This window comes from Nicotiana tabacum, chromosome 22 (genome assembly GCF_000715075.1).
Source record: "Nicotiana tabacum cultivar K326 chromosome 22, ASM71507v2, whole genome shotgun sequence".
Classification (NCBI taxonomy): domain Eukaryota; kingdom Viridiplantae; phylum Streptophyta; class Magnoliopsida; order Solanales; family Solanaceae; genus Nicotiana; species Nicotiana tabacum.
In genome coordinates, this window is record NC_134101.1 from 229,304,192 (window position 1) to 229,376,280 (window position 72,089).

General features: G+C 37.7%; 3 protein-coding genes, 1 non-coding gene and 1 pseudogene across 9 annotated transcripts; 1 reads left to right on the forward strand and 4 right to left on the reverse strand.

Moving 5' to 3' along the window:
* The first annotated feature begins 17,036 nt into the window (after positions 1–17,036).
* Positions 17,037–23,912, forward strand: LOC107821157 (5-methyltetrahydropteroyltriglutamate--homocysteine methyltransferase-like). The gene is made up of 12 exons (XM_075245130.1): positions 17,037–17,257; positions 18,256–18,609; positions 18,721–18,808; positions 19,657–19,784; positions 19,880–20,271; positions 20,738–20,901; positions 21,055–21,135; positions 21,230–21,396; positions 21,656–21,761; positions 21,844–22,094; positions 22,190–22,391; positions 23,226–23,912. Exons 1-12 carry the CDS (start codon positions 17,067–17,069, stop codon positions 23,592–23,594), a joined length of 2,493 nt encoding a protein of 830 aa, XP_075101231.1. The 5' UTR covers positions 17,037–17,066; the 3' UTR covers positions 23,595–23,912.
* Positions 23,913–25,662: 1,750 nt separating this feature from the next.
* LOC107821156 (uncharacterized) lies at positions 25,663–27,249 on the reverse strand (annotated as a pseudogene).
* A 4,573-nt stretch (positions 27,250–31,822) lies between these two features.
* LOC107799754 (uncharacterized) lies at positions 31,823–41,483 on the reverse strand. Of its 5 annotated transcripts, none has more exons than XM_075243843.1 (5): positions 39,720–41,483; positions 39,458–39,585; positions 37,360–37,568; positions 36,486–36,726; positions 31,823–32,110 (listed from the first exon to the last, which is right to left on the reverse strand). In XM_075243843.1, exons 1-2 carry the CDS (start codon positions 41,357–41,359, stop codon positions 39,540–39,542), a joined length of 1,686 nt encoding a protein of 561 aa, XP_075099944.1. In that variant the 5' UTR covers positions 41,360–41,483; the 3' UTR covers positions 31,823–32,110; positions 36,486–36,726; positions 37,360–37,568; positions 39,458–39,539. The 5 variants fall into 5 exon arrangements, with proteins under 5 accessions (XP_075099944.1, XP_075099941.1, XP_075099945.1 ...); XM_075243844.1 differs by lacking the exon at positions 31,823–32,110 and adding an exon at positions 35,166–35,620; XM_075243842.1 differs by lacking the exon at positions 31,823–32,110 and having other exon boundaries at positions 36,040–36,726.
* A 9,141-nt stretch (positions 41,484–50,624) lies between these two features.
* Positions 50,625–55,523, reverse strand: LOC107799753 (uncharacterized). Of its 2 annotated transcripts, XM_016622898.2 has the most exons (3): positions 52,191–55,523; positions 51,555–51,879; positions 50,625–51,034 (listed from the first exon to the last, which is right to left on the reverse strand). In XM_016622898.2, the coding sequence occupies exon 1, from the start codon at positions 55,426–55,428 to the stop codon at positions 52,336–52,338; it is 3,093 nt and encodes a 1,030-aa protein (XP_016478384.2). In that variant the 5' UTR covers positions 55,429–55,523; the 3' UTR covers positions 50,625–51,034; positions 51,555–51,879; positions 52,191–52,335. The 2 variants fall into 2 exon arrangements, with proteins under 2 accessions (XP_016478384.2, XP_016478383.2); XM_016622897.2 differs by having other exon boundaries at positions 51,555–55,523.
* Positions 55,524–61,776: 6,253 nt separating this feature from the next.
* Positions 61,777–68,447, reverse strand: LOC107799757 (uncharacterized). The gene is made up of 3 exons (XR_012704899.1): positions 64,794–68,447; positions 63,943–64,001; positions 61,777–63,666 (listed from the first exon to the last, which is right to left on the reverse strand). It is a non-coding gene; the product is annotated as an uncharacterized LOC107799757 (transcript).
* Between the last annotated feature and the right edge of the window lie 3,642 nt (positions 68,448–72,089).

Consider the following 72,089-nt stretch of genomic DNA (forward strand, 5'->3'; position numbering starts at 1 on the left):
ATTATCCATTCGACAATATTAATCAAATCGAACATGTATCTCACCATACGTATTTAACAATAAACAGAAGAATAATCGACCAAATAAAAAGGTCTTATGAAGATGGAGAAAAATTGAAAGAAAATTTCAGAAACATCATCAAACTAACTAATCATGTTAACAAACATAAACATCATTCAAACCAAAATAGAAAAGAAAAAGGAAAACTTACTTCGGAAGCTCAACAACAAACGACCCAGGTCTGACTGGATTTGACCATTTGAGGTTGAACAGACTTTAATCGAGGTGTTCTCAACCGAGAACACTTCGATTAAGGTCTATTAGACCCCAACCCTCTGTTTAAACTGGCCAGATTCCCAAAGTTCTTGTGTTCTAGGGTTTACATGGTCTGATTTAGGGATTGAGGGTTTGTGGGTAGATTCGGACCAAACCAAACTTGGTTTGGTCACGAGTGAGGGCAGGGTAGTGACTGGTATGAATCTGGGGTGGGTTGGTATAGATCGGGGTTTTGCTCGAACCTTCAAACGAAGATTCAAGGCGATGGGGAATGATTCGAGGCAAGCTGCTAACAGATTTGTGTTCAGGGTGGTTGGGTGCATCAGGGGTGTTATTTTGGTGGTCACCGGCATCGTGGTTGCCGGGTTTACAGTGAGAGTGCAGGGTGGCGGCTAGGGTTTGGCAAGGGGTGTTAGGTTAGTCTCTTGAGAGAGACGATGGAAGGGGGGTGTTCGGATAGGGGGCGTGGGGTGTGATGAGGGGTTTATATATGGGGTAGGGGATTAGATCTTGGCCGTTGGATCGAGTTGGATCTATGGCCAGGATCTATTTTGTAATATGAAACGATGTTGTCTCCATTAAATGAGACTGGGTCGGTCTAAGGTTTAAACGGGTCGGGTGTTGGGGAAGGCCATGGGATCGTTAGATCATATTGAACGGACGGCTCAGATCAAACGCCTTATACAGCGTCGTTTAGGGGGTGTCCCTGGAAGACCTGGTTTTGGACTGGGTCATTGTATTGGTTTGGGCCTGATTTTCGGTTGAATTTTTGGCCCAAATCCGATATTTTCCTTCTTATAATTAAACAAAAATTCCTAAAAACCAAAATTAAACTACACAAATATTAATTAACACCTAACAACAATTATCGCACGAATTAAAACATCTACTAAAATTACCATGACAATAAATAGAATAAAAATGCATATTTTTGTGATTTTCGCTTTTAAAACCAAATAATGGTTAATTAATTCCTAAATGTACCATTTTTCCTAAATGCATGCAACATGTATTTTTGTATTTTTAACTATAGCAAGGCGAGCATTTACGGACAGAACAATTATCAAAATGTCACACAAATTCTCAAAATTGTACCCGAAGGTAACTTGTTTTACTTTTTTCGATTTCTTTTGGAGCGGTTTCCGCGAAGCAAAAATCACGTGCTCACAGTGGCGTTCTTGAAAAAGAGTATCTTCACGAGGTTTGGCACTCCACGTGCTATCATCGATGACGAGGGTTCTCATTTTTGCAACCGAGCTTTTGACTCTTTGCTAGCCAAGTATGGGGTAAATCACAAGGTGACCACTCCTTATCATCCTCAAGCGAGTGGCCAAGTTGAAGTGTCCAACCGTGAGATCAAGAGTATTTTGTCCAAGACTGTCAATGCAAATAGGACCGACTAGTCGAAGAAATTGGATGATGCTCTTTGGGCTTATCGTACAAATTTCAAAACTCCGATTGGTATGTCGCCGTATCATTTGGTGTTTGGGAAGGCTTGTCATCTTTCGGTAGAATTGGAACATAAGGCTATTTGGGCTCTAAAAAAGTTGAACTTAGAATGGGATGTAGCTGCAAATCTCCGGGTTGAGCAATTGAATGAACTTGATGAGTTTAGGTTTCATGCTTACTCTAGCTCGTCCTTGTATAAGGACAAGATGAAGTACCTTCATGACAAGTATGCCCGAGGGAAGGAATTCAAAGTTGGTGACATGGTTCTTCTTTTCAATTCCCAGTTGAGGTTATTTCCGGGCAAGCTGAAGTCTAAGTGGAGCGGCCCTTTTGAAGTGGTTGGTGTAACTCCCTTTGGTGCCATTGATCTCAAAAATAAAAATGGTGAAGTTTTCCGAGTCAATGGGCATCGTGTCAAGCACTATTTGGGAAAGATTGATGACAGCCACGTGGTGGCACGCATTCATTTGAAATGACTGTGATGGTAACATGCGTCGTACCGTGACGTTAAATCAGGCGCTTCTTGGGAGGCAATCCATGTCTTTTCCTTTTCTGTTGTAGAGTAGGATTTTTGAGCTGATAACTTGTGAAGTGTTGCAGGGAATAATGTTGAACCAGTGCAGGGCAAAAGTGCAAAAAATGGTCAGTCCTTGAAAATGGCCTACGCGGCCGCGCACCAAAGCAGTGCGGTCCGCGTGGGCTTGAGCAGCTGAAAGTTCATTCTCAGAAGATTCAATGCGGTCCATGTCCCATGTTGTGCGGTCCGCGTGTGGAAACTTAAAATGGCATGCTCTCTGATAAAATTCATACGCGACCGCGATCCAAAGCAGTGCGGTCCGCGTGGGAATAGCTGAAATCACCAAGTCTCTGATAACTTCCACGCAGCCGCTCACCAAAACAGTGCGGTCCGCGTGGGCTGAGCAGTCAAATGTGAAGGAATGAAAACCAGCGCGGACCGCGGCCATTTTTGTGCGGCCTCGCTGGTAGGTTAGTTGTGAGTCCCCAGGGTTTTTCTATAAATAGAAGCCTTGGGCCTCATTTGAACCTTTTCGCAAATTTTCATCTGGAGCTTTAATTTTCACTGTACATCCGCATCTCATGCTCAGTTAGTTGATTTCTCATTAATCCCTGGTAACAACTCTTGTTTATTTCATTCATAGCCTAATTTTTGTTTCTTTTAATCATCCCTACTAGTATAACTTCTTATTTTCGTCTTTTTTCTTCTTAGTTAACTGTTAGTTTAGATTTTTATTGTTTTGGTTGAATCATGGGGCATAAATGCATGTTAATTAATTGAGTAGGGACACTTAGGACTCAAATTGTGAACAAAAATGGGATTTAATGGAAAAATATCCCGGTTCAGTTATATTTGCCCTACGCGGCCGCGCAACATTCTTGCGCAGTCCGCGTGGCCCCTTGTGTGCAATGACGAACCTTCTCAGCGCGGTCCGCGTGCCATTTCTATGCGATCCGCGCTGAAGCCATGCGGTCGCGGTCTAAAACAGTGCAGACCGCGTCGGCTTATTCAGATAAACATGTGTGGGTATCAGTATACTGCGCGAAACGCGTGCCTTTTGTTGTGGTCCGCGCCCTTCTGTCTGTGTAACTGTGTCTGCAACTGTGCATTCAACTGAACTGTTTATTTCATATTATGTGCTTCTACTAACAATGTTGGACACGTATTCCTTGCAGACAATAGTTCAAAAGCAAGTGGCTAAAAAGCGAGCGAGAAAACAAATACAACCAGGGAGAGGTGGTTCCTCCCGTGGGGGAAAAGGAAAAAGAATTGTAAAGTTGAATCCTCAAACCAGGGAAGCGATAAAGAAAAACCGGAAGATAATCCGGGAAGCTAATAGAGTTGTATCTCACTCCACGGGGAGTGAGTATACACCTTCGAGGAGTGTCACTTCAGAATCTGCCCCCACACACATGTCCACATCTTTTCAGCTACGAGATTCCCCATCTCTTGGTCGTGCTGATGTAGCCACTTCCAAAAAACCGGTAAATGTCATCTCGGACTCGTCTGATGAGTACGGAGCAGAAAAAGCAAATGAGAACACCTACTCCACTTCTCCCACAACTTCACTATCAGGGGAAAGTGGAGGATATGCCGAAGGAGGTGCACCACAGGTTGCGGGTATAAAGAGGACCGGGAGGCATGGGAAGATAGGTTTGTCACTGAGGTCGCTTTTCACAAATTCAGGGAATGGTGGCCCAAGAGAAAGTTGATTCCGTAAAGGCGGTTCATAGATGCCGATCTTATCCCACTCAACCCTCATGTGCAAGCACAATTCCGCACTAGAGGGGGTTGGGGATTCTTCAAAGAGCGAGTTGAAATTGTAAACGAGTACATGGTGAAGGAGTTTTATTGCAATGTCCACCACACAGTTCGGGATTCCAAAGCAACGAAAGTAAGGGACAAGGTCGTGATATTTGATGGGAAGTCGCTGAATGACTTCTTGGGGTTTGAAGAAAAGGATGAGTCTCAGTATCTTGAGAAGCTGGCAATGAAAGAGGAGGTTCGTCCGTGGTTGGCCGAGCATTTAGCAGCTCCAGGTACAGTCCCTGTGTGGTTGAAGGCAGAGGAAAAGATTTTTCGGAACACCCTCAACTTTGAAGCAAAAGGGTGGTTGACCTTCGTGTGTAGTCGACTTGACCCGTCTACACACGATCACTCCGTTCCCCTTCCTCGGGCTGTCTTGGTAGCATCTATCATGGAGGGTTTCCCTCTGAATGTAGGTAATATAATGTCGAGAGTGATTTCTACTGTCGGTAATGAGACAAAAACAAACTACCCCTTTCTGAACACACTCTCCCTTTACTTCAGAGAGTTGAAAGTGAAGAAGAAAAGATATGATGTTACAGTACCTCCAGTGGCCCCTTACTTGTGGTATGATCAGTTGGGTCCGGACAACCCAAAGAGAGGCAAAAAGACTCAAGCTTCTACCTCCTCCGCACCTGGCCAATCTGAGAGCCAGTTGCTACTTAGCAGCCCCCTCAGCCTACTACTGATGAGGCACTGCCCCAGGCCCTTCCTCCACAGCTGGTCCATCTGTCGCATCTGATCTGGTGATTCCTTCATCAAAGACTCACCGGTTCACTACCAACCAGCTCGCACACTCCCTTGCTAGTTTAAAAACTGGATGTCAGTTGCGACATCCAAGTTATCTTCTTTGACCACTGTTGTACAGGCACAGGGAGCGCCAGCTACTGTTGAGATTCCTTCCTCCATTGAGGATGCATTGAAGAAGATCCTGGCCAACCAGGAAAAGATGATGGCGACACAGGATGCCTTGACTAAGGCGGTTGGGGCACATGGAAAGGCATTGGAAAAGTTGGCTCGGGAGCACAAGAAGCTAAGGAAGCAGAAAGCTTCCAAGGAGTCAGTTGCACAGTTGAGAGTGGATGTGGACAAGCTGCTAGCGGATCAGATGCCACTCGACTTACTATTTGGAGATCCAGCTGGAGAGCCAGCAACAATGCAGCTATAGGCAGAGGAGGATAGGCCAAGGAAGAAGAGAAAGCTCCCTAGCACAGAGGGAATAGTGATCGAAGTGGCTCCAGCTCAAGTGGGACCGTCTAGTACTGCAGCTGTTAAGCCCTCTTCAGTTCCACCAGTTGATGAGCCGGATCAGGAGTAGACACCTGTCCCAGTAGCACAGCAGCAGCAGGCTGGGGACCAGTTTGATGAGGCTTGAGGGGCCGCTCTATATCCTTTGCTGATTTTTGATGTTTTATTTGGTAGTTAGCATTGGGGACAATGCTAGATTTTATTCGTGGGGGTGTGGCCCTACTATTTTGATTAACTGTTGGATTACTGTACATATTATCTTTACATTTAGCTTGTTGACATTAGTAATTGGTAGATGGTTTGTATATATGTTCATTCCAGATGCTCTTCAAATTCTATGTATATATGCATTCCCCCCTGGTTGTATATTCTACTCCCCTTTTGTACATATTCATTCGGTTTTCATTTTGTTTTTCTATTTTTCGATAAAATTCTTTGTCTTAGTTGCAAAGTTAGGCTCGTAGCCTTTTTGTCTTGTTTTGGCGTTTGCAATAAGCCCTTGGTGGAGAAGAGACCGTTTGACGTCAAGGTCAAACCTGTGGCTCCGTTCTCCTGGTACAGTTTGAAGGGTTCAGACAACCCCAAGGACAAAAAATTAAAAGCCGCCTGTTTCTACCCCAGCTAGCCAGTTGCGGTAGAGTCTTATATTGAGCCCTCCACAGAGCCTTCTACCATGCCTACTGCCACCACTGTTGATGATTTGCCTCCAGGATCCTCCTCTTCTACTGGCCCCAGTACCTCAGCTGACCCGGGGGTTCCTTCTTCCCGGACTCATCCTTTCACGGCCCATCAATTAAGCTGGACACTAGCCAATTTGAACAACTGGATGTCATCTGCGACATCCAAGTTGTCTACATTGTCTACTACAATTGAGGCCCACTCAACACCTTCTACTACTCAGATTCCTTAGTCCATTGAGGATACACTGAAGAAGCTCCTGGACAATCAGGAGAAGATTATGAGGACTCGGGATGCCTTGACTAAGGCGGTGGATTCACATGGCAAGGCTTTGAGGGAGCTTGCTAAGGAGCACAAGAAGATGAGGAAGTCAAGGGCTTCCAAGGAGTCAGTGAGAGTGCTAAGGACTGATGTGGACAAGCTATTGGCAGACTAGATGCCTTTAGACTTGCTATTCGGGGATCCAGCCTCAGCAGCAGCACCAGTGCCACATCCACAGCAGGAGCAGGAGCAGGCACTCAGGCCTCCAAGGAAGAAGAGGAAGCTCCCCAGTTCAGTTGGTGCAGTTATTGAGCTAGCAGACCCACAGGAGACCCCCTCCAGTGATGCACCTATCATCCAGCCGGTCCAGGAGCAGGCCCCAGTCCCAGCAGCTGAGCATCAGGAGATCGGGAACCAGTCTGAGGTTCCCGTACATACAGAGGACTTGGGGACCACTGATGATCCCATGCAGACGGACCAGGCCTAGGGAGCTCCTATATCCTTTACTTTGTTTTTTATGCTTATTTGATAGTTGGCATTGAGGACAATGCAAACTTTTATTCGTGGGGGTGCGCCCTACTTTTATCTGGATGACTGTATATATAGATTCTTAGTTTATGTTTTTGTTGATATTTTTTATTTTGGGCTGTATATAACTTTACATTTCTGTATGTATTCATCCCTGTTGTATATTCTACTCCCCTATTGTATATATTCATTCTATTTTCTATTTTCGCAAAAAAAATTTCGTTTTTAGCTTTGTAGTTAGGCTCGCAGCCTCTTGTTTTGTTTTTGACGCCTCCAATAAGCCCTTGATTTTCTTAATGCCACGGTTCTTTCCAAGGGTGGAGTATTGTGCGAACCGGGTGGCTCTTCCCAATGATAGATGGCGTGACTACCTTCTTAAGGGTTTGAGTCTGTTTCTTCGATTTTTCTTTTGTTTTTGATAGTTGTAGTTAATGGTACCTCAAGCAAAGCTTCACTTGGGCCTAGCACATTTGCCTTTGATCCCATGGTCAAAGACATAATGTTGTTTTCAGGATGGTGAAAGTCGTGGCTTTGAGACTCTTGCATTGACTAAACAATCATTATATGGTCTTTTTGGACCATTATGTGCTTAAATCATAACCAAGGTTGTTGTGGGCCCTCGACTCGATGTCTTTAGCAATTCCCTAGCGTGTGTGGTGAGGAATCGAAATATGAGTCCAAGTCCCGAGCCAATTGTCTAGAACTTGCCCTGAATGTTTTTTGAGGCGAAATCCTAGGTGAAATTTGACTTGAGAAATGATTATAGGCTCTCCTTGATCCAAATGTTAAATTGAACAATTCCATAGCCTAGCAATGAGATGATACCTAGTTAACCCTTTTGAGCCTTAAACCTTTTTCTTTTAAGAACCAATGCCACAAGCCTATACCCGTTCTAAATGATTACCCTCTCTTGGCACCTAAATCTTCCCTCGAGTAATGACAAAAATCTAAGTTTGGGGGGAGAGACAAGAAAGGAAGCAAAGCAGTAAGGTACAAAAGAAAGAAAAGAAGGCAATGAAAAAGTAAAAAAAAAAGAAAAAGGACAAAAAGAAAGTCCCATGTGAACAAGAATAAAAAGGGATTTAAGGAAAACAAAAGTGAAAAAGGTGTGGAAAAAGTAAAAAAAAGAGAAATATTTTGAATTGTACAAGAAAGAGTGACAATGTGTCTCTCTAACCCCTTGTAAAGAAGTGAAATACTCAAAAGAGTCAAGAGAGTTGTGCCAAAATGAATTAAAAGAAGTGCTTAAGAGAAGATTGAACCCATTTGAATAAAAATATGTCCTACCTTTACCTAAAAGCCTTCACAATGACTCCACAAAAGCCATATTTGATCTCAAGTTGAAGGGAGATTACATTAGTGGATACTTATATAAGGGGCAAACATATGGTACTCAGAGTCGGACTTGTGACCTTCTTTTTGAGAGAGATGAGTGAAATTCTATTAACCTCGATTTGTGTGTCAATACTTAAAAGGTGAGGTTCGCTGACGGAGAGTTGAGGATGTGAGATTTTGGGTTCCATAATGACCAAAGTAAGTAAAAAGCTCGTTGATGAAACGTGTCAACTCTTGATGCTCTTGTGTCACACTTGATCCATAGTTTTCAAAGTTTTAAATGTGTTAATGACGCATTCGTATTGAGGGCAATTGTTAGTCCCAATTGATGCTTGTTGAGGTTATTTTAGGATAGCTGGATTTACTTGGATTTTAGGACAAGCAAAGGTTTAAGTTTGGGGGAGTTGATAAGTTAGGATTTTAACGTGTTATTGCCCCTGCTTGCCTATGTTTTTAATATAAATTGCTACAAATTAGTTCCTAAATGCTCACAAGTTATGCTTGATTGCAGGTTTGATCGACAAAGTGACGAAATGTCAAAGATCGGCTCAAAAAGGAATGAAACCTGCTCAAGTACCAAAGACCAAGAGAATTGAAGAAGGAAGGGCCTAGTGCGGACCGCACAACAGTGACCGCGGCCGCACTAAGAGGTTCAGAGACTAGACATATTCAGGCTAAAAGGCACGCGGCCGCGGTAGGATCTTCGCGGTCTGAGGTAGAGCTTCGCGGCCGCACTCCTGTGCTCTGCGATCCGCGTTCATAAGGTTCAGGGAAGGGCATTTTTGATCATGCGGTCCGCGGTCACGACTGCGCGGACCATGCCAGTTGCCATCGCGGCCGCGGTACACTGACACGCAGTCCGCGTCCCCCAGCTCAAGTCATCAAACAGTTGAAGTTCAAGAGTCAATGCTGCCACGGTCCATTTTGTGCGGCCCGTATTGACCCCGCATGGGTATTTTTGTCCAGTTTTTCCAGCCTAGTATAAATAGAACATTTTACTATTTTTAAGGATCGATTTATCTAGGAACTAGAGACAAAAGCTGCGCTTGGTGTTGTAGCCATTTTTGGCATATTTTGCTTTCCATTAAATATAGATTACTGTAGTTTCTTCTTAGTAATTAATTAATATGTTTAGTTCTTCATCTATTTCTTCAATTTTTGTATCTAGCATGAGTAGCTAAACCCATTATCTAGGGTTGTGGCTCAACCCTAGTGTGGGTAATTGATGGGTATTGCCATCTAAGTTTAGATTGACTATGGGTGTTTGTTATTTGGGTTGAATTTATAATTTAATTTAGAATTGGTGGTTGCAAACACTGATTCAAGCTTTGTGGGTTTAACTCTTCTTGAGAAAGAGAGTCTATGACCCCAAAATTGACCCAACAAGGAATTGGGATGGACTCATGAGAAATGATAGTCCCAATTAACGGGTTAAATCTCGAGAGAGTAATCACTCTACTTGAACCCCAGTTGTTTGGTCTAATTTGCCTACCCATTTGGTCTCGAGAGAGTCAATTGGGCAAAAAAATCACTCTCTCTACCGAGATGTGTGAGCGTGGGTAAGATTGTGAAATGGTTATAGCATAAGCACCAAATATGTCAATCGAACCTTAGTAACATCTACCCGTCAATTAGCCACCTAGGTAGTGTCACGACCCTAGTGCCCTTCTTCCCATTAGATACAACTTAGCAATATTCTTGTGGTATAATTTAGTGTTAATCAATAGTCTTATAAAAATAGTTATAAATCAAAACCCCAAAAATGTTTGAAGTGACATTAGAAGCACAACCGCAACTCTAGGCTAAACAGAAAATACAACGCCACAACTAGCTCCCTGTGGAAATTCGATCCCAGACCTCTATTCGGGTAAAAGCTATTACGACCCGCTCTTCCTACCACAGCGTAGTGTCGCGTCAGCAGCGATCAGTGGGAGAATCCTATTTCTCCTCATTCTGTTTAAATTAGAAGTGTGAAAAAATCTGGTATTGGCATCACCATCAGAGAGCCAATTGATTCTGGATTTCAACTTCTAGAAATCCACTTCATTTTTTAGGATTGAGTCTAATTCCTCGATTAAGGTATTTTCCAAGTTCAGGAGGAATTGATAAAACTGGTAGTTTGGGAATTTTTGGATACCAGCAATCCTGACCAACAACCTCTTCTTCTTGTGGAATATGTTACCAAAGGTGTGTTTGTTCCAAATAGTGACATTAGTTCTGAACCTTTGAGATGAGGGAAGTAAGCTGGAGTTAAGTGGGAAGGAGTCTTGAATGAGGCTAGGGAAAGTAGGGTGATTACACCATATGGACTCAAATCTGAAAGACCTTGTGTTAACATTTTGGGGGCCATTTTTTTAGCATAACTAGAAGGGGGAAGTGATCAAAGTGGTTCCTATGTAGGTGGGTTACAGAGGCTTTAGGAAATTCAGAAATCCAACAATTAATAGCAAAATACTGATCAATTCTTTATAGGATTAAGTTTGTCTTGTTCCTATATCTTGTTTGTCCAGGTATATTTACTAACCTTGTAGCCTAAGTCAACTAATCTACACTAGTTAATGCAGTTCCAGAATAAGTTGCTTCTGCTTGTGTTAATGCAATTTCCATAAAACTTGTATCTTGTTTTTAAAATTGTTAAAATTCCCACCTACGAACCAACTACCATTTACGCTATTTGAAATATCTACCAGGTTTCCCCAAAGAATTTTACTATCATCTAGATTATTACTTGCATAAATAGCAGAGAATAACCAATGGGGTTTAGAGGGTAGTACCTTAACTATTGAATGGATACTTAGGGTATGACTGATACCTCATCCACCCGGAGGATATTTTCTTTCCACATGATGACGATTCCTCCAGAGTGACCCACTGCTGAGAACTGGATATGCGTGCCATATTTTATTTCATCTGTTAGCTTCTTGTGGTCTGCCATCTTTCTATCCAAAAACACCAACATAGCTAGCTTATGCATTTTGATCATCTCTAAGTAGTGTCTCCTGAATTCCACACTATTTGTCCCTTTAACATTCATATGATAAAGTTCAATAGGGGGTTGTGGTTTGTTTGGGGAGCCATTACCGGTGCCTTTTCCTTCCCCTGGGTAGGCATCATTTTCTTCCTCCTTCCTGTTAGTATATGTGATATCATTAGTCGAGTCAATGACAACAATGGTTTCAGCACTCCCTGGCTATGATGAGAACCCAAGCTCAATCCACTGCCCTCACTGCTTCCAGCCATAGGGTGTCCTCAGTGGATAATGGGAGCTCTGGTTTTCCACCTCCTTGTTGGCTTCCTGTCCTTTGAGTATATCTAGTGTCTTTGTGATCTCCCCCGAGATATTCCCTGGTGGTGGCGATTGTTGTTCCTCCGGTGCTGAAAAAGAAGGTTCCTGCTGAGGCCATGGTTCTATCACTGAGAACTGTGGTGTCGCCGCTGGGTCTGGTGCTGCTGGGTCAGAGAAGAAGGGGATCGAGTTGAAGATTCGTTGCACTTGGTTGTGCACTAACGGAGGGGATCGAGTTGAAGATTTGTTGCATTTGGTTGTGCACTGATGGAGCATCGTTGGTTGGCTGCAGTGGATTGAAGCTGCTCTGCAGAATCATCGATTGCCAAAGTTGGGTTCCAAAGGTAGCCAAACCCCTGTTTAGAGTCTCCAATGTTACCCTTGCTAGATGAGCCGAGTTTTGGATAATGAGGGTGATTGGATGGTTTCCCAGCTGAAAATAGCACATGCCCTGACTCTAGAGTGCCACTTCTAGCCAAGACGTCGATGAGTGGTCTGATGGCGATGGGGTGGAAATCAAGACGATCGGGGGTTTGGTGAGTTGGTCCATTTTTGGATTTTTTTGGTTTTCCCTTTTTTGGACTGGTATTAATTAGAAGGGTTTGAAGGTAATCAAGGGTCATTACTATTGGAGTTTAATCATCACCAATGCTTTGGGTTTTGGAAACTCTGACTAATACCTGAGATATTGAATTAAATGTGTATCCGGTTGAGTTGATGAAAAACGTCAAATCACTTGAGCTTTGGTAGTTTCTCATATACGACACTTGAGTATCCATGGAGGTTTTTTTGCATGACTGTTTGGTAGGGCTGGTGTAGCTCTGTAGGGGGCATCATTGGTAATGAGGTTATCCAAGTGGGTATGGACCCCTATGAGGAAAGGGGTAATTAGGTTTTGATGGGTTGTGCTTTGTTGACTTGACAGGCCCCCACTTGTTCTCTTTGGGCCCGTTGCTCTGTTTTCTCCGGAGGGCCATTTGAACTAGATCTTTTGAGTTTGTAGGTCCCTTTTCTTTGTTGAGAGTTGAGTCTTTACCTGCTGGGCCCGGTTTTCTCTTTGTGCTTGTGTTGGGCTGTTCCCGCATAGGCTGTTCCCGGGTGGGCTGGCTCGTTGAGAGGGAGGTATCTTCCTTGGGATGTGATTTGTGTTGGTAGGGCATTCAAAATTGGCATGTATGGGGTTAATCTTAGAGTTTTATCGAAATGTTTTAGTTTCAAGAAACTTACCGAAGTTTATATCGAACATTTTAACTTGAATCCCCCTGGTTGGGTAGAATTTTTCCCTTTTAGTTTCCCGTGGCTTCGAGATCTGGCCTTATGGTGGAGGGTGTCCCTATTTCCTTTTTATGGGGAAGATAACTGTTTTTCATTCCTCTCCCTTATAGACATTGGCTCTTAAAGAGAAGCATTCAAGTTGGTCCTGGGTTGGAGGAGGGGACTTTTGTCTATGGGTACATGATTTTAGGGTGTGTCCTATCCTTCCATAACCTGTGCATATGATACTTTCCCCCTCGTATACCACTGCTTGTTTATGGTCCCCAATAGTGATGGACGTTTCTACTAGTGTTTCTAGTGGTATTTGTATATAAATTCGTGTGTATCTGTCCCTTAATGTAGCTGATGTGCACGTATCAATTTTGAGTAGTTTCCCTAGCTTCCTCCCAACCTTCCCAAGTATCTCTTTGTCGTAAAATTCAGTTGGTAGTTGTGGTAACCGTACCCATATAACAGTAAAGGATAGTTTTCCCTCTTGTGGGACAAATTTTGGTTCCTAACTTCTGACCGAGAGAAAGTTTCCCGATAGGAACCATGGTCCTTGGTGTAATGACTTTATCATATTCTCTTATTTTTCAAATTTGACTATAAAGAAATCCTATCCTAAGTCAATCAAGATTAACTATTTGGAGGGGTTCCATAGGCCAAACAGTCTGGATCGAAGGAGATTATGTAGCATTCTTCTACCAAAGATTTTGATAATAACTGAGAAACACCATAGTTCATATAATCATGTTTTATCATCTTGGGAGTGTCACACCCCAACCTCGGGGAGCACGACCGATGCTCAACCGAGCGGAACCGATCGAGCAAGCCTGTTAGACATTTCCTACCCAACTCGCTTATGACCAAGAGAAGGCATGTTACCATTAGTTAAACAGTGGAAAGATCATATATATAAACATTACTAATTCATTTCATTTCATTTTGCTACATCATAGTTAAGTTCTCAAAATACATACAATTTACGATTTAGTGGAACAAGAGTCCAAAGCACAATAGAATCCATCTAACCTTTCTAGCACCCATACACAACCCACATAATGTCTATGGAGCCTTTAAAGATACAAAAGATAGTTATGACAATACCGGCGATAAGGCCCCGACTATACCTCAAAACATGGTAAAAATATGAACAAGAGATACAATACATGACTCCGGGATGAAATGGGGCTCACCACGACTGCTGAGAAGAGGATGCACTGCTAGTTGTGATCAACACTGTCTGTTATGGAACCACCTACATCCATTCAAAGATGTAGCGCCCGGCAAAAAGAACGTTAGTATTGTCGAATAGTACTAGTATGTAAAGCTAAAATACCATCTCAATAGAACGAACAATAATACAAGGGGAAAAAAGTCATGAGTTCAATAAGAGCTTCAAACAATACTAAAACATCAAGTAAGGATCACATAATTTCTCAATCAATTTCCATCTTATTAGGTTGGTTAATATTTAGTGTCATGTGCCACCATCCATAATACCACCGTGTTCTTACACGGAGTTAGATCTCGACACGATCGGCTAGGTCATCTCATTTGAGACATCAACCATATCCATAATCTCAATCAATCATTTCCAGCACAGATGCCACCATGTGTGCGATATGGCGTCCGATCATGGCCCTATCGGCTAGGCCATCTCACTTGAGACATCATCCTTTCAATAAATCATCTCACTTCATATTTCTTTCCCATCTTTCAATACATTGGCACGAATGGCCTAGTTTATTAAGTCATTTTTGGCACTTGTCCGTATTTCACAATTCAAGTTCCCTTTTTACACATTCAATAACATTATCATCAGCAACAATAAGACCTATCATGTAAGGCATTTGTACACATAAGGGAAAAACTTGAAAAGTCCTAAGCACATAGAGGCCTTTCATACAAATTGGCGTAACAACCTTTATTCGATTTTTTTGACATGAAGTCTTAACCTTTATTAACACATATTTTAAATTATTAAACACATACTCAAATGGCATGATGGCATGATAAACATTTAGAGCAAATATTGAATATGTTTCATTCAACACAGCACATTAGGGCAGTCAAATTTAATATGATCAATTTGGGGACTTACACCGACTACTCGAACACCAAGGGTTTCGATTCTAAGAATAAGGGGGTTTAGCCATACATACCTCGATTGAGCTCCCCTAAACTTTAAGATATTCTGGAATATTAGCAACTTCAATCTATTTTAATAATATAGCAAAATTGAACCAAAAATTAGAAAAACGATCATGATTCTAGATCACTTGAGCATCTTATCAAACACTATGTGTGTATTAAGGTTTCATGGCCCTTTTATGAAAGACTACACCAACCCACACCCCATTCTTTTCCATCTTTTACTCACAACCTCCTCACGTACCTTAAGAACAAATGTATGCAAGGTAAGTACTCCCATCCCTATGAATTATTTCACTAATGGCCCATTCTAATTACATTTTAAAATTAAGAGTTTGGGTGATAAAATCTTACCTCTTGTGAAGAAGACCTATGTGCTTCTTTTGATAATCTTCAAGGTTTAAGCAAGAATCGAAGAGAAATTTCTATGATGAAGAACATCTTCTCCCTCTAAGATCCTCTTTCTCACTCTAAAGATATCAGAAATTTGGCTCAAAATGGCCTAAAGTGGTTGTTTTAATAGAATAGGGTCGGGTTTAAAAATGAGAAAATAAGAGCCCCGACATAGATCTGCAATCGCATAAGAAGTCCACAAATGAAGTGCAACTAGTCATGCGATCGCAGAACTCCCATATGACAAATCTCAAAGTTGGATATGCGATTGAAGTGCGTCCCGAAAAATGATTATGCGATCGCATAATGGGCCACAAAAATGACATCAAAATTGGCCAAAAAGACTAACTCATTCTGCAGCCATTCTGGGGCCCGCAGAGTGATTTTGCAGCCGCATAATGGGCCACAAAAATGCCTTTTCTACAAAATATTTTTCTTTAACTTTTTAACGCACTGTTCAATCCAAATATTCGAACCTCTACGCCTACTTCGGCACAACAGAATTTGGGTTTTTATGAAAAATTTTACGAGGCCTTACAGGGAGAGAATGATTGGGCCTAGATTTTCCTTGTCCGTTTTATCTCTTTCTGTTGTGCCAAGCTCATTTGTGTAGTATTCGGCTTGGGTTGTGTCCTCCTCTTCTAAAAGCATTTCCTTATAGAAATGTGTTGGGTTAGCGCATGAGGTTAATGTCCGGTGGTTCCGGGGTATGTTGGGTGGTTTGGTTGTATTTTCCATTATATGTGTAGCGAGATGTGAGAATTTCTCTCTCTACTGATGTAAAATGTAGGAGAATGTATATTACCCTTGCGTAACAATATAAAATTAACATCACATATTGATACTTAACTAATATAATGGTTGATAATCTATTAAATTTGTGAAGATTCATAAGTGGAAGAATTAAAATGGGAATTTTAATAAATTAAAGGTTAAATCTACTCAATCAAATATCACTGAGCCAAAATTAAAATTTGTCCAGACTAAAGGCACAAGCTTCTAAAAATAAATACTATATTTTGACAATTTGGTCCCCTGATACAATATTGTAAAATAATGTTTGGCGCTAAATTTTGGGTAGGGATAGAATTTTTATACTATTAGTTAGAGATTTCTAATTTGAACTTTGAGAATAAAAAGTATTGATAGGAAACACTTATCCTTTAATGGGCTTTACATGGCTGGAATACGAATTAAGTGGGACCCAAATACCAGACATCGGTTGGAAACAAAAAAAAGTTAGGAAAAACTACTTGACACAACAAACATATAAACTGTATCATTTATAGCTATACTTTTAGGAAATTACCATTCATAGCAATATTTGAATTTTATAGCAAATTCACCTGAAAGTATTGAAATAAGAGATAAGTTATTTTGAACTGAAATGTGAGAGCAACAAATCCTCGTAGCTTAGTTGGTTACATCACTCACTTAGTTAGTGGATGTCTTGAGTTCGACTTTCAATGAGAGCATTCTATTTTTTTTGTATTTTACATTGGTTATATTCGTTACTCGAAGGATACAGTCAATACAGATTGTATCTTTTGTATACACAGGTTGTATCTTCAGTATACACCCTTATAATTAGGCAAATTATAGTTACGTATGGTAATTAGACTCTAAACTATAATGCACATGTTGTATCTTTTGTATACACCCCTATAATTAGGTACATTATAGTTACATATTGTAGTAGACTCTAAACGATAGAACTTTATGAAAATTACTCAAAAGATTACCAAGAAAAAACATTTGGTGCTATATTGTAAAAACATAAAACAAGAGGGGTCAAAAGAAAAGAAAAAAAGATAAAACAAAAAACAGCAGCAGCAGTAGGTCTAACAAACAGTAGTATATAGAATCTTGAATGTGGACATGTTAACTACCGCTAAGAAATTAAGTTCAGTATATATGAAACAAATTTCACTGGTGGTTTCTACACCTTCTTCTTCTCCCTTCATTTCTTCATCACCTTTTTTATCATTTGGTTCCTCAATTTCTATATTCACTATCCCCTTCACCAATCCACGTGGCACTCAATTCTTGAATTTGAACTTTCAGTTCAGGTTTGTGTTCTGCTCATTTCTTTTATATATTCTTTGTTCCAAGTTTTCATTTTTGGAATGTGGGTGTTTGAGTTTTTGCATATTATCAAATTATCATGTGTTTATTTCGGCACCTTTTATGTGTATTTTGTTCAAAGTTTTCATGTTCGGTTGTGGGTATTTAAGCTTTTAGCTCATTATTAATTTATCATGTGTTTTTTTAGGTTCAAGTTTTTCAGTTTTGCTGATTATCAGTTTATCATCTGTATTTCCCATTTCTTTAACTTGTTTTGTTCAGAGTTTTGATTTTTGGTTGTGGTATTTAAATTTTTTATTTTTCGCGAAGAAGGGGAGCCTTGCGTAACTGGTGTAGCTGCTGCCATGTGACCAGAAGGTCACGGGTTAGTGGAAATAATCTTTTGCAGAAATGAAGGGTAAGACTGCCTGCAATAGACCCTTGCGGTCCGGCCCCTCCCCGGATCCCCGCATATCGGGAGCTTGGTGCACTGGGCTGCCTTTTTACTTATTATCAACTAATTCATGTATTTGTTTGGGCACTTTTTATGTGTATTTTGTTGCAGAGGTAAGTAAATGAATAAAAACTCTACTCCTGTTTAGTGTTTAAATTTTTGGATGAAGCGGTTTATGTAATTTAACATGGTACCAGTGTAAGCACGGGTTTGAATCTGAGCAACACTGTCCGATATATATCTAATACAAAATAATTCAGTGAATCACCTAACACGTGAAGGGGCGTGTTGCAAACTTAAATAAATAATGAGAAGTAACTCTGCTTGCGCAATTTAGAGGTTTAGATGAGATGGTTTGCACAATTTAACTTGTTTTATCATTTGGTGCAGTCTTAAACCATCTGTTTCATGATGTTATGCATTTTTTTCAGTCATAGAATGATTGTTATGCGATCCTTTGCATGAAAATGCAGATAGATGTATAAACTTTAGAGGCTGTTGAAGTGTACAAATGTAATTTACTTTTACTTGTAATGGATAAAAAAACAGAACGATGGCATCTCACGTTGTTGGATTTCCTCGTATGGGGCCCAAAAGAGAGCTTAAGTTTGCGTTGGAATCTTTTTGGGATGGGAAGAGCAGTTCCGAGGATTTGGAAAAGGTGGCAGCTGATCTTAGGTCATCCATTTGGAAGCAGATGGCTGAAGGTGGTATTAAATATATTCCGAGCAACACGTTCTCATATTATGACCAGGTCTTGGACACAACTGCTATGTTAGGTGCAGTTCCGCCAAGATATAGTTGGAACGGTGGTGAGATTGGTTTTGATGTATACTTCCCGATGGCTAGGGGAAACGACTCTGTACCTGCCATGGAGATGACAAAGTGGTTCGACACCAACTAGTAAGTGACGACTTTTCATTCAAGTGTTTTAACAACTTAGTGAACTCTGAGATCTGTTGCATATCATTGTGTAATTGAAGGTTAATATGAGATTCTTGTTCTTGGATGCAGCCACTACATTGTTCCTGAATTGGGGCCAGATGTTAAGTTCTGTTATGCATATCACAAGGCAGTTAATGAATACAAGGAGGCTAAATCGGTAAGTTTATGCCTCATACTAAAAGTTTCGACTTTCTTTCTTGTTGCAAACTATATTGCTCGGAGTTTCCGAAAATGTCACTGGGAGTGTGTCAGATCTTCCAAAAGTAGTGCATTTTTGGAGGATCCGACATGGGTGCGGCAGCATTTTGGAGAGTCAGGCAGCATTTGTTGCAAATATATATTAATATAAATGGTACAAGATGTTATATAAGGGGTTCTCAGCCTCACAAACATCAAATATGTCATTGCAATGAGATCACATTATGGGTGGTCCTTTGTTTTGTTTTTAATTTAACCATGGTGTCCGGGCGAGCTTAAGCGCACCTCGACTAATTCTACGGGATTCCTGCTACCTCCCACCACCAACAAGTGCCAGATAATTCTAGGTAATTTTGTCCACTAAGGCTTGGACAGATAGGACGAAAATGCCTAGTGTTTTTTTGTCTATGCTGGGATTTGAACCTGAAACCTCATGGTTCTTAACCAACTAAACGGGTGTTGTTGCCTGGGAGTAGTAACAAATTTTAAGTTTCAGGATTAACTTACATATTTAGATAGGAAAACCAAAATGACTCTGATGCATAATTCGAGGATATACCGAAAAGGGTCAACTCTGCTTAGAGGTCCGCTGAGCACTTTGTATCATCGGTATCATAGTAGAATTGCACTTAGTAACCCCTATTTTGTTGTCTTTATTGAAAACCATCCTGATGTGGTATTGACTCGTATTTTCCTAGTATAAACTGATAGCCACATGTCAGTTGTTTTAGTTTGTTCCTCCAATTAACTGAATCTTTTGGAATTATTTGGTGTGCTGATATTGGTTTCAACTTTTTGATTTTGCAGCTAGGTGTTGACACCGTCCCTGTTCTTGTCGGTCCAGTTTCCTTCCTCTTGTTATCAAAAGCAGCAAAAGGTGTTGAAAAGTCGTTTCCTCTTCTCTCACTGATTGACAAAATTCTTCCTGTTTACAAGTAAGATAAAACAAATTTCCCTTATTTATTATTTATCCTGTATTTCTATCTTATAATGTTCACCACAACTGCCTTGTATCGTGCTGCTCATTTAGGGAAGTCATTGCTGAACTGAAGGCAGCTGGTGCAAGTTGGATTCAGTTTGATGAGCCTACTCTTGTTAAAGATCTTGATTTTCATCAATTAGGGGCATTTTCTCACGCTTACTCAGAATTAGAGTCATCACTTTCTGGTTTAAACGTCCTCATTGAGACATACTTTGCGGATGTTCCTGCTGAAGCTTTCAAAACAGTGACCGCTTTAAAAGGTGTTACTGCATTGGGGTTTGATCTTGTTCGTGGATCGAAGACTCTTGATTTGATCAAGAGCGGTTTTCCTTCGGAGAAGTATCTTTTCGCCGGAGTAGTTGATGGGAGGAATATATGGGCTAATGATCTGGCTTCTTCTCTCAGTACCTTGCAAGCTCTTGAGAACATAGTCGGAAAAGGTAATGCGTTATAACTGCACTTTTATACATTGAATCGTGAAATCTGAGCCGCATATGTTCTCAGGAAGCCTAGAAATTTATGTTAATTGTGATTTTCTTTTTATTCTCTAGCTTTTCGTTAGGGGATTTAACGGCATAGAATAGGCACCATAAGGTCTGTTTCAAACTTTGAAGTATTGCAGTCAAGAATTTCGGCTGTTTGGTTATTCCATTATCCTTTGTTATCCCCACAATTTCATATACAATGTTAGTCTTCCAAAATTTTCTACACTTTTGGTATGCATGTTGACTTTTAGACGTGTACTAGTAAAGTGAATCCTCGGTTTGCTCTTTGCTTTATCTCGAAATAAGGAAATAAATGAAATCTTTGCAACTATATATAACTATTTCTATAAGTGAAAATGATCTTAGTCCGTGCATTATTGGAAGCATATGAGTGATGTTCTTGGGCATTTCTTTTCCTCAGACAAGCTTGTGGTCTCCACGTCCTGCTCACTTCTCCACACTGCAGTTGATTTAGTGAATGAGACTAAGTTGGATGAAGAAATTAAGTCATGGCTTGCATTTGCTGCACAAAAATTGGTGGAAGTCAATGCATTGGCAAAGGCATTAGCTGGCCAAAGAGACGAGGTATTTTACATATTTATGTTAATTATCTACATGGAAGATTTATCATCATTCTGGATCAGTCAAAGATAAATCTAGAGCATATCGGATTCAAATAGTAATGAATCTTTAAATCCTAATATTGGTTATATTTTACAATGAAGTTTCTGTCTGCAGGCATTCTTCTCTGCTAATGCTGCGGCTCGCACTTCCAGAAAATCCTCTCCTAGAGTGACAAACGAGGCTGTTCAAAAGGCTGTAAGTATATTTAGGTGTTTTATAATTAATATCGATTTTATTATAGTTTAAGCTGTTTGGAATTATCGACTCATAATTCGCATCTCATGTTCAGGCTGCTTCTTTGAAGGGCTCTGATCATCGCCGAGCCACAAATGTCAGTGCAAGGTTGGAAGCTCAACAGAAGAAGCTGAATCTTCCCCTTCTTCCAACCACTACTATTGGTTCTTTCCCTCAGACGTTAGAGCTAAGAAAAGTTCGCCGAGAATACAAGGCTAACAAGTTAGCTATTTACTTGTGCAGTTACTCTTTTTAAATTTGTTATGGTTTATGTCTGCATATTAAATTTTTAGGCTGCTGCAAAAGATAATAGCGGACAAATGTATATGTTTTGTATGTTAAGTATTATATACATAAATATACAAATAATATACATAATCAGTGTATATGTTTTGTAGATTTGGGCTACCGCCCACAATTAATTTCTGCCGATGGGCCAAAAATGAAAAAAGCCCTAAAAAATTTCCTCCGACTATTGTAGGATCTCGGGGGAAGGATATGTCAAGTATATAACAGAGGAAATCAGCAAAGTAGTCAAACTCCAGGAAGATCTAGACATTGATGTTCTTGTGCATGGAGAGCCGGAGGTGAGATATATAAGTCAAGTAATTGTATATATGCTTATGCCGAAGAAGCTGAGACCACTTAAATTTCATCACCGAAATGCAGAGAAACGATATGGTTGAGTATTTTGGGGAGCAATTATCTGGCTTTGCTTTTACAGCCAATGGATGGGTTCAATCTTATGGATCCCGCTGTGTTAAGCCGCCAATTATCTATGGTGATGTTAGTCGCCCAAAACCAATGACTGTCTTTTGGTCTTCACTGGCACAGAGCATGAGTAAGCGCCCGATGAAGGGAATGCTTACCGGTCCTGTTACTATTTTAAACTGGTCTTTTGTTAGAGATGACCAGCCGAGGTTCGAACTTTTAAGCTTGAACACAGTAGCTTATCTTTCTTCCCTCCCCCCCCCCCTGCACTTCTTATTTAACTGATCTGTTGTTGTTTTTTTAGGTTTGAGACTTGCTATCAAATTGCTTTGGCTATTAAGGATGAGGTTGAAGATCTTGAAAAGGCTGGCATTAATGTCATTCAGATTGATGAAGCTGCTTTGAGAGAGGGTTTGCCTCTTAGAAAGTCCGAGGAAGCTTTCTACTTGAACTGGGCTGTACATTCATTCAGGATAACTAACTGTGGTGTTCAAGACACTACACAGGTCCATATTCACTCTAAGTTTTCATTATAAATATAATTATAAGTATGTGCAAAAGTATCTTATGCTAGCTTCTTCTTCAAAAGTTATCTTCCTACATCAAAATATCTATCCTGGATAGTCAATGTATTATCCTACTAAACTAGCTCCCGAAATTCATGCACCCTTTCACTGACAGGTGGAGCTAGCATGTAGGATACGGGTTCGGCCGAACCCAGTAGCTTCGGTCCAAATCTTATATTTGTCTTAAGAAATTCATTGAATATGTACAAATTAACAATTTTGAACCACTAACTTAAACGTACTAGAATCCCGAACTCATAAATCTCAAATTCTTGCTTCGCTTCTCCTCACAGAATAGGAAGAAAAAAGATAAGAATATTAGAAAAGGTTAAGGAACATAATGTTTTCGATGTCCAACGGTATTGCAACAAGGGGATGGAAAGAGTCATAAGAAAATTCATGTGTGAAATTGGTGTTTTCTTTCCAATAGTTGTCAGATAAAGCTAAGAGCTCGGTAGAGCCGGGAGGTGTTTTATTGTTATTAGGGAAGGTTTTTTTCTTTAAGGTAGTAATTTTCTTCTTTACCTTAGAGCTTTGTTGCCGTAGTTAAAAGGTAGCACATGATGTGTGGGTTAGGCGCATGTCACGAGTTCAAACCCTGCTGCGGAAAAAACGTGGTTTTTTTAAGTAGAGAAGGGTAGAAGGGCGGATTATTATCCACCGAGTTTCAGACCATACGCCAGCTAGCCTTGCTGATTTATTAGTAAAAAGAGGTATGTAAAATTTTATCTTCTTTAATAGGATTCTGATCAATATTGCCATTTGTTGTGACAGATTCACACCCACATGTGCTATTCTAACTTCAATGACATCATCCATTCAATTATCGACATGGATGCTGACGTCATCACGATCGAGAACTCCAGGTCAGATGAGAAGCTTCTTTCTATTTTCTGCGAGGGAGTGAAGTATGGTGCTGGCATTGGCCCTGGAGTATACGACATCCATTCGCCAAGGATTCCATCGGCAGAAGAAATTGCTGAAAGAATCAGCAAAATGCTTGCAGTTCTTGATACCAACATCCTCTGGGTTAACCCTGATTGTGGCCTCAAGACGCGCAAGTATACGGAAGTTAATCCTGCTCTCAGCAACATGGTAGCCGCTGCTAAGCTTCTCCGCGCACACTTGGCCAGCACCAAGTGAGATAGTCGATCCAATGATGCGTCCTCTTTGAATTTACAAGAGCAGTTTTACTTTTATATTCAAGAATCAGGGAGAACACTCTTCTCCAGGAAATGATATGTAGGCTTCTGAGTTCTGGCAAATTGATATTTGCTATATCGGCTTCTTTAATCTATGTGCTTTGTATGTTCTTCATAACATATTATCTTTCCTTTACTTCATTCGTTATATTCTTGGATAACCTAATGTAGCATGTAACACATCTTATTTTTCAAGTGATTAGTATCACCTTTTATGGATGATTAGTTATATTATTTTTTGGTGACTTAACGGTAAAAATTCTTTTTAATTGTCTGTATAGAAGTTAAACTCATATATAGGGGAACCTGGAAGCAATTTGTTTTTTGTAGTGAAATGAATTCACTGGGAGATGAAGCTGATGTAGTGTCGTTACTACTTGTTGCGATTGCTAATGCTATTGCTTTCTTCCATTTATTTTGCGGTTCATACATTGTTGATATCACTTTTCTGGCTTTTATTGTTAGATATTTGCTTGTTTCTATTCTTCTTCTCGAGCCAAGAGTCTGAAATTTCTACCCCCACCCCCACCCTCACCCTAAGCACCCCCGCGGTATGCGTACACACAACTTTCCTCATATCTCACTTGCGGAATTTCACTGGGTTATTGTTGTATGAAGCTTCTGGAGCAACTCAAGAATATGAAAAATTTGTGCCATCATCAGAGCTAGTTCAGGAAAATGCCTCTCGACACTCTTCTCCTTAATCTTCCACGCGGTACACAATAGATCCTTAATCTTCCACACGGTATACAATAGAAACTCAAAGGCGGATCCAAAATTTAAATGCAATGGAGCCACCTCAAATATATCCATATTTATCAAAACTTTCATATATAGAATCCGAATCGAGACAGTAGATGCATATGCACCCACTACTCATATCAGATCTGCCTCAAGAAATATCAATTACCAACTTAATAACATGAGAAATTACAGTTAACTTGAGCGGAAATTTTACTACTCTCTCCGCATGAGACATTTAAAAAATGAAGGTACATTCCAAATTCAAAGTTCACTATTCTCAGCATGATATCAAATTCCACAATGGTACCACTGAAGAAGGTGACTTCTCAATAGATTCAGTAACCTTTTCAGCAGATGTGGACTGTTTTGGAGATTTAGTTTCCTTAGTTTCCATGAAAGGTTTGGTTTTGGAGATTTCATCTTCCAAGTCCGAGGGAAACAGTTGCCTGAAATTGGAAAAGATGTAAAAAGAATGTAGAAAACTAAAGGAGGGTATTAGCTATTAGCTATATCCATTTAGCTCAAGCTGTCAAAAGAAAGTAAGAAAGTAAAGAAGGGTATTAGCTATTAGCTTACATTTTGTTAAAGCTATATAAGCGACCTTGCCAGCATTTCTTCTGCTTGTTTCTTGGACTTTGCAGCATCCCCATGAAAGACTTCTCCTTCAATTTCTACACTTAGAAGAATGTGAGACTCGCCAATCCTAATTGTTTTATATTCAGACAGGCAAAGTTCTTCATGTTGCGCTAGTTGTTGCAGGAAACTCTTGTAATTGCTGGTATTACTCTGCAACAAAAAGAATAAAAAGGATGAAACAGTAAGGTCAGTTATTAGCAGTATAGAAGAAATAATGTTAATGACATTATCGACTCCAGGGCCCATGCCAGCACCACATTGCACTCCCTCATGGAACACAGAAAGAAGCTTCTCATCTGACAGGAAGTTGTTATTGATATTCAAAAACTTAGGAAATGATAATACCTGAAGATAACTAAATACCACTGAAAATGATAATCCTAGACGTATAATGTGCACACATAAGGAAACTCGAGTTATTTCTCATATTAAGAGTGCAATAAAATATGATTCTGAACATAAAGCAGAGTGGCAAAAGAATTAAAAATCAGAACAGGTGTACCTCTTAAATAAGCTAGCTTGGAAAGCTTAAGCAATGTTCTAATTGTCGTGCTTTTACCTTCCGTCATTTTGGATGCGATTTCTTTGGCCAAGGTAAAAGGAAATTACATCATATTGATAACAAGTGAAATAAATATTCACTTCTAACTTCCCGAGTGAAATTGTGGTATTGTGTCGAGCAAAGAAAGATCCTTCGCTGAAACGTCTATTAGTAACTCTACAGAACTTGCATCAAACGAGAAGTCCCTTCCACTCATTTCCTTTAAAAAAGTGTTCATTTCACTAATTTTGCCACACTTGAGAAATCCTTGCACAATAACATTGTAAGTGCAGTTGTTTGGCGAACAACCATTGTGCTCCATTTTTCTTAGCATATCTTTAGCTTCATCCAACAACCCTTCTAGACATAGTCCATTTATTATTGTAGTGTATGTGATCACATTAGGAAACAATCCAATCAAAGAAAGCTTCTCAAAAATAGCATGAGCTTTGTCGAGCTGACCATTTTTGCACAATCCGTCAATAATAACAGTGTAAAGTTCAATATCAATATCTTCTCTCTTTTTTTCCAACTCATGAAATAGAGACATAGCTTTTTCAACAAGTCCATTCTGAAAATAACCACGGAGCAAAATGCGATTAGTGCATAAATCGGGTATGAGCCCCATAGAAAGCATATCGGCAAAGAATTTTTGCACAATGTCGGTTCTTCCAACTTCAAATAGACCTCGAAAATAGTATTGTAGGTAACAATGCTAGGTTTTAATCCATTTCGAGAAATTTCATGAAACAAATGCATGGCCTCATCCAATTTCTTTTTCTTACAATATCCATTTATTAACGTACTATAGCTAAAAATGTCAGGCTTAATGCTCTTATCAGTCATGGAATCAAAAAGGCTCCTTGCTCTATCCATTTGACCACGCAAGCAATATCCATCAATTATCACATTGTAGGTGACCACATTAGGCTCCACACCTTTTCCATTCATGTGTCTCATTACCTCCTCAGCATCTTCAACTTTTCCTTCTTTGCATAGTGTTGTTCCTCTGTACTTGTAAATAATGATTCTGGAAATTAGAATGTTAGCTTATAAACGTAAATATAAATAAAAAAACAGAAATTAATTCGAGCCCACTGAATTCACAGTGTTTCCTTAAGGAATTTAATCCCCTCCTAGTACCCAAGGTTATAGATTATTTCCTCCCAGGATAGAACGAATTACACACTGGTGTAGCGGTACTTCAAACCCCAGTGTTTCAACGAACACAAAGTTCGGCAACAAATCACACTTATGGATGCTTTGTTTGTGGTTAAAAACAATGCAGAATAAGGAGGACAACTCAGAAGTCGAATGGAAATTCTGAGAGGAAGGAATGCAAAGTATAGCCAATGTTGAATTCTTACTGAAGAGAATATCAAATTGCAATTCGTTTTTCCAGTGTATACGCAGTGTATACAGAGTGTATATCCAGTATATGCAGAGTGTATATCCAGTGTATACAGAGTGTATATTAAGTGTATACAGAGTGTTTCAAGTGTTTTTTTCGATGTGTTCTTCTTTCTCTCCAACTTATGCTCTATTTATAGCAGTTATTTGAGAGAAATCCGCCCCTTCCATGGTGCAACAAGCACTAGATCATGGAGAAAGCACTTACATGGTGGTATATACACTTGCTTGGTGGGAGGAACACTTGCACCATTGTGGAAGGTGCACTAGGCTGCATTGTTGCTTAGTGTTGCAACACAATACACGGATTGGAAAACATCCGTTACAAACACGGATTATATCACGTTAATATTCACTATTAACAAATAAATTTGGTCCAAAAAATTAATCAATCGATCGATTATTTGACCAAATCCGAATCCAAATCCCATTTCCCATTCACTCTAATTTTAAGACTATTTCATCTTAAACAAAAACTCAACAATCCCCCACATGAATGGGGAATGGCTATATCATGGAAGTATGCATGAAAAACTTGTGTGATTTGCAAACAAGAATTAATTGCATCTGGATAAGTAGGTTTCCCTTTGAACTTTTCGTAGTGAACTTATGTCGGATATACTCGGTCAATCGGTAGATTTGATATCTTTGAACCGTCGAACTTTAGTGTATACCTAGACAACCATAAGTCACACAATCAATCCCTTAACCGTCTTTGGTTCTCATTGTTGTGTTCGTTTCAGCCATGAACACTGCCTGGTTTCATAAGTGCGTAGAGAATTGGCCTTGCAAAATTCTCCTTGAAGCGGCTAACACTTCACACATACATAGGTGATTCCTAAACGTGTCATCCCATAGATACACTATTTGATATACCCTGTATCAAATTTAGAAATCATTAAAAAGCCTTAATGCTTTATCCTTGGTACTGAACATTGTCTCATCACGAGAATGGACTAAAACAAATTTTGTTGACAATGTTGAACCGTCATTAATGACTTTGTTTGATCTCCTTGAACCTAGATCTTGGGATCTCCAGTCTTCTAGGTAGAGTTACCGCCACAATGACTTGTTCTTGGCCATAGTCCCATTCCCCTCGATGATTTCTCAACTACCTCTCTAGTTAGGCCTTTTGTAAGTGGATCTGACACATTATCACTTGACTTTACATAGTCAATCGTGATAATTCCTCTAGAGAGAAGTTGCCTAACGGTTTTATGTCTTCGTCGTATATGACGAGATTTACCGTTATACATAACGCTCCCAGCCCTTCCAATTGCCGCTTGGCTATCACAGTGTATGCATATTGGTGCCAATGGTTTGGGCCAAAATGGAATATCTTCCAAGAAATTCCGGAGCCATTCAGCTTCTTCACCGGCTTTATCTAAGGCTATGAACTCAGCCTCCATTGTAGAGCGGGCAATACATGTTTGTTTGGACGACTTCCAAGATACCGCTCCTCCACCAATAGTGAATACATATCCACTTGTGGACTTCGAATCAGTTGAACCGGTGATCCAATTTGCATCACAATATCCTTCAATCACCGCAGGATATTTACTGTAGTGCAAATCAAAGTTTTGGGTATGTTCTAAGTATCCCAAAACTCGTTTCATTGCCATCCAGTGAGATTGGCCTGGATTGCTCGTGTATCGACTTAGTTTACTTATAGCACAAGCTATATCTGGTCGTGTACAATTCATGATGTACATTAAGCATCCCAACACACGAGCATAATCCAATTGTGATATGCTTTGGCCTTTGTTCTTTGCTAGTGCAAGATTCACGTCAATTGGAGTCTTTGCAACTTTAAAGCCCAAGTGCTTGAATTTTTCAAGTACTGTCTTAATATAATGAGATTGTGACAATGCCAGGCCTTGAGGAGTCTTTTGGATCTTAATCCCCAGAATTAAATCTGCAATTCCCAAGTCCTTCATATCAAACTTGCTAGTTAGCATACGCTTAGTAGCATTTATGTTGGCAATGTTATTACTCATTATCAGCATATCATCCACATATAGGCAAACAATGACTATGTGATTTAGAACATTTTTAATGTACACACATTTATCACATTCATTTATCTTAAAACCATTTGACAACATTGTTTGGTCAAATTTCGCATGACATTGTTTGGGTGCTTGTTTTAGTCCGTAAAGGGACTTAACAAGTCTACATACCTTATTTTCTTTACCTGGAACCACAAACCCTTCAGGTTGTTCCATGTAAATTTCTTCCTCCAACTCTCCATTTAAGAAGGCCGTTTTAACATTCATTTGATGAATTTCAAGACCATACACTGCAGCTAATGCTACTAACATTCGTATGGACGTAATCCTTGTAACTGGGGAGTATGTATCAAAGTAGTCAAGACCTTCTCGTTGTCTATACCCTTTGACAACAAGTCTTGCCTTGAATTTATCAATAGTGCCATCATCTTTCATTTTTCTCTTAAAAATCCATTTAGAACCCAAAGGTTTATTTCCAGGAGGAAGATCAACCAATTCCCATGTATGGTTGTTCAATATGGATTCTATTTCACTATTGACTGCCTCTTTCCAGAACAATGATTCCGAAGAAGACATAGCTTCTTTAAATGTTCGAGGCTCATTTTCCAATAAGAAAGTCACAAAATCTGGTCCAAACGAAGTAGACGTTCTTTGACGTTTACTACGTCTTGGATCCCCCTGATTAAATGTACTTTCTTTTGTTTCTTCCCGAGGTCGTTTAGATACTTCACCAATCGACTCGCATTCCTTTTTATACGGATATATATTTTCAAAGAACTCAGCATTATCTGATTCTATAACCGTATTATTATGAATGTCGGGATTTTCTGATTTATGAACCAGAAATCGATATGCTTTACTATTAGTTGCATATCCTATGAAAACACAATCAACTGTTTTCGGTCCTATTTTTACCCTTTTGGGTTTAGGAACTTGCACCTTTGCCAAACACCCTCACACTTTAAAATAATTCAAGTTGGGCTTCCTTCTTTTCCATTTTTCATATGGAATGAATTGTGTTTTACTATGGGGTACTCGATTTAGTATTCGGCTGGCCGTAAGAATGGCTTCCCCCCACAAGTTCTGTGGCAAACCAGAACTTATCAACAATGCGTTCATCATCTCCTTTAATGAACGATTCTTTCTTTCCGCAATCTTGTTCCATTACCCTAAGCAAATCGAATGTTTTTTGAGTATGGCCCATTTTGCTAAGCCCATTCATGACAATTGAATACATGACTTCATCAGGCTCACAAATATTCTCTCGCACCAACTTTTTGAACAAGTTAACTGCATCTTTGATTTTATTTTCAGCAAAGAGTCCCCTTAGTATGGTGCTAAAGGTGACAACATCAAATGGAATGCCACTCTTCAAGTAAATGGCTAACACTGAAAATCCGCAGTCAGAACGATGCATTAGGCAATAATTGTTGATCGCGATACTCAAGATGAAACCATCAATTGGGATATTAGATTTCAGCATTTGTCGAAAAAGGGAAAGAACAGAAGAGTAATGCTTCATATTTACCATAGTCTTTAATAATTTGGAGAAGCTAAAAACAGAAGGAAGAGACTGAGTTCTGACCATTTGACGAAAGAGAGTCAAAGAAGAATAATTTCTGATAGTAAATGCCGAAGCAGAACGGGAAATAGCATTGGAAGAGTAACGCAGAAGAGGAATTCTCGTCATCTTCAATTCAATTCGGCTGAGAATGGAGCTCTGTAAATACAATTAAAGTTCTACTTAAGAAAATGTCTTTCTACGCTGCAAATAAAAATCAAATCCCTCCATTCTCCCCCTTTATCCTATCCCTTTATATATCCTACCATACATAATATTTATTTTGTTCTTGTCATTTTTAATTCCCTCTTCTATACACACTTATAATTTTACTAATTTCTACTACTTCCATTCACTTTTACTTGGCATGTATATTAAAAATAAATTTTTATTTTTACTTGTCACTTTACGCATATAGAAAGAGAAATTTTTTTCCTGTTATATCGATGTATTTATTACTCATTTTAAATCATTTTCTCAAATCTAATAAAATATGCATCAATTAATATGGGTATTATAGTAAATTATGCATTTTATTTATTATTTTTAAGGGCGTGAAAAGTCAAAACGTGCCAAGTAAAAGTGAACGGGAGAAGTAAATCCGTGTTTAACATATAACGCTCCAGCTAAGGAAAAAAATGAAAAAACAAAAAATAAAAAAGTAAAGAGATAGATTTAGAATATACAATATGACTGACAAGTGACAACGAACAATATTAAATTTTATGCAATTTATGTTTTATGAAGATATTAAAGACATCACTCCTTTTTAGCTAATTCATATCATGTTTATCACAATTATGTTTAAATTATGTATATGAACAAAGTGAGCAAGAAAGTCTTCGTGGATATATGAGAATAATTTACAAATTAAATTATAAAAACTTATTTCTTGTTGTGGCTTTTATTTTAAGAATGAGAACAAGCTTTTAGTATTCGAACAATATATCAACAATATATGTTAGACTTGCAGTCTATCTACACGCGCTATCATTCATAATCTTGCAATTAATCGATTATAACTCTTTTTTCTCCTATTCGTCCTCATTCTTCTTTTGTATTTTTTCCTTTCTTTCTCACCTATGATATCAAGATTTAATTGATCTTGATTAATACATTTGTCACGACTGCACCCAATGTTGCCGTTAGGCAAGCCAACAACTTAACAACACACCTATCAATAGTCCATAACACATTTTATAATAAGTGATGAAATAAATAAGCACAATTCCTCTATTTTTATATAGAAGTTCTGATATAATATTAAATGGTCAAACGTGGTTAAAATATAAATTTGAATATCATCACATCAATACAGCCAAAAACGAGAATTTAAATCCCCAAAACTAGTGTTACAAGTACAGGAGTATCTACTAAAATACATAATACTATTATAACAAATATCTAGAATAAAAAACTAGACAGAGTAGAGTAAATGGATAGGATGGGGACTCCATATGTTGCGGATCATAAAATAGAGAGCAGCTCACCACAAGATCTCCTCAACAACTGCGCCTACGCAGCCAGATGACCACCAAATATACATGTCCCGGTACCTGCACAATTAGTACATGAGTGTAGTATGAGTACGTAAATGAACATGTAAGTAAGTATCTTGTCTTACCTTAAAGAAGTAGTGACGAGGTGTCAACATCAATACTTACTAGTGGTCCAATAATTAAAGTATAATAAAAGTAGACATGTATGAGGCATAGCAGGTAAAAATAATAAAACAGATATATGTGCAATCCTAAGAAGAAGAGTAAATACGAAGTCCTCAATTACCAGTTACTACCTCGAATAGAATACATAATAGTCACCCCAGATAAAATATCACATCTCAAGTCAGGAAGATTCATAGGTACAATGTCCCCGTATCAAATGTTACGCACGATTCTGCTGAAGCAAACAACCCTAATCCCATAAGAGTGATGGCACGATATCCTGTCATGGAGTACGACCCGATCCATAATAATAATGTACATTGCCGAGGTCGTACGACCCGATCCATAATGCATCTCATAATATTGTCGAGGCGAACGACCCGATCGCATAATGATACTGCTGAGGCGTTCAACCCGAATCCCATAGGAATAGTGAAATTTTGACCGGTCATTGGCCTCACTCACGAATATAAGTGTGAGTTATGAAATTTAAGAAACATTCAAACAAATACGTACAACGTAGGGGAAATTCGTAAAAGGAGGTATAATTTTCGCAACTAATCAGAAAGCGCGTCAAGTATCTAAAATAGCAAATTCGATATTCTATGCAAGTCTACTCTCAAGCTAAAATATAACTAAAAGCATTTAATTAGGCAAGAATAACTCAAGTAATACAATTAAAACATGGTGTGAGTCTAAGTCTACCCGGACATGATCAAGAATCTAGCATAGGCACGGACACTCGTCACCTCATACGTGCGTAGCTTTCATAACACTTAGCATGTAACAAATATAGCACTTACGGGGTAAAATTCCCTCTTATACGGTTAGGCAAGAGACTTATCTAGCTTCGAAATTCGATAACTGGCTCCAGTGCCTCTCTAACACCTCCAACCAATGCCAAATTATCCGAAACTAGTCAAAGAACGTGCAAACCAATCAAAAATATACTCAATGGCTCGTAATTTAACAATTAGAAATAATTTCCAACTCCACACGAAAAGTCAACAAGGTCAACCTCCGGAATCCAAAAATTTTCGAAGATAATAATTACCTATAGCACCACAAACTCAAATATATGATTTATTCCCAGTTTCATGTCTAATTTTGTGGTCAAACTCAAAAATACCATTTTTTAGGTTTTCTTCCAAAAATTCCATAATTTCACTAATTTCTATATTTAAATCCATATATAATTCATATATTTAACTCACAACAAGTAGGAATAACTTACCTTATGATATATGGCAAAAATGGTCTTCAAGAATCACCCTACGGGTGCTCCAATAACTTATTAGTGAAGAAATGAACTCAATATTCTGATATTGGATGTTTAATACACCTGTCAGGCTACCTTCTTCGTGATCGCAGTTAACAAATATTCCAGCATCATTTCTTCATCGCGATCATGACCAAGAAACCCCGTGTTCACGATGTACAATTTGTGTTTTCATTTTCATATATGGCCATAACATTTTATACAAAATTTCAAATGATAAACGGTTTGATTTTCTGAAAAACTAGATTCAAAGGGATATAACTCTTATTTTTAGATCATTCCCAAGTTCCTTATAAAATGCAAGACATAAGCTCCCGAAGTCAGACTATTGACACCAAAAATTCCTTCTACACAATCGCGATCATGCCTTCCGCGATCGCGATTCACAAGGCCTGCAATGCATTTTGCACTTCATTATCGCGGCCCGGACTTTCGCAATCGCAATTCACACCTCTGACATCAGTTATCAGCAGTTAAAATGGCCCAAAAGTGGTCCGAAATCACCTAAAAACTCACCCGAGGTCCGAAGAACCCCATCCAATCATTCTAACAAGTTTATATATTATGTAAACTTATCCAAAGACCCGGAACACGAATTACAACATCGAAATCAATAATTAAAGATCAACCTGGATTTCTTAAACTCTCCTAAATTTCAAACCTTTATTCTTAGCTGAACGCGTTTGAATCCCACTTAAACATTCCGAATTACGACCAAACTTCACAAACAAGTTCCAACCAACTAAACGAACCAATCTACTGGAGAAGAGGATGAATGTCCATGCTAGAAGTCATACTTTCTTCACCTAATCCTGAAGAAAACAGCAACTACAACTAAACAGAATAAAGACAATACCTAAAGGGCAAAAGAAAATCCCCTGTTAAGTTCGTAATAATACATCTTAACTTCCAGAAAATAAATTATACAAATACTTTAAACAGATGGTAGCTTTATACATCCTAGATTCAATTCAGTTTCAGCCTTTGTGTTTAAGAAGACGATAAATGTAACAAAACATGCCTTTACTAAAAGGGCAGCCCGGTGCATTAAACTCCCGCTATGCGCGGGGTCCGAGGAAGAGCCCGGACCACAAGGGTCTATTGTACACAGCCTTACCTGCATTTCTGCAAGAGGCTGTGCTCGAACCCAGCCTTTGTGTTTAAGAAGATGATAATGTAACAAAACATGCCTTTACTGTCACACATAATTGGCTACGGTTCTCATTGGGGTATTTCAAGCTCAGAGCAAACCACTTATCTTCACCAATAGGAAGCACAATAGTACCTGTAGGGAAGACCTCATCTGGAATGGATTTGTACGCTCCAACCCTGTTGCAAAGGAGGTAACTTTTGGTTTCTACAGACTTTGTCGCACTATAATTTGCATTCGAGATGGTAGATGAATCAGATGGTTTCATTTCAATTAATGATACAGTTTCGCGAGGAAAATAGCACAGTGATTCTACTAAAGAAGGTGATTTCTCATTTCATCCCATCACCCCCTCCCCCCCCCCCCCACCCCCACAAAATAAAATAAAATAAAATTGAGGAACAACAAAGTTGTTCAGCCCTTATTTCTCAAATCTGTCTTTTTAAGCACTAATTTTTTACAGATGAGAAATACAGATTTCTAACTCAAAATTAGAACTTGAAACCAGGAAGGAAGTATCTTCAGGAAATATCTCATTTGACATCTAAAGTATGAGTCTTTAATTTATCTTTAGTTGTTGTCCAAGCAACGGCAGAAGCTATTTTCTTATTCAAGCATTGTACAAGCATGCAACATAAACTTTCAGTGTCTAATCTGTAGCACCTTCTTTTTTTTTTTGAGAAGGTAACATTAATCTATAGCTCTTTCTCTCTAAGTTGCTCGGACTCGGGTGCGGGCATCCGATATGGGCACGGATTCAAGTGTCAGAATCGGCAAAATCTAAATTTTAAGATTCGGGAGTGCGGATCCGGGTGTGAGGATTCGGCTAAAAACATTCAAAATTATAAAAAATAGAGCTATAAAGAGAAAAAGAAAGTCATTCAAAGCCTTCCACCAACTCTCCATCTATATTGCTGCTACTGCCTACCAGAAGTCCGAACTCAGAACACGACCCCTTGAATTCTTGGTTTTTCTGAAACACAAAGCAGCAAATATGAGACAAAAGTACTACAATATTGAAGGTATGCCATTTCCCATGTCTTAAATCTGTTTTATTTTTAATTTTGCGAAATCAAAATCTCAATTTCCCCCCAAATTTGTCGATGGCCTCAGGTCAAAGTATCCGAAGTTAGTTGACCGAATCCGGGACATATCCCGCTCCCGTCCCGTGTCGAGACGGGTGCGGCACCAAAAACGAAGAGTCCGCGCAACTTAGCTTTCTCCTAAACAATAAGATATCATCAGCGAGCATAACTATATAGTTCCAATAATCCTAGACAAAAAAGAAGCAAGATACACAAGGAGTTAAATGTGATTGAGTCAATAATTTGTTCTTAGTTGCTCATGGACTTCATATTTTAAACACTTGATATTCATACGGAGTAGCACGCATTAAGGAAGTATCATTGTTTTCTTGAAACTATACAAGAAGGGAACATAAGTGCATAACATACTATAGAGGGAGAGATTGAATTCTCCACACCCTTAATTTAAAACAAACTTCAGGTGCCAACCAATCAACCAATCAAGAATTCTTCAATCACAAACTAATTGAAGACGCTAATTTGAATTCTCTGTATCCATTCCACTCTCCTAATAAATTTAGAGGATTCGTCACATGCTGAGAATCCTTATTTTTTATCCGGACCTGGGACCTACTATGCTTTTCATATAGACAGAGTTAAACAAACTTCAAGAGTGAAAAAGAATTAAAAGAAAGAAGAGAAAAAATGATTTTTCTATAACAAAATTAGAACAACAAGCTGCACAGCAAACCACTTACTTCACCAATAGAAAGCACAACAGTACCCATGGAGAAGACCGGTATGGATTTGTACCTTTCGGTTTCTGCAATCTTCCTCGCACTAGAATTTGCATTCGAGACTGTAGGGGTACAAGATGGTGTCAGTGCAGCTGATGGTATAGTTTCTCTAGGCAAATGGCACAATGATTTCACTGAAGAAGACTTTCTCATTTAAAGTGAGCTCTTGCACGTCCCGCAAAATTGGAGATGCATTAACTTTTTAGCACCTATGGACCCTGGAGAGGTATGTTCAGATTGAGCCATCTCCTCTTCATCTGCTAAGGCATGAATAGTCAGTTGCATCAGAACCAGTAATAATAAGCCAATCACATTAGTCGGAATGAGTACATAATGAAAACAATACGATAGACCTTTGCATGTTTCTTGACCACCAGAAATGGACCGTGCATCTGTGCATGCTTCAGTTTGAAAAGCAGAGTAGAAGTAACTGATCACCAAAATTAGACTTTGGTTCAAAGTGAAATAAGACAACTTTTAGACATAGGGAGTATCACCTTATATGCATTTTAATTTAGATTGATAAATTTATGGGCATATGATAATACTGCATTCCCTAAATCCATTTGCTATTTCAGAGTAATACTCCCTCGGTTTCATTTTGTTAGTTATAGTTTGACTTGGCATAAAGTTTAATATAAAAATCTGAAAAACTGCCCCTCCAATTCCTATTAGCTGTCTTTTAAGGTTTTTGGACATCCGTTAAAAAAGACATCTAATTTCCTTAATTAAAAAGAGCATTTATCTTAAGAGTAATAAATACTTTTTTTTTTTTGAAAATTCAAATATCTTGGAACAAAATCAGTTTGCCGAAAATTTCAAAAAATCTGAACTGGAGCTAGTAGAAACAAACAAGACAGGTTGACTACTTAGATAAGAAAGGATTTTACCTTTTGAAAGGCAAATGTTACCAGCATTTTCTGCTTCCTGTGGAGTCATGTCTGCTCCACGACTTTTGAACAATTCACCAGCCACTGCCACTGTTGCCTCGAAATTAAGATCATGATGCTCTTCCATTTTCTTGGAACACAGGTCCACCAAGTTTTTTTCCTTTTTGTGTACATCTTCAGCTTCATCTTGTACTGATAGTGTGAATCTTCTGTAATAAAGCAGCCCAATTTAGACGTTCAAGGAGAAGCAGAACTACATGATATCTAAGTTGCTCGGACTCGGGGTGCGGGTATCCGACACGGGGACGGATCCGAGTATCGGATTTGGTAGAATCTAAATTTTAAGATTCGGGTGCGGATCCGGATATGGATACCGGTGCGGGGATTCGGCTAATAAAAAATAGAGCTATAAAAATATTGTAAATTTTGAGAGATATTCTGTGAAAAACTTACATGAATATTGTAGAATTTAATCTTCCATTCTCGAAGATAGACATTATTCTTTCATTGTCCTAAATCTGTTTTATTTTTTATTTTGAGAAATCAAAATCTCAATTTTTCTCCCAAATTTGTCGATGGACTCCGGTTAAAGTGTCTGAAGTCAGTTGACCGAATCCGGGACGTATCCCATCCCTGTCCCCGTCCCCATCTCGTATCGGGACGGGGACGGCACCAAAATCGAAGAGTCTGCGCAACTTAGCATGCTATAGAAGATAAGTTGCAGAGGGTACTTCATGCACTACATGGGAGATAACCTTTTACTTCTTTTGCGATAAAAACTTTGCAAAGTATCTTCTTCAGAAAAAAATCGCTAAGTACAACCTTTTGGTTAAAGTAGCAACTGGAAATCTATTTCCTTCAACTAGTTTACTTGGAAGACAAAAAAAAAATGGTGCAACTAGAGATAGATAGTAGTGAAAGCTTTCCAGGCACAAAAGAAGACACTACAACAGAATGATAAAGAAAATTCCATAAATACAAAGCAGCAATGGTGTCCACAAAATATTTAAGTGCTTGTTGCTTGCTGATTCTTGCGATACTGAAGGACTCGTAGATGAATAAGCAGCAAAAGACACACTAAATAAGGCAATGACATTGACACCAAATCTCAAAAGTCAAAAGAATTTAATGTAGCAAAAACCATCTTAAGCTCTTTACCTTGTTTGATCACAAAAGTATTTAGATGATCCTGCAGATCTTAAAACATAAGGAAAAAGCTACAAAAAGATAAAATAAAATGAAGGATTCCTAGATGAATAAGCATCAAACACAATGGTAATGATACCAAATTATCAAAAAAGAAATTGAAGTACAGTAACAATCAATGTAACATAAAACCATCTTAAGATTTTCACCTTGATTGATCTCATAAGTATTTAGATGATCCGTCAGACTTAGGGAGCTTCCTCAATTTTTGGTATCAGGACTAAAAATCAATCTTACAACCTTATTTCGGAGTACCACTAGGGGCGTCTAATAAGGACCAAGCAATTTTATCACTACATTGGGATAAATTTTCACAAAAAAACTTCATAAAAGTACAACCTTTTGGTTTAAGTAGCAGCTGGAAATCTCATATTTCTCGATGTACTTCAGCTAGTTTACATGGAAGATACAAATCGTAGTAAAAGCTTTCCGGACACAAAACAGAGGACGCTAAAGAGAGTATTAAAAGAAGGTGCAGCAAAATGATGAAGCAGAGATAGTCTCCACCAAATATTCAAGTGATTGTTGATTGGTGATGTGTGGAATACAGAAAACAAAAAATTTAAAATTTAAAATGAAGGATTCTTAGATGAATAAGCAGAAATCTCAATCGTAATGAGGCTAAAATCTCAAATTTTTTGAAGTGTACTATTTATCAAATGTAACAGAAAAACCATCTTAAGTTTTTCACCTTTCTCAATTTTTGTTAGTCCGCTATCTTTATAGTTTTAAAGCTGCTATGGATATTTCAAACAAGACTTTTACCACTGAAAATGCTTTTCTTGGACTTATAATGTGTACACGTGAGGAAACTTGAAGCGCTTATGCAAAAAATATAATTTCCAAGATAAAGTGGAGTGGCATAACAATCAAATTATTAGAACTGACGTACCTCCTCAATAAGCTTGCTCGGAAAGCTCAAGAAATGTTCTAGTTGCCATTGTTTCAACTTCCGCAATTCGACTAGATATGATTTATTTCCAGGGGTAAAAGGAAATTGCATCATAGTGGTAACTGTAGCTGAATAAATCAAGTGAAATAAATATTAGTTCTTATTTCCCAAGTGAAATTGTGGTATCATATTAAGCAAAGAAGGATCCTTCGCTATAGCATCTATTAGTAACTCTACTGTACTTGCATCAAATGAGAAGCACCTTCCAGTCATTTCCTTCGAAAAAGTTATCATTTCACTAGTTTTGCCAAACTTGAGAAATCCTTGAACAATAATATTGTAAGTGACATTGTTTGGCGAACAACCATTCTCCTCCATTTTTCTTAACATATCTTTAGCTTCATCTAACAACCCTTCTAGACAAAATCCAGTAATTATTATTGTGTATGTAAACACATTGGGAAACAATCCAATTAAAGAAAGCTTCTCAAAAAAAGCAAGAGCTTTGACGAAATTTCCATTTTTGCACAATCCACCTATTAGAACATTATAAAGTTCAATATCAATATCTTCTCTCTTTTGTTCCAACTCATGAAATAGAGACATAGCTTTTTCAACAAGTCCATTCTGAAAATAACCACGGAGCAAAATGCGATTAGTGCATAAATCAGGTTTGAGCCCTATAGATAGCATCTCCGCAAAGAATTTTTGCGCAAAGTCAACTCTTCCAACTTCAAATAGACCTTGCAAGATAGTATTGTAGGTAACAATGCTAGGTTTCAATCCATTTCGAGAAATATCATGAAACAAATGCATGGCCTCATCCAATTTCTTTACCTTACAATATCCATTTATTAATATGTTATAGCTAAAAATGTCAGGCTTAATGCTCTTATCAACCATGGAAACAAAAAGGCTCATTGCTCTATCCATTTGACCGCGCAAGCAATATCCATCGATTATCACATTGTAGGTGACCACATCATGCTCCACACCTTTTCGAGTCATGTGTCTCATTACCTTCTCGGCATCTTCAACTTTCCCCTCTTTGCATAGTCCATCCGTCACTATGTTGAAGGTACAGACGTTTGGATAAATATTAAGATTTACCATTTCGAAGAACAAAGTCCTAACCTTCTCCCACTGACCAAATTTACAAAGACCATCAATCAATGAATTATATATGATAACATCTTGAGGAATGCCTTTTTTTTTCATCTCTTCGAAAAGGCTAATTGCAGCATCCAACATTCTATCCTTGCAAAGAGCATCTATAACAACGCTATAGATTCTTGTGTCTGGCTTGATGCTTCCTTGTTCCATTACTCTTAGCAAATTGAAAGTTTTTTTGGTATGGCCCCTTTTGCTAAGCCCATTCATGACTGTCAAATACATGACTTCATCAGGCTCACAGATATTCTCTCTCACCAACTTTTTGAACAAGTTAACAGCATCTTTGATTTTATTTTCAGCAAAGAGTCCCCTTAGTAAGGTGTTAAATGTGATAACATCAAATGGAATGCCATTCTTCAAGTAAATGGCTAATACTGAAAATCCGCAGTCAGAACAATGCATTAGGCAATAATTGTTAATCGCTATATTCAAGATGGAATCACTAATTGGGATATTAGATTTCAGCATTTGTCGAAAAAGGGAAAGAACAGAAGAGTAATGCTTCATATTTACCATAGTCTTTAATAATTTGGAGAAGCTAAAAACAGAAGGAAGAGGCTGCGTACTGACCATTCGGTGGAATAGACTCATAGCATCATCTAAGCACTTGACGTTCTCAATATTGCTACGATATGAAGAATAATCTCTGATGGTAAATGCCGAACCAGAACGAGGAATAGCAATGGAAATACCATTGGAAGAGTAACGCAGCAGAGGAATTCTCGTCATCTTCAATTTGGTGCTCTGCTCTATCTCGGTGTGCCCTAATTTTGCGTAACAACTACTTCAATTTGAATTTCCTCCTTTAAAGTACGAGATAGATTCATACTACTTATGTCTTATGAAGATAATAAAACATCACTTTTTTAGCTAATTTATACTATGTATGTTTGATAATCATTATAACATTTTAAATTATTTATATAATTAAAGCGGGCAAGAAAGACTTTTGTGGATATATGAGAATAATTTACAAATTAAACTACAAGAACTTATTTCTTGTTGTGGCTTTTTGCTATAAAAATGAGAAGAAACTTTTGGTATTTGAACATGTCGACAATGTATGTTAGCCTTGCAGTCTATTTACACACGCTATCATTCGTACTCTTACAATTAATCGATTATAACTCTTTTTTCTCCTATTCATCCTCATTCTTCTTTTGTATTTTTTCCTTTCACTCTCACCCATGATATTAAGATTTAATTGATCTCAATTAATATATTATTTTTTGTTAAAATTAAATGTTATTCCATTATTTAAGAAAAGATAAATCAAATCGATATAAGTAAATTTATCTCGTGTTTGTTTCATTATGGTAATTACTGCATGCCTAGTTTAAACTGATTCTTTTCATATATTTGTTCTTCATTGAAAACTAAATTCTAATTACTCTAATACTGGCAAAACAAGACCAGCAGAATTTCTCTCTCTATTTTCCCGAGCTCTCAGGCACACTCCCCGAGGAGCCTGAGAAAAAAGAATCTTGAGAATCCATAAACACCATTAGCACGGATATTCAATTCTGACCGACCCTCTGAAAACAGCTCCGACAAACAACACCGCACGCGCCGCCACGCGCGGATCTTTCCGGCGAGGCAAAATCCACGCGCCGGCGCGTGAGCTCAATCCCGGCCAATTTTCAAAATTTTCGATTTGGACAGAACACTCGCTGGGAAATTCCGAGTACATCCATACATTTAGTTCTGAATTCCGACAACTTTTATTTTTTCCGGTGGCGGGGAACCCTTCTCTGTTCAGAAATTTTGGGTTCTGTTTTTCTTTGCCAAGCTCTATAGCTCATTGTGATAACTTCTAAACAACTCCTAAAATTCCAGAACCTGTGCAGCTGATTTGTACAATATGGGAGACAACAGGATATATTTTAACGCAGGATTCAAATCTTTTGATATCACCAGATGGAACTCCAACAAAGACACTTGGTTTGAATGGGTGGAGAGAAGCCGCAACATGATGAGAAGATCATCCATGGGTAGAAAGGGAATGGAATGGATATGTTTTACACTTAAAGAAGCGTCGACAGATCAAAATAATCTAGTGAAGAGATGGAAGTACAAGGAGCAATTGACAGAACATTTCTGCACTAGGAAATTTAACACCCATGGAAGATATATGAGTATTTTGTCACTGAAGGGAGAAGGGAGGTCAGTGATTATAATCCCAGAGTTAACTTTGAATTCTGGTTGGAAAGACATAACAGCTAAGATAGAGAGATTCATATATCAAACCATCAAGTTGAATCCCATAGTACCACCTAGAAACACTGTGGACAATTTCCCTTATGCCCAAGCAGTTAAGGAGAGTAAATGGCAATCCAATACGCTTCGAGAGGCAAGGGTCAGCACGAGCAATGGCGGTATCTCTATTCTGGACCCTATTGGAGGAGAGGACACATGCCTACTAAAAAGATGCATTATCGGGTCTTTTGGGGAAGATATCAATGAGAGACCCACTTTAGCAGACATAAGGCGATGGGCTAGTGCGTCATGGAACAAAGCATACGGAGTAAATATTTATGAAATGACAGGAAACATGTTTCTTTTTGAATTTCCAAACAGATTCATGGCAGAGCAGGTTGTGCAAGGAGAATGGAGATGGAAAAAATTCAAGCTTCATCTGGATTGGTGGAATCATACTGCCGGTTGCATTCCAAACTCACAAATTGAGGAAACATGCTGGATTAGAGCCATGGGGATTCCTGTACATCTATGGTCACAAAAGATCTTCAAAGAAATAGGAGATCTCTGTGGGGGTTGGCTAGCCACAGAAGAAGAAACTGATCTCAAAAACCATCTCAAGTGGGCAAGAATCAAAATTGCTGGTGATGGCAGGAAGACTCCCAATGAGGTGGGGATTGTAAGAGACGGTACCAAATTTTTCATCCCAATCTGGGCTGAAAGAAAGACACGGTATGAGCTAAACAATGGTAAAGGAAAGGCAAGTGGTCAATTTACACAAGGTTCAACTTCGATGAATCAAAACAGTAGAGAGTCAAAAGTCAAGCTGAAATCCTATGACCCCGATATGGCTGCACAAGTCATTTTTAATGACCTCTCGTGTAAGTTCACTGATACTGGGCTGAAGCCCTATATCGAGGAAATGGGAGGACCTTCTCACGCGGGGGCAAAAGAGTCATCTCCAGGGGAGCAAAACCTTAATGTGAATCGTGAAAGTATGCAAAAGGAAACAATTTCCAGTTGTAGTCAGCCAGAAGGTGGAGTAGATTTAGCAAGATTGAAACAGAAGGAAGGGGAGCAAAGCACAAACTTAAAGATGGGGAATGATCACGTGGGATGTACTTTGGAACATCTAAAGCAATGTAGCCCTATTCAAGAGTGGGAAATTGAGGAGGTGAACCCTTTAGCAGTTCAGCAGTACAATCCATTATTGGATAAAGACATGGATGCAACAATATGGGTCCATCAAAATATGATCAAATTGGGGAAAATGTTTGGAGTAGATTTCCAAGGACATGAAGAAGAAGCACTGGAATTGTTAATGCAAATTGACAGCTGCAGACAGGTTAGAAGGGTGGAGACAGAGTTGGAGGTGAAGAAACAAAGATTCAAAGGATCATTGGAATTAAAAGGTTTGACTTCTTTCGATGTCAAATTCAAGAGCGACGGGAAAAGGAGTAGGGGAAGAGATCTATCAATTATTTCTATATGAGGATCAAAGTAATTTCCTGGAATGTAAGGGGTCTAAATGATAAGAAGAAAAGGGAGATAATAAAAAGTCAAGTGCAAAATTGGAAGGCAGACATTATTTGCATGCAAGAAACAAAAGTCGAGGGGGATATCGAGGAAATAGTCAAGCAAACATGGGGTGGTAGATGGGTTAGGTATGCAAGTTTAGAAGCTAGCGGCACGAGAGGGGGAATTTTGATGTTATGGGATTTCAGAGTATGGAAAGGGGAGGTGTTACAGATTGGTGCATACACTTTGACATGCAAGTTTGACGCGCTTCTACAGAATTTTCAATGCCACATAACAGGAGTGTATGCTCTAAATTGTAGAATAGAAAGGAAAAAAGTATGGAGTGAAATTGGTGCAGTGAGGGGATTGATGGAAGGTCCTTGGGCGGTTTGTGGCGATTTTAACGTTACAAGGTACTCTTCTGAAAAACGGGAATGCTCAAGGAGGTCCAGAGCGATGGTAGAGTTTTCGGATTTTATAGAAGATATGGAGCTGATAGATCTTCGACTTGAAGGAGGAAACTATACTTGGTTCAAAGGGGACAATCATATAGCGGCTTCAAGAATTGATAGATTTCTCATTTCAGATGAATGGGATGTAAGACTCAAAAACATCAAGCAAACTATCCAACAAAGGCTGATTTCGGACCATTCACATGTGGCTCTAGAATGCGGTGTGTGGGAACAAGCTAAATCATACTTCAAGTTTGAAAATTGGTGGCTGAATGTGGAAGGTTTTGAGGACAGAATTAGAGAGTGGTGGGGATCTTTTGAATTCTCAGGAAGACCTGATTACATTTTAGCTTGCAAGTTAAAAGCTCTCAAGGGCAAGCTAAAAGGATGGTGCAGAAGTTACGAAGGCAATCTGGGACTGCAGAAATCAAAATTGCTAAGTCAACTAGCAGATTTTGAGACAACGCAACAACTAAGAGTGTTGACAGAGGAGGAATCAGTCAGGAAAGCAGCTACTCTAATGGAGATTGAGGTGCAACTCAAGAATGAAGAATTTGCATGGAGACAAAAATCAAGAGCTTTGTGGCTCAAAGAAGGGGATAGGAATACAAAATTTTTCCATCGGACTGCAAATGCACGCAAGAGAAACAACAACATTGACCAAATAATGATTCGACATGAAGTAATCGAGGATCCAGAAAGAATAGAGAACGAGATTATTGAATTCTACAAGGAGCTATACACAGAACCTGAACAGTGGAGACCAACAGTCAATTTCGAAAATACTCCAAGCATTTCTGAATCGGAAAGGGAGTCTCTACAGAGTAACTTTGAGGAACAAGAAGTGCTGAGCAGCCTGAAGATGTGTGCAAGTGACAAGGCTCCAGGTCCAGATGGATACACAATGGGTTTTTTCAGAAAGTGTTGGGACATTTTGAAGGAAGATATCATGGCGGCTTTTAACAACTTCCATTCACAGGAGATGTTTGAGAAAAGCTTCAATGCAACATATATAGCATTGATTCCAAAGAAGACAGGTGCGAAAGAATTGAGAGACTTCAGACCGATCAGTCTGATAGGGAGCTTCTACAAACTGCTCTCAAAAGTCTTAACTGAAAGACTTAAGAGGGTGGTTGGGAAACTTGTTGATGCTCAACAAATGGCGTTCATCAAAGGAAGACAAATAATTGATGCAGTGATGATTGCCAATGAAGCTGTGGATTCAAGAATAAAAAAGAAAGAACCTGGAATCTTATGCAAATTGGATATCGAGAAGGCCTATGATCATGTGAACTGGAGCTTCCTACTAAGAATGTTAGAACAAATGGGTTTTGGGCAAAAATGGATTAGATGGATGAAATTTTGCATATCTACTGTGAAATTCTCCATTCTTATAAATGGAAGTCCTAAAGGTTATTTTCACTCACACAGAGGTCTCAGACAAGGTGATCCTCTATCTCCCTTTTTATTCATCATAGCCATGGAAGGATTGAACAACATGATCAAAACGGCTAAAGTCAGTGGATGGGTTAAAGGTTTTGAGGTAAACAGGAGTGGGGCTAACAATCTAGAGATCACACATCTCCAATATGCTGATGATACTCTAGTCTTCTGTGATGCTGAAAAAGACCAACTTAGATTCTTAAGGATCATTTTGGTTTTATTTGAAGGAGTATCAGGATTACACATTAACTGGAGAAAGAGCAATATTTTTCCCATTAATGAAGTAAACAACATGGGGCAACTGACTCAGATATTGGGAGGAGAAGTTGGGTCCCTACCAACTGTTTACCTTGGTATGCCTCTTGGTGCAAGATCCAAATCAAAAGAAATCTGGAATTCAGTCATAGAAAAGTGTGAGAAGAAGTTGTCAAGATGGAAATCGCAGTACCTATCATTGGGGGGTAGGCTAGTTCTAATCAACTCAGTATTAGACTTTCTACCTACTTACATGATGTCTTTGTTCCCAATTCCATCAGGCATTTTACAGAGATTGGACAAACTCCGAAGAACATTCCTCTGGCAAGGCAATAAGGAGAAAAAGGTCTTCCATTTAGTCAATTGGAAGACAACAACAATGGATAAAAAACAAGGTGGATTAGGGATAAGGAATTTGAAGAATCAAAGCAAGGCTCTTAGAATTAAATGGTTATGGAAGTACTCTAAAGAACCCCAATCTTTATGGGCCAAAGTGATCAAAGCCAAGTATGGTGAAGAAAACAACTGGGTGTCAAAAAAAGTCAGTACATCATATGGAGTAAGTGTGTGGAAATCAATCAGAGAACTTTGGCCAATAATGAAGAATCACTCCTCCATAAGAGTGAACAACGGAAGGAACACATCATTTTGGAATGATAACTGGCTAGGAATGGGAAGCTTAAAGGAAAGATACCCAGATATGTTCGGTTTAGTACAAAACCAGCATAAGACAGTCGCTGATATGAGGAGTTGTCATGGATGGGAAATAGCTCTAAGAAGACAGCTGAATGACTGGGAGATAACAAGATTAACTGACATCTACAAAGAGCTGGAAGCATTTACAAGACTACAGGAAGGTTTGGATTCAATATGGTGGAAGAGGTACAACAAAGGGATTTACCGAGTGAAGGATGCATATAAGATTTTGAATCATGATAATCAACAGGTAGACACATGGCCTTGGAAACATATATGGAAAACAAAGATTCCATACAAGTTAGCATGCTTTACTTGGCTACTAACAAAGGAGACGGTTTTAACCCAGGATAATCTCATAAAAAGGGGAATTTCTCTGTGTTCAAGATGTTTTCTGTGTGGGGAAAATGCAGAAACGGTCAACCATCTGTTCCTACACTGCAAGGTTACAGACCAACTATGGAAAATCTTTATTAGTCTTAGGGGTATATCATGGTCAATGCCATACAGGATTAAAGATGTCATCTATAGCTGGGAAGAAGCTGGAGCTGAAGCAACAAGTAGAGATAGATGGAGGACTGTTCCGGCATGTATTTGGTGGACAGTCTGGAGGGAAAGGAATACTAGATGTTTTGAAGATAGAAGCAATTCACTGCAGAAGATCAAACTCAATTGTATTCTTCTATTTTGTTTTTGGTGCAAACAGATGTACACAGAAGATACATTGACAATCATAGACATACTAGGATCCTGCTAGGTCTCAAATTAGAATATCTATAAATTCTCTCTATGTAAATTTGGTTTTCAGTGCAACCTATGTACTGATTTTTATAATATATATACAATAGTTACCAATTCAAAAAAAAATTCTAATTACTCTTACACAAACATTTAAGTAAGATATCGATTTTTTCAGTTCAATTGGAGCAGCATTGTAATTACATGAAAGCCCCAAGCCCCAATTACAAGAGGTTTAATAATTCTACCGTATGCTTTGCACTCTTTTTGTTACAAGTCAATTTTATTTCTTAAAAGTTTGTGTTACAAACTCAGCGATTCATTTGATATGCTGGACCTTCTATCAAGTTAATTTATTCATCATACTAAGGCTTGATATTCCTATAAACTCTTTTAAATGTGTGTAAGAATAAATATTTTACAATCCGAGTACTGAAATTTCAATTTTAATGGACTCCTCGACTCTACTCAAAATTTTATTATACTTCATATGTTAATTGGTTCGGTGACGCTCCCTAACTCTTTCATTATTTTCTTCTCCCTTAGTTAAATTAATACTCCTTGTATATTGTAAATAGTTAATGATCATCTCAATTAAAATTTTAAAAAAAAATTTATATGCTACTTTTTATGAACCTATAATTAAATTATTATATACCTTATTATAAATTATAACTTAAATTTTAAAATTATAAATATGGTCCTTTTATAAATTTATCAAAAAATTTAAGATTTTTATTATAATATAATGTGTATTAAGTATGTATTTAAGTTACATTTTATAAGTGGCAAATAAATAATCTTTTAGGAGTTTATTGTAAAATTTGCCTTTGCTTTTATTAATCAAAAATTTTATATTACCTGCATTGAATTGTATGTTTATAAGGTTATCACCATTTTTTATTTTCAATTGTGTAAATAGATTCTTGAAATTTAATTTGCTATTAATAAAATTATTTATAAGAGTAAATTATCTTTTATTTCTATTCCACTCATCCTTTTAATTATCAAAAAATTATCGTTAGATTAGAAGCTTAAATACCATTTTTTATTTTTTATTTTGAAAATATAATTTAGTTATTTTCTAGCATAGATATCAAAAAAGAAAAAGCTATCGTGATATACTAAAAACATTAAAAAAAAATGTAAAAGAGATAAATGTTGATACTATAGAGGTTGAAATAGGCATTTAAAAAAGTTAATTGAGAAGCAAGGGAGAGGATAGTATTGTTCAAACTAGAAGTGGCAATTTGATTTTTAGCAAAGTTTGGTGGTGTAAATGATTTCCATCCATTTATTTTTTGTTGTTTATTAATTTCTTGAAAAATAGTTAACGAATTAAGAAATTATTCAATATTTAGCCACTTTTTAATGCAAAAAATAATTTTTTGACAAAATCCTTAGCTAACATACGAAAAAACTCTAGGAACTTTTACTAAAAGTGAGCATTTATCACAGATTATTCTTAGCGTATGAAAGGTGAAATTCAAACTCCAAGAAAAATTCGTCGAGTTTGAAGTGTGATAGTTCAAACTCCACGAAATGAAGTCCAAGTGCACGAAGAAGAGAGCGGAGCAATCATCTGTTACTCTCCTCTCTCACAATTTCACTATCAACACATCAAATATCGCCGCAATTTTATCAACCAGTTTCATGCTGCAATTCAATTGCTCACACTTTTAAACTCATAGATATGGGAAATTGGAAGCAATAACTTTATAATAGGAATAGCAGAAGTGAAAAAGTAAGAAAAGAAGCAGAGAAATGAATTCAGCTGGGATATGCAGTTGTTTCCTTCATAGTTTTCTTGGCCAACCATACAAATCATTATAAACCAGTTGAGGGTTCAAATGACCAGCAGAGGAATTCCGAAGATCGGTCAGTTGGGTAGAATAAATGGCAGAGGATTCAGAAGGACTTTCCTGTTGCAGAAAATTGTGACAAAAGCAAATCAGAGCAAAGCTTGAAAATGGCATTCTTTATGTTAAACAGTTCAAAACAAGATGACTTCAGCAGAGAAACCAGCCAATTAACCACATACTCCGAAGAAAAGTCAAAGAACACTAGTCCTAAAACCAGTGAGCAACCAGAAGCTAAAATCTACCACAAAAATATCCGTCCCGGAAAAGTAGTACAAGTGGCACTTCAGAAGAAGGAGAGAGAGCAAGTTCTTACAGTGAATCTGAAAATGAATAGAGGAATGCTAGTGAGTAGGCTGCAACGCGAGATGCTAAAGGAAAGCGACAAAATGACTCCTGCTGCTGCTGTTTTAGTTCTTGGTATTGTGACTCTATGTCACCACTATCTAATCATTTGAAATAAAACATATATTCTAATAAGGTAAAATGATCTGCATCTCATGTATGCTCAGTCAACACGACAGATAAAGCATAACAAGTTACGATAGAAGGGAAAATTGGACCAAGAAGCAGAATATCTCTGCATCTCGGGCCTGTAACCCTCAATGCAGCAGTTAAGGAAGAAGAAGAATACTCGGGCATGTCATTTAGTCAACTAAAATATGACAAGATTTTGTCAAATCCAAAGACATCAGCGACATGTCCTGTAATTAAGAAGTAGTGCTAGAGCTCTTCGCCAAATGCCATAACAGCATCCTTCATTTGCTAAAAACAAAAGGAAATAAAAGAGGGAGAGAGATAAATTAATAAGAGATACACTACATGGTTGAGCTGCTATTTAGTAGAGTATGTACTCTGATGATCATTGTTTATTGGATTTCTTATCCAAAACTATAGGAAAGTACATTATGAAATTACTTGTCACCAGTACAAGTGTAGAAAGATTAACTGACTTGGCAATGTTAGTAAAATAAGCTCAATCTTAGCAGGTATGTTTGTCTTGTCTGGAGCAGCTAATTAAATTTTCCACATGATAGAGGGAGAGAGAGAGATGTGATGGTGTCGTTGCAGCTAAGGATTTAGTTGCTCTAGGCAGATTGCACAATGATTCCACTGAAGGTGACTTCTCAAAAGATGCAGTAACCATTTCTGCACCTGTGGACTGTTTTGGAGATTTAGCTTCCGTAGTTTCCATGAAATGTTTGGTTTTGGAGATTTCATCTTCCAAGTCCGAGGGAAACAGTTGCCTGAAATGGGAAAAGATGTCAAAAGAATGTCGAAAGTAAAGAACAGTATTAGCTATTAGCTTAAATTTTTGTTAAAGTTATATAAGCAATGTTGGCAGCATTTTCTTTTGCCCGTTTCTAAAAGAAGACGATTTACCTCTTCATCACTCAGTTACACAATACTTAACCCAGGAATCTAACAAGTTTTCCGTGTCAATTTCCGAAATGGAAAAAGAAAAAACTAGCACCTAGGGTCCAAAATTAGCTGTTTCCAAGGTTTTTGCATACCCTTCAAGAAAGACATTTATTTGTTTGAACTATCCTTTATCTCTCTCTTAAACGTCTCGCTTAATTAGCAATCCACAAACTGAGTAGAAAGGATGAATGTGGAGAAACAGTGATAAAATGCTTCTCGATTTTCTAAAACGTCAAATATTTTAGAAAAAAATTCTATTTGTCAAAACAACAAATAATATAAATCAGATACAGTAGAGATAAACAAGACAGGTTGACTATTAGATGATGAAGTGTTTTACTTTACCTTTTGCAAGTAAACTGTTGCCGGTGTCATTAATGCAAGATGTGCAACATAATCTTCTGCTTCCTCTGCAGTCCAGTATGCTCCAGGAGGACCATTGAACAATTCACCAGCCACTGCTGAGAGCACGGCTTAACTTCAGTATACTTGCGAGTCTTGAGGCCACAATCAGCGGTAAACCAGAGTATATTGGTCTCCTGCAAGCATCTTCTTGATTCTGTCAGCAATTTCATCGATGGATGGAATCCCGGATGTCATAAATCCAGGACGAATGTCAGCACCATAATTCACTCTCTCGCGTAACAAGGAAATTAGCTTCTCAGCTGACCTGGAGTACTCAATGGTGTCACATCAGCTCTATTGTCACAATTATGATTGATGTAATCAAGACCTTAGAAACTATCAAGAATAATGTTTCTACAGCAAATTCTAAGTTACAGGAAATTGTTATTGATATTCAAAAAGTCAGAAAATGATAATACCTGAAGATAACCAAATACCACTGAAAATGATAATCCTAGACTTATAATGTGCACACATAAGGAAACTCATGTTACTTCTCATATTAAGATTGCAATAAAATATGATCCAGAACAAAAAGCAGAGCAGCAAAAGAATTAAAAATCAGAACAGGTGTACCTCTTAAATAAGCTAGCTTGGAAAGCTTAAGCAATGTTCTAATTGTCGTGCTTTCACCTTCTGACATTCCATTGGATGCGATTTCTTTGGCCAAGGTAAAAGGAAATTACATCATATTGATAACAAGTGAAATAAATATTTACTTCTAACTTCCTGAGTGAAACTGTGGTATCATGTTAAGCAAAGAAGGATCCTTTGCTGAAACGTTTATTAGTAACTCTCCAGTACTTGCATCAAACGAGAAGTCCCTTCCACTCATTTCCTTCAAAAAAGTGTTCATTTCACTAATTTTGCCAAACTTGAGAAATCCTTGCATAATAACATTGTAAGTGACATTGTCAGGCAAACAACCGTTATCCTCCATTTTTCTTAGTATATCTTTAGCTTCACCTAACAACCCTTCATGACAAAATCCATTTATCATTGTATTGTATGTTGTCGCATTTGGAAGTAATCCAATTAAAGAAAGCTTCTCAAAAATAGCATGAGCTTTGTCAAGTTTACCATTTTTGCACAATCCATTAATGACAACATTGTAAAACATAATATCAATATCTCCTCCATTTCTTTCCAACTCATGAAATAGCAACATAGCTTTCTCGACAAGTCCATTCTGAAAATAACCACGGAGCAAAATGCGATTAGTGCATAAATCAGGCGTGAGCCCCATAGAAAGCATATCAGCAAAGAATTTTTGCACAATGTCAGTTCTTCCAACTTCAAATAGACATTGCAAGATAGTATTGTAGGTAACAATGCAAGGTTTCAATCCATTTCGAGAAATATCATGAAACAAATGCATGGCCTCATCCAATTTCTTTTTCTTACAATATCCATTTATTAATATGTTATAGCTAATAATGGTGGGCTTAATGCTCTTATCAATCATGGAATCGAAAAGTCTCCTTGCTTTATCCATTTGACCGCGCAAGCAATATCCATCAATTATCACAGTGTAGGTGACCACATCTGGCTCCACACCTTTTCCATTCATGAGTCTCACTACCTCCTCAGCATCTTCAATTTTTCCTTCTTTGCATAATCCAGCTGTCACCATGTTGAAGGTGCAGACATCTGGATAAATATTCAGATTTACCATTTCGAAGAACAAAGTCCTAACCTCTTCCCACTGACCAAGTTTACAATAACCATCAATCAATGAATTATATGTGACAACGCATGGAGGAATGCCTTTTTGTTTCATCTCTTCAAAAAGGCTAATAGCAGCATCTAACATCCTATCTTTGCAAAGGGCATCTATAACAATGTTATAGATGAATGCATTGGGCTTAGTGTTTCCTTGTTCCATTACCCTAAGCAAATCAAAAGTTTTTTGAGTATGACCTCTTTTGCTAAGCCCATTCATGACTGTGGAATACATGTATTCGTTAGGCTCACAAATATCCTCTCGCACCAACTTTTTGAACAAGTTAACTGCATCTTTTATCTTACTTTCCGCAAAGAGTCCCCTTAGTAAGGTGCTAAACGTGACAACATTGAATGGAATGCCCTTCTTCAAGTAAAGGGCTAACACTGAAAATCCGCAGTCAGAACGATGCATTAGGCAATAATTGTTGATCGCGATACTCAAGATGAAACCATTAATTGGGATACCCGATTTCAGCATTTGTCGAAAAAGGGAAACAACAGAAGAGTAATGCTTCATATTTACCATAGTCTTTAGTAATTTGGAGAAGCTAAAAACAGAAGGAAGGGGCTGCGTACTGACCATTCGACGAAAGAGAGTCAGAGCATCATCTACACACTTGACATTCTCAGTATTGCTATGAGATGAAGAATAATATCTGATTGCAATTGCCGAAGCAGAAAGCTTCTCAAAAATAGCATGAGCTTTGTCGAGCTGACCATTTTTGCACAATCCGTCAATAATAACAGTGTAAAGTTCAATATCAATATCTTCTCTCTTTTTTTCCAACTCATGAAATAGAGACATAGCTTTTTCAACAAGTTCATTCTGAAAATAACCACGGAGCAAAATGCGATTAGTGCATAAATCGGGTATGAGCCCCATAGAAAGCATATCAGCAAAGAATTTTTGCACAATGTCAGTTCTTCCAACTTCAAATAGACCCCGAAAGATAGTATTGTAGGTAACAATGCTAAATTTCAATCCGTTTCGAGAAATTTCATGAAACAAATGCATGGCCTCATCCAATTTCTTTTTCTTACAGTATCCATTTATTAATATATTATAGCTAATAATGTTAGGCTTAATGCTATTATCAATCATGGAATCAAAAAGGCTTCTTGCTCTATCCATTTGACCGCGCAAGCAATATCCATCAATTATCACATTGTAGGTGACCACATTAGGCTCCACACCTTTTCCATTCATGTGTCTCATTACCTCCTCAGCATCTTCAACTTTTCCTTCTTTGCATAGACCATCTGTCAGTATGTTGAAGGTGCGGACATCTGGATAAATATTAAGATTTACCATTTCGAAGAACAAAGTATTAACCTTCTCCCATAGACCAAATTTACAAAGACCATCAATCAATGAACTATATGCGATAACATCTGGAGGAATGCCTTTTTGTTTCATCTCTTCAAAAAGGCTAATTGCATCATCTATCATTCTATCCTTGCAAAGAGCATCTATAACAATGTTGTAGATGTATGTGTTGGGCTTAGTGCTTCCTTGTTCCATTACCCTAAGCAAATCGAATGTTTTTTGAGTATGGCCCATTTTGCTAAGCCCATTCATGACAATTGAATACATGACTTCATCAGGCTCACAAATATTCTCTCTCACCAACTTTTTGAACAAGTTAACTGCATCTTTTATCTTACTTTCCGCAAAGAGTCCCCTTAGTAAGGTGCTAAACGTGACAACATTAAATGGAATGCCCTTCTTCAAGTAAATGGCTAACACCGAAAATCCGCAGTCAGAATAATGCATTAGGCAATAATTGTTAATCGCTATATTCAAGATGGAATCACTAATTGGGATATTAGATTTCAGCATTTGTCGAAAAAGGGAAAGAACAGAAGAGTAATGCTTCATATTTACCATAGTCTTTAGTAATTTGGAGAAGCTAAAAACAGAAGGAAGGGGCTGAGTTCTGACCATTCGACGGAAGAGACTCAAAGCATCATCTAAACACTTGACATTCTCAACATTGGTACGAGATGAAGAATAATCTCTGATAGTAAATGCCGAAGCAGAACGGGAAATAGCATTGGAAGAGTAACGCAGAAGAGGAATTCTCGTCATCTTCAATTTGGCTAAGGATTTCGCGGGTGGTGCTCCGCTTCGGTGTGCCCTAATTTTGCACGGAATCCATTGTGTGGTTCAAAACCAATATAACTTAAAATAACGATTTTTTCAATTTATACGAGATAAGTGGGCGTTTGGACGTAAGAATTGTAAAATTCCGAAAAAGTGAATTTTTGGGTTGTTTTTGAATTTTCGTGAGTCATTTGAGTTGAAAATTTTGAAAAAATAGCTTTTTAGAGTTTTTTAAAAATTTTAAAATTGATCTTCAAGTGAAAATTGAAAATTTTGTGGTCAAACACTAATTTCAAAAAAAAAAGTGAAAAAATTTGCATGGCCAAACGGGCTCTAAGTTATCCTAAAATTTTAGTATTACTATTAGTATAATAATAACCATACTTCTTTTAGCTAATAATTCCAACAAAAATAAATTTATTCCCATAATTTATACTTGAATAACCAACTAATTCCTTGAATCAAATGACCCCTCACAGTCTTAACATGTTCAAATCAAATTTTTAGGTGACTGTTCCTTCCCAACAATCTAAAATAGATAGAATAGCTGTTCTTTTTTTTTTTTTTAAACGAGGAAAATAGCTAAATTGACACATGTACGTGCACCAGTTTTTTAAAAAATTACTTAGTGTTTTTTGTCTTCACCGCAATTATAAATATTATTATACATATAATATATGTCGTTATTCCATTAATGATTATTGATGTGTAATATGAGCAATTAATTATTAGTGTTATTAATGATAGGTAAATCTTTTGATCAACCATAATCATGTTTTTAATCCAAATATAACTAATACATCCAAATATAGCTTTAGAATTTTTATCTCAACGTCATAAGATGATTGCTCGCCAAAATTACCTTAAACTCGTAGCTCAAAGTCTCAATATTAAGTTAAAATATGAATTTTGCAAAATATGATTCTTCTATATAATTGGTCTCACTAGTCTTTTCTTTGAGTGAGAGAATGAAAAACTTTTCATGAAAGTTCTCTTTGAGGATTAATTTTCTGGGTATAAATACACTACAAACTTCATCCTTTCCATCAACAAGAACAAAGGCAAAAGGGAAATATTGCACATTAGCAAAAGTAAGAAAAGAAGCACAGAAAATGGATATAAATGGAGCTATGAAGATTTTGTGCCTTCTTCAGAGTTGGTTCAAGAAGAACACTCTGACACCCTTCACCTTAATATTGAAGCGACGGCATGAGGACAATTACTGATAATATCATGATGCACTCAAGAGTTGGCATATAATATGAGCAGGGACAACAACAACAACAACAACAACAACAACGACCCAGTATAATCCCACAAATAGGGTCTGGGGAGGGTAATATGTACGCAGACCTTTGTTGAGCAGGGACAACAAAGGAGATAATGTTATTATCAAACTGAATATGTCAAAATACTATGATAGGGTATCATGGGGTTTTCTATGCCATGTGATGAGAAGAATGGGCTTCAAAGAAAAATGGATAGACATGAACCTTCAGACTAATCTCAAACATTTGGTGTTGTCTCTATCAGTGGGGCTAGGAAAGGCTTTTTCACATCTACTTGGAGTTTAAGGCAAGGAGACCCTATTTCACCGTTCCTTTTTGTCATAGCTTCTGAACTACTGTCTAAAATGATGAGTTGGGCTATTCATTGCCAAGGATTCATACCATATAGCATGGAAAAAAAGGGTCCTTGCATAACACACCTTATATATGCGGATGACACTATTATTTTTTCCTTGTTATTCGCGTCAAGGTGGGTGCGGCCCCTATTGAGGACAAGATGCGGGAAACGCGGCTTATGTGGTTTGGTCATGTGAGGAGGAGGAGGAGCACAGACGCCCCGGTGAGGAGGTGTGAGAGGTTCACATTGGAGGGCCTACGGAGAGGTAGAGGTAGGCCAAAGACGAGGTGGGGAGAAGTGATTAGACAAGACATGGCGCAGCTTCAGCTGACCGAGGACATAACCCTTGATAGGAGGGTATGGAGGTTGAGGATTAGGATAGTAGAGTAAGTAGTCTAGAGTGTTCATAACAGTAGTATTGGCATACAGTCTTGCTTTCTGAGGGTAGTAGGTTTTATGACTAACCCTTGTTTTCTTTCATTGTTGATCACATTACTATCTTGTTGTTTTTATTCGGCTTTTATATGGATTTTTGGTACTGTCCCTTCTTATTTATATTTCACTAATGTGGTGCTTATGCTTTCCTGAACCGAGGGTCTACTGGAAACAACCTCTCTATACTCACAAGGTAGGGGTAAGGTCTGCGTACACACGACCCTCCCTAGACCCTACGGTATGGGATAAAACTGGGTATGTTGTTGTTTTATTATTTTTTCTTCCACCGATCATACTACTATTCAAATTATAAAACAATGTCTAGATTGACTTACTCAAGCCAACTGATCAACCAAAAGAAATCCCACTTTTACATGCACCCCAACACTGATATCATGAGCATTAATCATATCAAAGATCTTACAGGTTTCTCCAATAGCGCTTTCCCTTTGACATACTTAGGAGCCCATATTTACCTAGGCAGAAAGAAGATAGAATATTTCAATGATCTTATTGCTAAGATTGGCAGGAGGATACAAGGGTGGAATGGAAAAATGATGCCCGTTGGGGGAAAAGATGTCCTAATAAAACCGTAAAAATTGCACGGGGCGCCCTATTTGATCGCCCCCATTTAAACTATACTCATTCTTTTTTAAAACTTTCAACTTATACCCACTTTTTAAATAACTTCAGCCTCATTTCTTCTCCTCCTTCTCCCAGTGATCTCCATATCTCTCCGGAACTTAACATTGATATAACAATATCTCTCCTTCTGTGGCTTCACTCAATTCCTCAGAAGTCATCTTACTATACATAATTAAAATAATTGTAACGTAAGAAAACCTTTTTGTGAAATGAATATTTATAGACCGAGGCGGTTCGAAATCTTTATTTTCAATCTGCTTCTTCAATATTTGTCAAAAGAAAAGTCAATTGCGTTACTGGAATCCTAATTTAAAGTGTTGCAGCTCAAAAGAATCTAGTCTTGTTGACATTTATGGAGCTATAATATCCCCAACATCTAAAATAGTACTACTTAATGCTATTTAAAGTCATCAGATCTCAAACTCTCGCATGCAAAAAGATCATGTGGATGAAGGGTAGTTAATTAATGATTTTTCTGCAGTACTGGTCATGTATATCCTGCAGAAGGTATGGGTTCCTCCCCTAAAAATAGAAACTTCAACAGTTACAAAACAAAACCTTCAGCTCTAGAGTTGAAGTTCGCCAGTTACAAACAAAAACTTCAGCTATAGAGCTGAAGTTCGATAGTTACAAAACAAAAACTTCAGCTCTAGAGCTGAAGCTTACAAACAAAAATTTTCGCCAGTTACAAACAAAAACTTCAACTTAACTTCAGCTCTAGAGCTGAACTTCAGGCTCGACTACTAGAATGCTGAAGTTTTGCGTGATTGTCTTTGCTACTTCAGCCCCGTATGCTGAAGTTATGCGAAAAAGCGGGTACACTTGTAATTTTTTTTGCAAAGCAAGCACAAGTTAAAACGTGACACAAAAAGTGGGTATAGATGCAAATGCCCCAATAAAACCTATTTTATATTCCATTCCTATGCATATATTATCTGCTACTAGCCCTCCTAAAACAAATCTTCGACATATTGAGATGCAATGTAGTAACTTCTTCTGGGGAAACAATGATGAGAAGAATAAATTTCATTAGTTTTCTTGGACTTCTATGTGTTATGAAAAAAAGGAGGGTTGAGCAGGTTTCAGATCCATTCAAGATATCTCAAATGCCTTTGCTGCTAAGGCCTGGTGGTGCTTATGAACCAAACAGTCTCTATGGAGAGATTTTGTTGAAGCTAAATATTGCTATAACACACACTCTTTTCAGCCTCCACAATTTGGCACAAAGGTTTACCCTTCAAAGTGTCATTCTTGATGATGAGATTGCTGAATAATAGAATACCTACAGATGATATTACTAATAGATTTGGCCATCTAGGACCATCCAAATGTTCTTGTTGTAGGTCACCTGCATTTGACACAATTGAACATATCTTTGTGGAAAGTGAATGTGCCAAATCATCATGGTCTTATTTTGGAAAATCAATGCACTTTCTAATCTAAAGATTACTCTCATGAGGTGGTGGATGACTAAACCTAAAAATGAGGTGCATGCATTTATTTTGCAAGCGCTTCCCAGCATTATTTGCTGGGAGATCTGGAAAAGAAGGTGTTGTCAAAGATACGGAGGTGAAAAGATCAATATTACAAGACTTCTCTACAAGATCAAATCAAACTTGATCATCCAGGTCCGTATTCTCTTTAATAACCTCCCTATCACTAATGAATGGAAACACTTGTGTACTTTGGTAGACAGGATCAAGCCCAGACTTCACATTGTCCCTGTAAGATGGCCGAAGCCACCTGATGGGCTACTCAAGCTCAACACTGATGGTTGTAGCAAGGGAAATCCAGGTCCAGCAGGAGAAGGATGCTTAAGAAACTATATGGGGGAGATGATCATGGCTTATTCGGACTTCTTTGGAGTATGCTCAAACAATGTAGCTGAAGCAAAAGCAATTTTGATTGGAGTAACATGGTGAATCGACAGAGACGATAAGGATGTCATGATTGAATCAGACTCTCTGGTGATACTGGCATACTCCGAGAAACAAATCCAAACTAACAAAAAAGATTCTCAAAAACATTCCAAATGAGCCTTACATACGTGAAAAGAATAAGGGCCTTAATAATCATAATTTCCTAGCTATCAGTGTATGGAAAATCTAAAACTTTCAGATGAGAACATGAGGCCAAGTAGTTGTAGCTCCAAGCATCCAGGTAATAGATAATGCAAAAGACTCAACTTATCAACTGCAGTACCTCCAAAAGCCACATCCTATTGACACCAGAGTTGTGTCACATTTTTTTCAAGCTTGTTACAAAACTCATCTTATGGAACCAAAATTTCATTTTAAGGGCATCAAACCTAAAATTCCAACTAAGGGGTCGTTTGGTATGAGGTATAAGAAGGTATAGAGGTGGTATAAAAATTTAATACCACCTTAATACTATGTTTGGTTAGCAAACCAGGTATATGTTATCCTGGTGTTAATTTTAATACCGGGATAACTTATACCTTATAGAGGGTGGGGTAATTAGCACCGGTATAACTTATACCTTCTTCTTAGAAATTATGCAATTGTCATTCTTAATACAACATAACAATGAATAAACAACAATCCCAGCATAACTAATCTCAGCATAACTTATCACAACATAACTTATATTGGCATAACTTATACCGGCATAATCCGTATTCCAACCAAACGACCCCTAAGGCTTCCAAGGACTAAGCTCTGGATTTTTCTTTAACAAAAAAGAATAAGCTTTGAACTTTTCTTTTACATGTTAAGTATATCCATTCGTCCATAAAAAGAGTAAAACCCCACCTAGCTATTGGAATGAAATAAATAAACACAAAATACAACAGATAAAAAAGATACATATAACTAGCATCAAGAAGTTTAAAATTGAGATGCAGTTGATTGATTGATAGACATCTACATACCAGTATCAGTATTTTAAAAGGCGTGGGCGTAACACGAGGCAGTTTACATACGCCTCAGCGAGGCGTAAGCCCTTAGGGACGGGGTAATTTTTAATATTTTATAAAATAATATAATTACAGTAAATATTTTTAAATAGGTAAAACTGCATAAAAATTGAAAAACTATAAATAAGTGAAAAATATATATAGATGTGCTACATCCCGACAAAAAAACTAATCAAAACAATCCATTAATACGCTTCTTACAAGCACAAGTAACTTGAGTTAAAATGCATAAAGGTTTCCCCACAACGGAACAAAAAGGATGACTAACCTGCAATTTGAACTTTGAACTTGCTGTTACGGAGGAGAAGTTTTCTTTGTATTTGTAAGAAAAAAAATGACTGTTTGCTAATTTTGGGAGATAGTAGCAGATTAGCGGACAAGATAAATAATAAGAAAAAGCCATAAATTAGGGCTTCTAGCAATAAAAAGGTATTGGCTTTTTAAAACTTTAGAGTAATTACAAGGCTGACTTTTGAATATTTGGGTATTATATTTAGGACTTATTCAACAAATTGTCTTAATTTGAAAAAGTCTCTTGGGCTTATGTCCAAAAACGCGTACGCCTCTTGAGATTTTCGCCCCCCACCATCGCCTTGGGGCATTTTTGGTGCGCCTCGCCCCAAAAACGCCTTTTAAAACACTGACCAATATGACGGAAAAAATCAAATACATACTCATATATTATTACTATATTTTTGGGGGAAAAGGATCGCCCAAGTCCACATCTGGGACCTTGAGTGTTTATTATTTCGGAAAGAGAGTACAAGGAGGAGGTCAAAACCAAACCTCTCCAGTAACAACCTTGACAAGATAAAAAACTTGTTGATAAGGAAATGAGATCTCTATCTCCTAAGAGTTTGAGTTACACCCAAAAAAAACTATTAGATACGTAACTTTGTGTATCTATACTCAGCTAATTAAAATATTTGATTGAAAAGTAACCCTTTCTTGACTTGATTCTGAAGTTGCATATTCCCAACTGATCATTCTTCAGTGCAGCTCTAACCTGTCTAGGCAAAGAGACAACTTCAGTGAAGAAAGATTCTGACTAGAAGCAAATCAATGGATTCACATTCAGCCTGGTAATAATAAGCCAATCACAGTAGTCGGAACGAGTACATGGTGAAACTGTGTGACATACCTCTGAATTTTTCTTAACAAGCAAAAATGGACAATGAATCCATGCCAGGTAAAACTATGTGAAATACCCTATTCCACCAGTACTAATAGGATATGAACATGGATGGGAATAACCCTTGCAAGAAGTCTAAGCAAAATAGTGTTTGGCTCTGTACAGAAGTAGTATTGGCATTGTGGTAAGAGGAAACCAGATTTATAACTTGAAGTAGAGGAGGAGGCATCTTCAACAAATATCTCAGTTGACATCTAAGTATAAGACTTTAATATGTTTCTAGTAGCAGTTCAAGAAATTGCAGAAGTTAATTTTCTATATTACAATGGTATACAGCATAATCTATCTACAGTTCTTTCCCCTGAAAATTATTTATTATCAGTGAACCAAACAATATAGTTCCAACAATTCTAGACAAGGAAGAACAGAGATACCTAGGGAATTAATGTTAATGAATCAACTGTTTTTTCTTAGATGCTAAGGGTTACACATTTCATGAACCTTACATTCATACTCAAGAGTTCCATGTGTTAAGAACTAGTCTTCCTTGAGTTTGGTGGTAGATTAAATGCTATAGAATCTTCCACTAGATCGAGAGGTTCGAGACTCGTATTGATCAATAAGAGTTACATGCATTAAGAAAACATCATCCTTTATAGAAATAGACAAGAAAGAGAGAGATTCCATCCTCCACACTCTTGCAAGTTCCTCCTGACCTCAAATCTCAATGCACTTCTCCACCTTGCAGATTCAGAATACACTCTTGCAAGTTCCGCCTATATGAATAGTGATTTAAAGCTAATTGCAGGAGATCAATTCTTACGATAGACTCGGAATACCTGGCACTTCAGTAAAATAATAAAACGATTCTGATGGTAATGCAAAAGAGCATCGATGAAAAAGTTTACATTTTTTAGCTGAGATCCCCGATACCAATCGGAAAATAAAATGTTAAAGAACTTTTCTTGAGAAGCAATAAAGAACTTAAATAATCTAATGATAACTGAGGACACCTCAGGAAAAATTGCTCATTTAAAGTTTTATCAAAATCTCTTCTTCGTCCAACGACAGAATTGCCCAAAAACCAACCAAAATTGGTTAGGAAGCAAAGAAGAGTGATTATTTTCTACCAGCTAACCTGTAAGGGTAATCTACCATTGTCAAAACTGCTCCTTTTGCGCGTGCAACCATATCCTCATTAGAGCACACCCGTGTTCTATCCAGCGTACCTTCATGGCACAACTAAGCTAAACCGGTGACCATTGCTCGATCCAAAGGCGTCGGTAAGAAGAAACCTAATTAACCTGACTAAGCTCTTTATGAAGAAGCATATTGGTGGTGTAACATATATTTGACAACTTCGTAAAATGAAATCACAATTCCGACAGAGGGACCAGCACGAGCAACACGAGGTCCTACTCCAGTAAACAGTCCCTTGAGCCCTCCATCCCTGCATTAGTCAGCATGATTTCATTCATAATCCACTTCATAGCCGGAAAAATAAGTGTACAGACATGTATGTCATTCTATTTGAAAAAATTGGCGATCCTCTGAGAACACATGACACAACCGATTGTGAATTTCCACTACCTATACCCTATCCCTTTCCATTTAAAGGCATAACCAAAATTGGAGGATAACAATAGCTTTATGGCTTTAATATATGCAGTTTTTACGTTATTTTACGTGGGAATAGTTCGTTTGACATATTCTCAGAAAGCTGTACCTCCAAATCTCCAGTAGAGTTTGCCTTGTCGTCATTGTCAATGCCCTGGCAAGGTTCCTCTGTAATAAAGAAAAGAGGTGGATAAGCAAACCATCAAATATATGGAGGAAAAACAAGTCAACTATCACCATGTATCCAAGATAAAGGCAGCACTCTCTAACCTAAGCTAATTTCAAATAATCCATTTATTTCGTATGAAAATGAAATTGCAATTACCCACCTGGGCCAAAAAAATTACAGCTTCATTTTGAGCTTCTTTAGGTGATTTCTGAAAAGTGGGAGTGTCAAAGACGAAGTCGTTTCTTATTATGACACAACTTTTGCAGCTTGATTTACATGTTTCTCAGCTTATGCTACCCCTCTTCTTCAAAGATTTTACTTTCAACTTTCATATGTATATGTATATATAGAGATGCCCTTCCCCTGATGTCACAAAGCTAATTAAGTGAATCGTAAGGATGTTCCATATGCTTTAGCATTTGAGAGCATCGTCACATCAAGTACATCTACTCATGCTGTTGTAATTGTTTTCCATCTTTTTAATTTTAATGGATTTAATGGACACTGTAGAGAATTTTTATACCTTGTGAGATTAATTTGACCTATTCTAACCTGTTGTCTGCCTTATTTTCACAGATAGTTACATATAGTTATCTTTTAATTAGGTGACCTCTTACAGGGTGTATAGAAGTAAAGCTCTTTTTCAATTGATAAATTACCTATAATATGTGATACTCTTATATTTTAAAATTGACAAGTAAAGCTGCTATATAGCATTTTCAAATAGAACTTTTCATTAGATAGACACAAGTGATTTCATTTGTAAGACATCCATGCTAATTCAAGCTTACTTGGTGCTGGCCAACTGTTCGCGGAGGAGATTAGCAGCTGCAACCAAGTTGCTGAGTGCAGGCTTAACTTCAGTATACTTGTGCGTCCAGAAGCTATAGACAGGGTTACCCCAGAGGATATTTGTATCAACGACTGCAAGGATCTTGCTGATCCTGTCAGCAACTTGTTCTGTCAATGGAATCTTTGGCTAATGGATGTCATATACTCAAGGGCAATCCCAGCACCATAATTCACTCCCTCGCGGAACACAAAAAGAAGCTTCTCACCTAACCTGAAGGTCGCGATGGTGATCACGTCAACATCCATGTCGATAATTGAATGGATGATGATGTCATTGAAGTTTGAATAGCGTGCGTCTAAATCTGTCACAAACAAGGGCCAAGGTGATTAGAATCTCGTAAAAGAAAGAAAAATATTACTCCCCCCCATGCTTTTATTTGCCACTTTAGTCACACAAAAAAAACTGGTTCAAAATATTTGTCACTTTAGAAAACAAGAAGGCTTGACTATTCTTCCCAATTCCGCCCGTACTACTCCAAGAAGGCCAATAGTCATGACTGACTTGTCTAAAGAAAAGATAAGAGTAATAAAATTAAAAGTCCGTAATGATTACTGTTACTGGATAAATTTTTAAATTAGTGTACCAAAATCTTAAAGGGGTACCCCTTTAGAGATGAATTCACCGAGCAGGATAATAATACCCTTGCTAAAGAGCCAGCAAAAGAAGCTAAAAGTCTTCCAGAAATATCTCCAACGGATAAAAGTAGTCCTTACAGTGAATCTGAGAGTAATCATCAGATGATGCAACTGATGATGAAACAGCCAGATATGCTAGTGGTTTGGCTGCAAACTTAAAGAATCCAAGAAAAATGATGAAAATGACTGTTGGTGCTCTATTGGTTATTGGTACTGGGTTCTATGCCGCCAACATGATGAAGTCTGCGAACGAAGCAAAAGAAATAGGACTAGCAGCTATAGCTCAAATTTGGTTGGTATATTTGCATTTCCCTCCCAGCTATGATTGTGAATAGAATAACTAACAAAGGATCCCCTTTTCATTTCTAAAAATTAATCAATCCATTTGTTATGAATCAAAAAACCATCATTTGAATAAATCATGCACTAATGATGTATGCATCTCATGTGTGCTCACTAGAGGTCTTGGATCATTTGAACCCATTGTGTATAAGGCTGCATCTGCCTCTGCTTGCACGGTTGTACAGCAACTTAATAGATTACTTACTGATATCTTTTTTCATTGGATTTCTAATCCAAAATATGCGCAAGCATATTCGGCAATAATCTCTCTCCAGAACAAGTGTCTAAAGATTAACTGACTTGGCGTGCTTCTGAAAAGCTAAATCTGCTCAATCACAGCATGCAAAGATTGTCTAGAGTTAATCTGTTTCGCCACATGAGAGAGAGAGAGAGACGGACAGAGTTAACTTAGACTAGACCAATAATGGGAACATGATGAATTTCCAAGCCCCAAGTCATGCTTTTCTCACCTAATCCTAAAGAAGACAGCAATCACAACCGAATAGAACAAAAAGAATAACTAAGGGGCATAACAAAGAATTACCCTGTTAAGATCATATTAATAGCCACTTAACTTCCACACAACACTTTAGTGAGAAAATAAAATATACAAGTGCTTTAACTAGATGGTAGCTATAATCATCCTTCATTCAGTTCAGCCTCTTGTGTTAAAAGAAGACGATAAATGTGAAAATAAGTATAGCTGAATAAATCAAGTGAACTAAATCACATCTTTTTTCCCAAGCGAAATTGAGGTATCATGTTAAGCAAAGAAGGATCCTTCGCTATAGCAGCTATTAGTAACTTTACTGTACTTGCATCACATGAGAACCCCCTTTCAGTCATTTCCTTCAAAAAAGTTGTCATTTAACTAGTTTTGCCAAACTTGAGAAATCCTCGCACAATAACATTGTAAGTGTAGTTGTTTGGCGAACAACCATTGTCCTCCATTTTTCTTAGCATATTTTTGGCTTCATCTAGCAATCCTTCTAGACATAATCCATTTATTATTGTAGTGTATGTAATCACATTGGGAAACAATCCAATCAAAGAAAGCTTCTCAAAAATAGCATGAGCTTTGTCGAGCTGACCATTTTTGCACAATCCGTCAATAGTAACAGTGTAAAGTTCAATATCAATATCTTCTCTCTTTTTTTCCAACTCATGAAATAGCAACATAGCTTTCTCAACAAGTCCATTCTAAAAATAACCACGGAGCAAAATGCGATTAGTGCATAAATCAGGTCTGAGCCCTATAGATAGCATTTCAGCAAATAATTTTTGCACAATGTCAGTTCTTCCAACTACAAATAGACCTTGCAAGATAGTCCTATATGTAACAATGTTAGGTTTCGGTCCATTTTGAGAAATTTCACGAAACAAATGCATGGCCTCAACCAATTTCTTTTTCTTACAATATCCATTTATTAATATGTTATAGCTAAAAATGTTAGGCTCAATGCTCTTATCAATCATGGAATCAAAAATTCTCGTTGCTCTATCCATTTAACCGTGTAAGCAATATCCATCAACTATCACATTGTAGGTGACCACATTTGGCTCTACACCTTTTTCGATCATGTGTCTCATTACCTTCTCAGCATCTTCAATTTTCCTTCTTTGCATAATCCATCTATCACCATGGTCAAGGTGTGCACATCTGGATAAATATTAAGATTTATCATTTCTAAGAACAAAGTCCTAACCTTTTCCCACTTACCAAACTTACACAAACCATCAATCAACACATTATATGTGATAACTGTCAGAGGCATGCCTTTTTGTTTCACCTCTTCGAAAAGGCTAATAGCAGCATCTATCATTCTATCTTTGCATAGGGCATCTATAACAATGTTGTAGATACGTGTGTTGGGTTTAACGCTTCCTTGTTCCATTACCTTAAGCAAATCAAAAGTTTTCCGAGTATGGCCCCTTTTGCTAAGCCCATTCATGATGGTCAAATATGTGACTTCATTAGGCTCACATATATTCTCTCTCACCAACTTTTTGAGCAAGACAACTGCATCTTTGATCTTATTTTCAGCAAAGAGTCCCCTTAATAAGGTGTTAAAGGTGATAACATCAAATGGAATGTCATTCTTCAAGTAAATGGCTAACACTGAAAATCCACAGTCAGAACAATGCATTAGGCAATAATTGTTAATCGTTATATTCAAGATGGAATCACTAATTGGGATGCCTAATTTCAGCATTTGTCGAAAAAGGGAAACAACAGAAGAGTAATGCTTCATATTTACCATAGTCTTTAATAATTTCGAGAAGCTAAAAACAGAAGGAAGAGGCTGCTTTCTTACCATTCGACGGAATAGACTCACAGCTTCATCTAAACACTTGACGTTCTCAAACCTGCTAGCTACCCCAATTTTACCCTTTGGCGGAATGGATGTATTACTATGAGAAGAAGAACAATCTCTGGTTGTAAATGCCGAAACAGAACGGGAAATAGCAAAGCATGAGCTAAAGCGAATAGCATTGGAACAGTAATGCAGCAGAGGAATTCTCCTCATCTTCAATTTGGCTAAGGAATCGCGGTGCGCCCTAATTTTGCGGCCGGTGCTCTGATCTATCTGGGTGTGCCCAAAATACGGAAAAGGTCAAAAATATCCCTTTACTATGAAAAATTGTTTAAAGGGGACAAATTAAAAAATAACAAGACTTACAACCGGTCATTCAAAATAGTCACGACTTCAAAAGTAATCGAAATTTAATCACTTTTCATGTAAAGATAAATCTAAATGAAAACACTGTTCAAAATCCGGAAAAATACTCCAGCATAATATACTCGAGTTCCCGTATATTATACAGGAATCTCCACTCTAATATACTGGAGTTCCAGTATAATATACCGGTTCAGCATAACATACTAGAATTTGGAGCACCGGTGCTCCAGTCTAGAGCCAGCAAAGTATATCGGTCCAGCATAATATGCTGGAAGTTCATACACAAGTGCACCGAACTCCAGTATATTATGACGGACCGGTCTCTGTTGCAGTAAAATAGTGGCTATTTTTCAATAACTTGGTAAACGCTGGCTATTTTTGAATGGCCAGTCCGAAAATTGGCTAGACCGTGCTATTTTAACTATTTTAAAGTGGTTGAATAAGGGTTTAATATTTAGGGTGGGTACTGAGTATTGGGTCGAGTCAGTATAAAAATAAACCCACATGGATCAAATAGCTTAAACGACACCCACGTGGCCTCTCGAATAACTTGGGAGTATATTTATCCAATAGTATGACGATAAGGGTATTTTTGCTCGTTTAGTATAACGAAGGATAACTTTAAATAATTTTCGATAGTAGAAGGGTATTTTTGACTCTTCTCTGTTTAAAATAATTAGTTAATGCCTCATATTAAAAAATATCCAAATTTATATTTGGATAATTCACCTAAGACCCCTCACAGTTTTAAGTTTTAACATATTCAAATCAAATTTTCAAGTGACAATACCATTCCCACCAATTTTAATTTATATTTTTAAGTTAAAAAGCGATAAAATAATTGCTCTTTTTTTTTTATAGGAAATAACACAAAATACCCATTTGAGCTTAAAATATTACTCGTCTACCAATCCTTCAATCCTCTTTGACTATGTGATAATCTTTCCTTCTCCAAATCTCTTATATCTCCTAATCTCTTCACCAAATCTCACCCACCTTCCAATTTTTGTTTTGTTTTGGAAAGTGCTTAAAAGGAAGAAAATTGCTTTAAAATTTCATATTTGAAGAAAAAGAATTGATATTCTGAGCGTATGAGTTTAAAATTTCAGATCTGAATTTTTTGTTTGTGTTTTGAAGTGTTTTTTTTTTATTTGTTGGGGGTTGTTCTTTGATTTAGATTGTGGTGTTAATGATGATTTTCGAAGATTTGTCTTAAAAAAATTAGATCCTGTTAAGGACCTTGATGCTTGAAACAGATAAACTGAGTTGTCGAGTTTATAGTTTTCGTAATCCGATTCTAATTGAGGTGTGCTAAAAATGCTAATTGGAGGTTGTGGCTAAATTTTGAGTCAATTAGATTTTGGAGTAGTTTTTTTGGATTTTTAGGTCAAAATTGAGTTGAACTAACGAACAAGACGAATTGTATAGTTTATACCATTTTGATATATTGTATGTCATTTTGGTATACAATATATAATTCAAGAGTATACAGTTTATCGCAATAATATATTATTATAGTATATAGAATAATGTCGTATGCCGTTACAAGAGGGGTTCATAATGACACGTGGCATTTTTATTGGAGCAAAAAATAAGAAATACATTTTTAAATTCGATTTATTTATTTTCGTTAGCAATAAGGGTAAAGACGGGCCATGTGAGTAACAGAAGGGGTAGCAATAAGCCACTTTCCAAACAGAGGACAAATTTGCTCTATTTCGTATACTTTAGGGGTAAATTTGTCCATTTTCCTATTTAATGAACATGCAGTGGGTACAATAACAACAACAACAACGATCCAGTATAATCCCACAAATGGGGTCTGGGGAGGGTAATATGTACGCAGACCTTACCCCTACCTCGAAGGGTAGAGAGGCTGTTTCCAGGAGGCCCTCGGCTCAAAAAAACAACAGGAGCCGATATATTAGTACCATAAAAATGCATAATAAAATAACAACAATATAAGAGATATGAAATACAGAATACGAAATACAAAATAGATGGCTGGTATAGTAAAACTAGCAGGTAAAGCCCTGCATCAATAGACGACCAATGACATTCTTAGTCTAATTCCTAACTGGCTAGTCTCACTCTATCGTGCTGTAGAAATATTCACAAGTTTCCCCTAACCTACCATCTTAATGCTCGACCTCCATAATTCCCTGTCAAAGGTCATGTCCTCAGTAATCCTAAGTCGCGTCATGTCCTGTCTAATCACCTCTCCCCAATACTTCTTAGGTCGTCTTCTACCTCTCCAGTGGGTAGAGTCGGTTAAATCATCCTCTCTTCTTTTTTAACAAACAAAAAAGTAAATTCACACATGTACTTGCACTAAACTTTTTTAAAAGTCAACTCTTTGACTTTCGAATTTTGATAAATTTTACCTTTATAGTTAATAGCATAAGTACTAAAAAACACTCAGATTGTTAATAAAATGATTTAGTAGATGTGAAGAAATTACGTTGTATTTTTTGTCTTCGTCGCATTTAAGTATAATATACATATTTATATTATACTAGTTTCTGAGCACGTGCGTTGCACGTGTATCCCTTGATATTCAGTACAAATTTACTGTTGCACATGTATGCCTTGTCTTTCAGTACAAACTTTTTAGAATGATATAAATAATATTAAGATATGTGTGAGATGGATTAACACATAAAGGGAGAAAATATAAGCTCAAACTAATATGGGGAAATTGATCAACCGAGTTGAATTTGATCGAATCCAAAAAACATATTCACTTAGTAGGCGTGATATGCAATGAACTTAATTTTGATGTTCTTAGGTATAAATACACAATATGATAGTATATTACCTAACATTCCCTATGAAGTTGAACAACAATATTTACTTAGGTGTCATGATTTATATTGAGATTAAGTTTGGTGTTATAAGCTAGTACAAACATATTATTGTAAGCTAGTACCTTGGATCGGTTATTCAAGGGATCGGGGAGATTGACGAGGATGTCACACACCGTATAGGGGTGGGGTGGATGAAGTGGAGGTTAGCGTCGGGAGTCTTGTGTGACAAGAAAGTGTCACCGCTACTAAAAGGTAAGTTTTATAGAGCAGTGGTTAGGCCTGCCATGTTATATGGAACTGAATGTTGGCCGGTAAAGAACTCACACATCCAGAAGATGAAAGTAGCAGAGATGAGGATGTTGAGGTGGATGTGCGGGCATACAAGGATGGATAAGATTAGGAATGAAGATATTCGAGAGAAGGTGGGTGTGGCCCCCATGGAGGACAAGATGCGGGAAGTAAGACTCAGATGGTTCGGGCACATTCAGAGGAGGAGCAATGATGCATCGGTGAGGAGGTGTGAGCGACTGGTTGTAGTAGGCACGCGGAGAGGTAGAGGGCGACCTAAGAAGTATTGGGGAGAGATGATCAGACAGGACATGGCGCGACTTAGGATTACTGAGGACATGACCCTTGACAGGGAATTATGGAGGTTGAGCATTAAGGTTGTAGGTTAGGGGAAAGTTGTGAATATTTCTACAGCACAATAGAGTGAGACTAGCCAGTTAGGAGTTAGACTAAGAATGTCATTGGTCGTCTATTGATGCAC

Excerpts from the sequence above, each read along its gene's own strand:
- LOC107799753 (XM_016622898.2), bottom strand. The coding sequence starts at position 55,428 with ATGACGAGAATTCCTCTTCTGCGTTACTCTTCCAATGCTATTTCCCGT.
- LOC107821157 (XM_075245130.1), top strand. The coding sequence starts at position 17,067 with ATGTTAACTACCGCTAAGAAATTAAGTTCAGTATATATGAAACAAATT. Across the intron at positions 19,785-19,879 it reads AAAATTCTTCCTGTTTACAA|GGAAGTCATTGCTGAACTGA; the intron begins GTAAGATAAAAC and ends CTGCTCATTTAG. Across the intron at positions 21,136-21,229 it reads ACGAGGCTGTTCAAAAGGCT|GCTGCTTCTTTGAAGGGCTC; the intron begins GTAAGTATATTT and ends TCTCATGTTCAG.
- LOC107799754 (XM_075243840.1), bottom strand. The coding sequence starts at position 41,359 with ATGACGAGAATTCCTCTGCTGCGTTACTCTTCCAATGGTATTTCCATT.